The sequence below is a fragment of the Lolium perenne genome, chromosome 6 (genome assembly GCF_019359855.2).
Source record: "Lolium perenne isolate Kyuss_39 chromosome 6, Kyuss_2.0, whole genome shotgun sequence".
Taxonomy (NCBI): domain Eukaryota; kingdom Viridiplantae; phylum Streptophyta; class Magnoliopsida; order Poales; family Poaceae; genus Lolium; species Lolium perenne.
The window spans coordinates 15080300-15132139 of NC_067249.2; the positions used below are offsets into that span (position 1 = coordinate 15080300).

The window sequence follows — 51840 nt, forward strand, 5'->3', positions numbered from 1 at the left end:
CCATTTCCAACGCGCATCGTCACCTCGTCCCTCGCTAGTATTCGTTTATTCCGCAGCTCATGTTTCGAGTTACAAATGTGAGCAACCGAACCAGTATCAAATACCCAGGCACTGCTACGATTACTAGTGAGATAAACATCAATAACATGTATATCAAATATACCTTTCTTTTTGACTTGGCCGCTCTTCAGATCAGCCAGGTACTTGGGGCAATTGCGCTTCCAGTGCCCATCATCCTTGCAGTAAAAGCACACAGTATTAGGCTTAGGGCTAGCCTTGGGCTTCTTAGGAGGCGCAGCAGCTTTCTTGCCGCCCTTCTTGAAGTTGCCCCTTTTGGTAGGCTTGCCCTGCTTCTTGAAACTAGTGGACTTGTTGACCATCAACACTTGGTGCTCTTTCTTTATCTCCACCTCAACAGTTTTTAGCATGGAGAAGAGTTCAGGTAACTCCTTGTTCATGTTTTGCATGTTGTAGTTCATCACAAAGTTCTTATAACTAGGTGGCAGTGATTGGAGGACACGATGAATACCCAACTGGTTAGGAATCACAATTCCCAAGTCATTGAGCTTCTTCGCGTGCCCAGACATTTTGAGCACGTGCTCGCTAACGGAGCTACCCTCTTCCATCTTACAGCCAAAGAACTGTTCCGAGGCTTCATAGCTTTCCACGGCCGCATGAGTTTCAAATATCATTTTGAGCTCACGGACTATCTCATAAGGGTCGTGGTTTTCAAAACGCTTTTGAAGCTCTGCCTCCAGGCCGTATAGAAGGGCACACTGAACTATGGAGTAATGATTCTTCTGAGTGATGAAAACATTTTTCACATCATCCGGAGAAATTTCTGCAGGTGGGGCACCTAGCGGTGCATCAAGCACATAGAGCAGATGTCCAGCAGTGAGGATAATCCTCACATTACGGAACCAGTCCGTAAAGTTGCTTCCATTGTTCTTAAGCTTTTCTTTCTCTAGGAACTGATTAAAATTGATTGTGGGGGCCACCATGATCTACAACATATTTGCAAAGAGTTTATACTAAGTTTATGATAAATTGAGTTCATTTTAATTCTTAAATTAACTAGGTGAACTCCCACTCAAAACAATATCCCTCACATTGTCTTAGTGATTACACGAACCAAATCCACTACACCAAGTCCAATCTTCACGAGAGAAGATGTCGCTTCAAAGGCGAACATTCAACATGTTCATCATATCATTCATATGACTCATGCTCTACCTTTCGGTATCCCGTGTTCCGAGACCATGTATGTACATGCTAGGCTCGTCAAGGTTAACCTTAGTATTCGCATGTGCAAATCCGGCTTGCACCCGTTGTATGCACACGTAGAATCTATAACATCCGATCATCACGTGATGCTTCAAAACGACGAGTCTTAGCAACGGTGCCTACTGAGGGCTGGACGAACACTTTATTATCTTGATATTTAGTGAGAGGGATCATCTTATAATGCTACCGTCGCGATCTAAGCAAAATAAGATGCATAAAGGATTAACATCACATGCAATTAATAATATGTGATATGATATGGCCTTTCTTCTTGTGCTTTTGATCTCCATCTTCAAATCACGGACATGATCTCCATCATCACCAGCATGGCGTCAAGGTTAGTGGCGCCGCTTCATGGTTCTCCATCACTAATAGCAACTATAACAACTACTTGAAATAAAACTATTACATGATGAATAGACACGCATGTCTTAACAAAATTAAAAACAACCATTAGGCTCCTGCCGGTTACCATAATACAATAGTGAACATCTCATACATCAAATAGAGTCACCATCACATAGCCATATCACATCACATGCCCCTGCAAAAACAAGTTAGACGCCTCTAAAAAGTGTTTGCATGTTTTACGTGGTTTTGGGCTTTCGAGTAAGATCCGATCTACCTACGCACAAGAACCACAACGCTGATACAAGTGTTGTCAAGTGCAGATTGCAAATTGGATCTTAACTATGGTGGGAGAGACATACACCCGCAAAGCCACTTATGCAGTACAAGTTGCATGGCAAGCGTGGAGCAAGTCTCATGAACGAGGTCATGTAAAGTTAGCTCGGGCCGCTTCATACCCCCATCCCGCAAGATGCAAAGTGCACAAAAAACAAGCGACAACAAAAGCATCAACGCCCACAAAAACATTGTGTACTACTCGTGCAACAAATCTATGCATAGACACGGCTCTGATTTCAATGAAGGGTTCGTTGCATAGAAAACAAAAAAATTCTACCGTGAATAAGAACAAAACCAAGATCCAATCTAGGAAAAGCCAAGATCTAATCTATGAAGATCAGAGCAACGAGAAAGAAGAGAGACTAACCCTCGAAGATCCAAAGCCTAAACGAGATCAGATCTCGTGGTTGATGTAGACGATCGTTCCAGTGCTGCAATCCGGCAGCACTTCCATACTCGGTCACACGTACGGTGTCGATGAAGTACTTCCTCTCCCTGTTCCAGCGGGCAGCGGAGGTGTGGTAGATCTCCTCGGAATCCCAGCAGCACGATGGCGTGGTGGTGGTGGTGGTGGAGGAGAAGATTCTGCACGGCTTCGCCAAGCTGGTGCAGAATTATGTGGAGGAGGGAGAGAGGCGGCTAGGGTTGGAGGATGAAGGAGGGTTGCGCCCCCTGCCCCCTCCCCTCTTTATATAGGGGGGAGGTCGGCTAGGGTTGCCCCCCAAGCCCAAACCCATCTAGGGCCGGCGCAAGGGGGAGGGGGGAAACTTTCCTTCCCCCCAAGCCTTCCAAAATTAGGGTTTTCCATAAACCCTAGGTGGGGCTGGATGGCCTGGGCCTTGAGGGCTGGTGCGCCTGGCGCATTAGGGCTAGGCTGCATCCCCTCGGCTCAGGTAGCCCTTCCCAGGGTCGTGGGCCCATGGGTGGTGATGTGGGCATTACCCTTCGGGTAACTAGTATTACGCTACCTCCGACGACCCGACCAGGGGCCCATGAAGATTATCCATCGACCAAGGTGGGCCGTTATGTCGGTTCCAAAGAAGGATTCTTGAAGAACAAGGCAAGAAGACGAAGAAAGAAGGAAAGTTTAGACATAGGACTCTTTGTAACCTAGTCGTACCCGGACAGATCTCTCGAGACCTGGCTCACAATATAAGGGCCAGGAGAGGGTCTGCCGGGGGACACACAATCAATTTAGCCATAACTACCGTAAGTCTAGAGCGAGGACATACGAAACCTTAGCCTCTCGACGAGATCATAGTCGAAACCTTCGGCACCCCATTGTAATCCGATATTCTCAATAATCAAGATCAGACAAGCAGGAAGTAAGGGTTTTACCTCACTGAGGGCCCCGAACCTGGGTAAATCTCTCTCCCTGTTTGTTTGGTATGCGATGTCTCGTGTTAGCCTGCAGGATTCCATCAACCCTAAGCCCCAAAAGGTGGGCATTGCCGAGGAGTACCCTCGACAATTGGCGCCATCTGTGGGGAGCCTGTCGGTACAAGGCACGTCATCGGCAGCTCCGGTCATATCAGCAGCGTTTGTGCTGACTTCACCAACACCTTCAAGTCCAAGAAACTCGGTTCGATGTGGTTCCTTCGAATACGCACCGTGCGTTGAGGCCTCGCATCCGATCTCTTCAGAATTACGCGGCGATATAGATACAACCTTCGGAGGGGTTCACTTCATCATCGACTCCAAAGGATTTCTCCTACTTCCTAGTTCAAACATGTCAAGCCTAAGGACTTCGGCTCCAGAAACCATCGGTCCACTGATAGCTTCAGTAGGTTTACACAGAAACAGCAGCGAAAGCAGAAGTCGCTTCGGTAGCTGAGAGGAGCAATGGAAGAGGCGAAGGAATCTACGCCGTGAGGAAGAAGAACGAGCCGCAAATCGCCCTCGACGGTGCGAGAAGGGATGCTACAATTCGCAATCCAGCAAGAACCGTCTCCGAACGCCCTATCTATCGGCTACGGAACAGCTTGACGCACCATGTTATATGCACTCTTATATCGACCCGAAGGATGGTGTCGAGAAGGCCACTCATTTACTCAGAGATTGCCGGCAGTTCATTGACATCCAGCAATTCTGTGATGAGTTAAGAGCCGAATCAGAGACAAGAGCTCGTTCGGCAGAAAAAAGAGCAGTAGCTTACAGCTACCCGCAACAGTATACACCGGGCGAAGATATCTACATACCAACTGAAGTTTATCCTGCGTCTCGAGGTCAAGTGAACATGATTCATCAGACCAGCTTTTCGAAGAGAGAAGCCAAGAAGTTTTCACGAGAAATAAAAATTGCAGAGGTAGCTATGGCAGAGGTACCCGACTACATCGATTGGTCCGATCAGAGCATCCTGTTTAGCAAAGCAGACCACCCGACAGCCGTTCCTAGGCCCGGCCATGCTGCTCTAGTTCTTGAAGCACAGATTGGAGGATATAACATGAGCAAAGTATTCATGGATGGAGGAAGTGGCCTAAATCTCTTGTTTGCAAGCACGATGAAAGCAATGGGGTTATCTACCGATATGCTAAAATAATCCGATACTGGCTTCCATGGCATCATCCCAACCCGACCCGCTTATCCCCTCGGTAAAATTTCACTGGATGTCGTCTTTGGTACACCGAGCAACTTCAGAAAGGAGAAGCTTGAGTTCGAGGTAGTTGATTGGGAATCACAGTACCACGCTATCCTCGGCAGACCGGCGTTCGCAAAGTTCATGGCGGTTCCTCATTATGCATATTTGAAGCTAAAGATGCCAGGCAACAATGGGACAGCTTTAACTGTTCACGGGAGTTTTTCTCGTTCTGATAACTGCGATAGGGAATTTCAGAAGATCGCCTCCAAGTTTGGAGTCAGGGAGGAGCTCAATGCAATCGATGCAATCACTGATCATACACAACCACCTGCTGATAATCGAAACACCAGACCCGACAAGTTCGACATCACGAAGGAAGCAAAGAAGCATCAAGTACACCCCTCTGACCCGAAGAAGACGGTCAACATATTGGCATACCTTATTACCGCATAGGAAAGTGCGCTCATCGAGTTCCTCCGTGAGCGCTGGGAAATATTTGCATGGGAACCGTCCGACATGCCAGGTATTCCCAGGGAATTCGCTGAGCACGCCCTTAATGTTGACCCCAAAGCCAAACCGGTGCAGCAAACATTACGTTGTTTTTGAGAACCAAAAAGAAAAGCCATCGGCGAAGAAGTCAATCGGCTCCGAAAAGCTGGTTTTATTCGAGAGCTCAAGGAAGCTGAGTGGGTAGCCAATCCAGTCATGGTGCCAAAAAAGGATACAACGGCTCTTCGCATGTGTATCGACTACACAAGTCCCAACAAACATTGCCCGAAGGACCACTTCCCGTTGCCTCGCATTGATCAAATAGTCGACTCTACGGCAGGCTGCGATCGCCTCTCTTTCCTCGACGCGTATTCAGGATACAATCAGATCAAGCTCAAGAAGGAGGATCAGGAATTAACTGCATTCATAACTCCACATGGTGTTTACTGCTACAACGTCATGACCTTTGGATTAAAAAACGCAGGCGCAACCTATCAGCGGTGCATGCAAGCTTGCCTCGGAGAGCAGATTGGCCGTAATATCGAGGTTTACATTGATGACATCGTCATCAAAACCAGAAACGCGACCACGCTCATTGACGATTTAAGGGAAACTTTTAATAACCTCGACAGATACAAAATCAAGCTGTCAGCAAGTGTTTCTTCGGGGTGCCAGGAGGCCAAGTACTTTGGTACTTTATTTCAGCAAGAGGAATAGAAGCAAATCCCTTAAACATTAAAGCTGTTCTTGATATGGAGCCACCCAGAAGTCTACAGCAAGTGCAGCAGTTGGCAGGACCTTTGGCAGCTCTTAGTAGGTTCATTGCAAAACTAGGAGAAAAGGCCTTACCATTCTACCAACTGATGAAAAAATCTGAAAAATTCGAGTGGACAGCAGAAGCGCAAGACGCCTTCGACAAACTGAAAAAGGTCCTGTCGACCACTCCAGTTCTCGTAACACCAAGGGATAAGGAGCCAATGCTACTTTATATAGCTGCAACTGTTCAAGTCGTCAGCTCCGTCCTCGCCGTCGAACGTGAAGAAGAAGGAAGAGTACATGGCGTGCAACGCCCCGTTTATTACCTCAGTGAGGTCCTCACACCCGCGAAGCAGCGATACCCTCACCATCAGAAGCTGGCATATGCAGTATGGAGGGCAGCACGGAAATTACGGCATTACTTTGCAGAACAGCCAATTGTTGTCATCTCAGAAGCCCCATTGAAAAACATACTCACCAATCCAGAAGCGACATGCAGGGTATCTCAATGGGCTATCGAGTTAGCACCGCACGATATTACCTACGTCAATCGAACAACAATCAAATCCCAGATCCTCCCCGATTTCTTGGTTGATTGGATCCAGTCGCAAATCTCAGCAGCACCCGATATGTCGGGTTCATGGAAAATGTACTTTGACGGGTCTAAGCGCAGTTCAGGTGCAGGAGCGGGAGTAGTGCTAATCTCGCCACAAGGAGACAAAATGAGATATGTTCTAAGGATGAACTTTTTGTTACCAACAAATAATGAAGCAGAGTACGAAGCATTACTACACGGTATGCGTATGGCCAAGGCATGTGGAGCTACTCGTTTAGATATTTACGGAGATTTGAACCTCGTAGTACAGCAGTCGATGAATCTGTGTGATGCTATTAGTGACAACATGATAGCCTATCGCCAGATGTACCAGTCAATGGAAGCTAAATTCGAAGGCTGCGAGTTAAAACATATTGGCAGGGCCAGCAACGAGGAAGCCGATGCTCTGGCTAATATCGGTTCCACATGTTCTCCTATACCAGATGGAGTCTTCTATGAAGTCATCACTCAAAGGTCTATCAAAGTACAAACTTTGGCAGCTCCAGAAATATCGGCTACTGACGCAGGGGCTACGTCCCGTGAAGCTGCCGAAGATGTCATTACTGGATCTAACCAGCAAGTCCTTCTCCTTGAACCTTTATGGATTGAACCTTTCTTGGCATACCTGATGGAGCAAAGGTTGTCGGATGATCCAGTAGAAGCAAAACGCATCGTGCGCCGGTCTAAAGCATACACCGTGGTCGATGGCGACCTCTACAAATGAAGTATCTCTGGCATCTTTCAGCGGTGCATCGCCATGGATGATGGAAATGCTCTATTGCATGAAATACACGAAGGGACATGTGTCCATCATGCTAGTAGCAGAGCACTTGTAGCCAAAGCTTTTAGAGCAGGATTCTATTGGCCAACAGCGGCAGCCGATGCAAGGGACTTAGTTCGGAAGTGTTATCCTTGCCAACGTTTTGCGCCAAAGCCTCATGCACCCGCCACAGATTTGATGACAATACCTCTGGCCTGGCCTTTTGCACAATGGGGACTTGATCAAGTTGGTCCGCTGCCGAAATCATCGCCTGGTGGCCATACTCATCTAGTAGTGGTAGTCGATAAATTCACCAAATGGATTGAGGCTATACCAGTCACGAATCAGACAGCCAAAACCGCTGTCAAATTCTTCAGAGGAATAACTTGTCGTTTTTGTGTGCCTCATAGCATCATTACAGACAATGGAACTAATTTTGATTCTAAGGAATTCCACCAATTCTGTGACAGCAATGGTATCAAGCTCAAATTTGCTTCGGTTGCACATCCTCAGAACAACGGGCAAGTGGAAAGGATCAATGGCCTAATATACGACGGTATCAAAAAGCGCCTCACGGGTGTAGCTGGAGCCTGGGTCGAAGAATTACCATCAGTACTCTGGAGTTTGCGGACTACGCAAAATAGGTGTACGCAATATACTCCGTTCTTCCTTGTCTATGGAGCCGAAGCAGTTTTGGCAGCTGATGTTCACTTTGAAGCACCACGGGTGGCTGCATATACAGAGACAACTTCAGTTCACGCATTACAAGATGCTGTAGATCTTCTTGATGAGGCTCGAGACATCGCCCTAGCCCGAACAACAGTATATCAGCAAGCAATACGGAACTACCACAGTCGAAGAGTCTGCAATCGAGGATTTAGAGTTGGTGATTTAGTATTACGGCTAAAGCAAGAAAGATCCTTGAAACTGGAATCTCCATGGGAAGGGCCGTTCATCATCACCGAAGTAATACCGGGTGGAGCCTATCGCCTCAAGAACCCTGCTTCGGGAAAAGATGTTGGGAATCCTTGGAACGTTGCACACTTGCGACGATTTTATGCATAGAATTTGACCTCTTTTCTTCACTACATGGAGGCTTATTAGCCTGATACACATTATGAATAAAATTTCCGGTTCAGTTTGCATTATTCTTCATTTCGAACAAATGTTCGGGCTTTTTATCGACTACTACTCCCGTCGGGAGCTTCGGCTAAACTATGCGTCAAAAGCTTACCCGATAATACTCAGGGGCTGCGAGAAATTATTACAATATCAATAATTAATTAATACTCCCATCAGGAGCTATGGTTATCGATATAAATTTTTACAATGTTGATAATTAATTAATACTCCCATCGGGAGCTATGATTATCGATATACTACAAATCCATCCAAGCCTCAGATAAATCATCGAGTGCTGCAGTTGATGGCAACAGTACAACTTACAAAAAGGCTCATACCGGTGCATCGTGTTACGAAGCCAAACAAAAAGCGTCTAATCCCTCGTTTACTCGAAGGGTGTCGCACTTACAAAACATACAAAACGACTCTGCAAAACTTGCGATTACAACAGGGTCGTCGAGTGAGCAAACTGATTTGATCACTCAGTTGCCTTCGACAAAATATTTCAGCTGGACTTACAAGTTCAACAATTCATAATGACGTCTAAAAAGAACATCAAATACATACGGTATTACTCCTTGCGATGCAAGGTTATCATAAAAAGGAGAAGATCTTTACAAAAACTATACTATATATTACGGCAAGGTCCCTTGATCTTCCTGGTTCTTTGCATCCCTTTCAGTACCTGCTTCCATCCTAGAGATAATAACATAAGCAGGATGTCTAGCTATGGGATAATATTGATCTAATCTTACATCAGCGTTCACTATGGATTCCAAATCTATGGTCTGGTGGCATGCCAAAACTGAAGCAAGTGCAAGCTCGGCTCCAGCAAGAAGTTCTTTACGCACCAAAGATCGGATTCTAGACGGGGTCTTAAATCGATTGAATAAAGCAGACAAAGTTTCGGGTGCTGGATCCAACGGAAACATAGTCTTCCATACCTTGGAGAGATGAGCATGGTACTTGTCAAAGTAATAGTGGACCTTCTCAGCTCGATATTCAAATTTTGCCACAATCACGGCCTTTGACTGATTGGACCACAGCTCACACTTCGGGTGAGTAATATCGGTCATCGATGCAATCTTCTCATGGATTTGCTTATTCTCTTCTGATTCATCGAAAGCAATGACTTGTGAAGACAAAGAACAAATCAGTAGAAGATCATTCAGCAAAAGTAAAACAAAACGAAGTGGTTGACTGCTTACAGCTCAAGCTCTCGGTGGCCACTCGAAGGCGATCCAAAGCATGTTGCTCGACTGCAGCAGCAATTTCATTCTTTTTCTTCACCAAAGCCGCAATGGTATGAAGACTAGTTATGTCTTTGTTCAACTGGGAAATTTGATCACGTAAGCGCCGTACAAGCTCCAATTCATCAACAGCAGAAGAATTTAGAGAATTTTCGGCACGAAAAGAAGTCGAAGGAATCTGCAACAAGATATTTTACTCTCAAAGGAACATCGATAAAAGGTGGAAAACTCCCATCGGGAGTGCACACAAATAGCATTCAAAAGATTGTCAAATACTGGCAACAGAGCCAGTCAGCTTAATTCAGTACAGGTTAAGACTAGAATGTATTCGAGTTACAACTAAAAATAAGTAGGCCAGGCTTAATCAAGCGTGTGTCGATGAACCAGGAGCAGCTTCGGATGCAGTTTTGTTCTTGTCCTCTTCAACTAGTTTAAGATGCCGATTAGCACACAACATTGAGGATTGCTTAAAAGGCTCAAGGTCGACGAGACGGTTGTCAGCATCCACTGGTAGCGCCTTGGATAGCTTTTCCAGATCAGAGCCAAGCCCGTGCCCCATCAAAATCTGGAAAGTAAGGACTGCTCCGTAAAGACGAGAGCGTCGCTTCAGTACCTCAATGGCGTCAGAAGATTCGACAAAGAAATTTTCTGCCATCTCTCCAAGGGTTTTGTTTTGATCCAACTTTGGGAACATCATCGAAAATAGCTTCGATAAAGCCCCTTTAGCTTTCTTCAAAAGACCTTGGAGTTGGTCACTAGATTCAGTCGCAAATGACAAGGCATCCGACATTGAGTCCACTCGAAGCTTGCTTCTACGATTGACGGGCATATCGGAAGTGCCTGGAAAATTATAAATAAGCAATTCATCGCATCTAGGAGATATTCTGGAAAAGTATCATACAAGTATGGAGGAAAACTTACTCAGAAAATTCGTAATGGACTCTCGAAGGGCACCCTCCTTTTCATCGGCCTCCATGAAAGCCTTGTGCTGTGCTTCTTGATCGTCCTTCATCTTCTTCTTCAGCTTCTCCAGTTCCTCCTTTAAGCATGTATTTTCGCCTTGCACTTCAGCTGCTAGCTTGTTGGCTTCCATTACTTGGTCAGCCGAAGCTTTAACAGCTTTGCGAAGCTGGATGTTCTCTGCTTCTAACCGACTGAGTTGATCAGCAAAATCTGCTACAGCGTCAACTGTGGCATAGATTGGCTCCAGCAAAGGAATTGAAAAAGTATGTCAGAACAACAAGTATATCTTAGCCTACACTTGACTCCTTTAAAAAAAGCGAATCATCGGCTCGGGGGCTAGCAGGTACCACGATTATTATCTATTACTTATGTGATCACGCGAAGATGAAGGAGCGGAAGCAGTTGTTGGAGGGATAATCATTGACATAGGAACCTTGGCCACAACTGATCGTGGCGGAGGAGTGGTCATTCGATCAACCTTGGGCATCGATTCCTTCGAAGATTCTGCCTTTTCAGATAATATTTTTTCCCTCTTCGAGAGAGGAATCTCGTCATCGTCTTTAGAGCTGAATGGAATAAAAGTCAGTGAAGCCGAAAGAAATTAAATACAAGCAAAAAGAAGTAAGAAGACAATTACAATATGGATTCGATGTCATCTTCATCTGCAAAGACCCTTGATGGCCTTTTCGAAGGTTGAGGAGCCGAAGTATCTCGAGAAGGAGCAGGAGAGACAGCTGTATCGGCATCATCATCTCGTCCGCTAAGACTCGAATCCGCCATCGTTATCAGCTCCTCATTAATCCTCCTGCGACGCATGGATTTAACATGTGCATCGTCTTCAGGAACTTCATCTTCTAGAGCATCGCTATCCTCCAGGATGTGCTGATCATCTTCAGTCTCCTCAGAAACATCATCATCTTCTGGAGCTATTCCACTTTCGGGTGTAGGTGGATAGCATTGAGCAACAGTAGAAGCCTGTCGAAAAGATAGGGCAAACAACTTTTGCCTCAGAAGGAAGGTGTTTAAGATCAAGAGGAGGGCGAGCCGAAGTCATAACAATGTTGTCCTTCTGGCTGAGGCAAGTCAGGCGCCGCACCTCATCTCGAAGATCCTCATCAGATAAATCGGTTGGACTGATCCTCGACTTATCCGACGCGCCAGTGTACAGCCACAACTGATGAACCCTTGACATCGCTGGCTACACCCGATGCTTCAGGAACACTAAGACTACCTCAGTGCCGCACAACATCTGACCACCTGCGTTCTTCAGGTCAAGGACCTTGTCATACAGTTGATCAGCTAGAGCGTTTTCTTCGGTAGTCATAGTGTTTTGCCAGGATTTCTTCGGCACGGCAGCAAGGACATCTTCGAATGGTGGCAGATTGGAGCACCGTCCTGGTACAGAGATATCCCGGAGATAAAACCACTTCTGTCGCCAGCCCTGAACTGACTCCTTCATCGGATAGTTAAAGTAGTTGACCTCCTTCCTGACGACGAAGCCAACGCCGCTGATGACAGGAGGGCCATCATTGCCATTGTGGCGTTTGACGTAGAAAATCTTCCTCCACAAGCCCCAGTGAGGGTCAATGCCGAGGAAAGCCTCACATAAAGTGATAAAGATCGAGAGATGAAGAATGGAATTGGGAGTCAGCTGCCAAAGCTGGATCCCGTAGAAGAAAAGGAGAGAACAGAGAAATTCATGGGCAGGAAGAGAAAGCCCGCGGAACAAGAAGGCATCAAACATGACAGTAAAGCCTTTTGGAGGCCTTGGGCGAGAGGCAGAACCTGGGTGAATGAAATCCGATTCGACAGAAGAGATGAGGCCAAGCGTCCTCATCTTGTTCTCCTCGCGCTTGGAGATGGTGGAAGCACACCAGTCAAGACCGACCTTGGCCGTGCTTGCAGTAGCGCTGGAGCTAGTGGTTCCCTTCTTCTTGCCCATGGTCGCTGAACTCGTGAAAGCAGAGGCAATGGAAAGGAGGAGGCAAGGAAGAAGATGAGCAGTATGGGGGCGTAAAAAGTGAATACGGGGAAAAGTCCTCTATTTATAATAGTGAATGACTGGAGATCGTGGCCGTTACTTTGACAATCGTGGGAAGATGGGCGAGGATCTAGTCATACACGTGTCCTGAAGGGAAGGTAAAACTGGCGGCCCATTACTCCCACTACGCGCGGAAATCGAGGAGGCACCTCGGTCAATGCACAAAGACTAGTCATTTCCTAACTGACCGTGCAGAAGTAGGGTGGGCCCGTCAGGTCACGTCCTGTCAATCAAGCCGCCGCAGTAGTGATGTCATTGATGATGTCAGAGAAAATATCGACTCATCATGAAGCATCCGAAGAGAATTAAAACGACGAGTTGCTTGACTTGAGTCTACGCACGGTTGCAAGCATCCGTCCCTAGACTCGGGGGCTACTCCCATCGGGAGCGCTGGAAGCACACCCGATAAAAAACTACGGACTCAAAGATTTCAAATCATTTCCAGAATCATGCCCGGGGACTTGATTCTGAATAGAGTAACGTTGTTTTGTCATCGGCAGTTAACCAGTATTGGTTTATCAAGTAAAACTGGGCACGTTACTCAGAATCATTTACGTACTATCAATGGGCATGGCCTAATTCGAAGATATTGAAGACCCGATATACAAAATTTATCGGATGAACACGACGGTTTACAAAAGGTATCGGCAGTGAAAGAAGCATTCGATTAGTACAACTTGAGTCTACGCGCGGTTGCAAGCACCCGCCCATAGACTCGGGGGCTACTCCCATCGGGAGCGCTAGACGCGCACCCGATACAAAAGACATTTATGATTCGAAGAAGTTCAAGATCTTCCGGCAATTATGAATGTTCGACAGAAGACAATTTTAGTCCCTGCCTGAAGCTTCTTCGGCCAGACACTCGGGGGCTACTGATGTGGGCATTACCCTTCGGGTAACTAGTATTACGCTACCTCCTACGGCCCGACCAGGGGCCCATGAAGATTATCCATTGACCAAGGTGGGCCGTTATGTCGGTTCCAAAGAAGGATTTTTGAAGAATAAGGCAAGAAGATGAAGAAAGATGGAAAGTTTAGACATAGGACTCTTTGTAACCTAGTCGTACCCAGACAGACCTCTCGAGACCTGGCTCACAATATAAGGGCCAGGATAGGGTCTGCCGGGGGACACACAATCAATTTAGCCATAACCACCGTAAGTCTATAGCGAGGATATATGAAACCTTAGCCTCTCGATGAGATCATAGTCGAAACCTTCGGCACCCCATTGTAATCCGATATTCTCAATAATCAAGATCAGACAAGCAGGAAGTAAGGGTTTTACCCCACTGAGGGCCCCGACGTCTCTCTCCCCGTTTGTTTGGTATCCGATGTCTCGTGTTAGCCTGCAGGATTCCGTCAACCCTAAGCCCCAAAAGGTGGGCATTGCCGAGGAGTACCCTCGATAGGTGGACTCTCCGGAACCTTCTAGAAGCTTCCCGGTCTTCCACCGAAAAAATCCCGAACTTTTCTGAACCCCGAAAAATAACTTGCCTTATATGAATCTTATTTTCCGGACCATTCCATACCTCGTCTTGATGTCCTGGATCCCATCCGAGACTCCGAAAAACATTCGGTCTCCATCTCATATTCCAAATCTACTATACGACATCGAACCTTAAGTGTGTCACCCTACGGTTCGTGAGCTATGTGGACATGATCGAGACTCTTCTCCGATCAATAACCAATAGCGGGACCTGGAGATCCATAATGGCTCCCACATATTCAACGATAACTTAGATCAAATGAACCATTAACATACGATACCAAATCCCTTTGTCGCGCAATACTTTACTTATCCGAGGTTTGATCATCGATATCTTTATACCTAGTTCAACCTCGTTACCGATAAGTACTCTTTACTCGTACCGTGGTATGTCATCTCTTGTGACCTTGTCACATGCTTGCAAGCTAATTAGATGACACTCCACCGAGAGGGCCTAGAGCATATCTATCCTTCATTAGGATGGACAAATTCCACTCTTGATCCATATGCCTCAACTCATACTTTCAGAATACTTAATGCCATCTTTATAACCACCCATTTACGCAGTGGAGTTTGATGTAATCAAAGTACCCATCCGGTGTAAGTGATTTACATGATCTCATGGTCGCAGGACTAAGTAACTATGTATTGATAGCTTATAGCAAGATGAACTTTATGACTTGATCTTATGCTACGCTTATTATGGGTGTGTGTCCATTATATCATTCTCCTAATGACATAACCTTGTTATTAACAACATCCAATGTTCATGATCAGGAAACCATGATCATCTATTAATCAACAAGCTAGTTTAACAAGAGGCTTACTAGGGACTCTTTATGTTTACATAACACACAAGTATTAATGTTTCCGGTTAATACAATTATAGCATGGAATGCAAACATTTATCATAAACACAAAGATATAATAATAACCACTTTATTATTGCCTCTTGGGCATATCTCCAACACATCCTTGCCGCCACATGTCCCCATGACCTAACCAAGCTCAAACAAAGGAACAATGCCACCGCAACACTACCGCTGGGGTGTAGTCAATGTTGTAGACCGCGCGGCCAATGGATTAGGGTTTCCCTGGAAATCGAGCCTCAGAGGGTGGGAATGACCCAAAAAACTGTGTGTATCCACATGGTGTGTACACAAGTGTGGTGAGATGTTGATGGATCCAATACTGGACACCTGGGGTTGTCCGGCTTCACGCACATGCGCTGACGGCACTTAGGCAATTCCAGGACTTATAGGGGGGACTCCCCGGTGGGGTGAACCGGAGGGAATCTTGAGATAGTATGGATCCATCATTGCCACCACATGTCCCCATGACCTAACCAAACACAAACGAAGGCACAATGCCACTGCGGCACCGCCGCTGGGGTGTAGTCAATGTTGTAGACCACGTGGTCAACATATTAGTGTTTCCCTGAAAATCGAGCCTTGGGGGGTGGGAATGACCCAAAAAATTGTGTGTGTCCACATGGTGTGTACACTAGCGTGGTGGGGTGTTTCTTGATCCAATGTTGTACCCCCGGGTGCGTCCGGCTACACGCACATGCGCTGACGGCAAGTAGGTATGTTTTGGACGTATAGGGGGAACTCCTGGGAGTGGCTAACCAGAAGGAACCATGAGACCATATGGGCTGATCCTTGCCAACACATGTCCCCATGATCTAATTGTCATGGGCATACCTTTCGAGTACCCATTATTAGTATACCTGGCTCGGCCCAATATGGAGAAAGTCCAAGAAGGCAATCCGAAGAAGTAGTCGACTAGGACTCTTGTAAAACCTTAGGCTGGTTGCATATATAAGGCTAGCTAGGACACCCAATAGAAGGGGATAACAGATAGAAAACATAGTTCCGCCTAAAGCGGCCCCTGTAAACATACTTATGATCATATACTAGATTGCTAGCAGCACCTAGATCCTCCACCAAGGGGACCCGAAGCTGGGTATATCGTGTGCCCAATCTCGCTCCCGGAATCTCCATCGTTGCTATTTCCCGAAACCCAAGTCTACAATCTGTAGGTATTGGCGAGGTGATCCCTCTTCAATTGGCGCCGACCGTGGGGATCCTGTGTGGCATGGCATCGCACCCGAATGCGTTCTCCCACTTTATCAACATCAACTATTTTGAAGAAAAATCCCAGCGGATGCGTTGGGTACCCGATAACTTAGCTGGAATTTAGTTTTCGATAAGTCCTAAAGCGGCACGTCCTGAATTATGCTAGTATCCTAGGTTCGAGTCCAGGGACTCGAACTTGAAGTAGGTTTATTTGGATTTGCCACAAGAGCAATTAACTGGTACCTGATCCGTCAGATGAATCAGCCTCATTTACCAATATCCCTGTACAATATAGGTGTCAAATAAAAATAGCAATGGTCTGAAGTCGAAAAATCAAGAAGAAAAGTCAGGGTTTAGAGATTCAACCCAATTCTACGATCCAATATTTCCATGGTAAATAAATCAAGGTTTGTAGACTCAACTTGACTCTGCGACTCAAGTGGAGCCTACTCCCATCGGGAGCGCATGGATTTCATCAACTCCTCCAACATGACTCGACAATTATATCAAGTCCGCCAGCAGGAGTCGATAAAAAGAGGGGTTGCGCCCAGGAATATAGTCAAGTTCTCCATCGATTAGTACAACTTGAGTCTATGCCCAGGTGCAAACACCCGCCCATAGACTCGGGGGCTACTCCCATCGGGAGCGCTGGTTGCGCACCCGATAGAAAAATAACTTTTAAAATCGTCGACAACGTCTACGCTACACATGATCTACGATATTGACCTGATGTATTTCCGGGTCAATGGCCTCGCCTTGTATTTCTTCGACTTCGGAGATGATTATGATTGGAGTCTCTACGCAAGTCTTCGACTTCCCTAGACACTCGGGGGCTACTGTCATGGGCATACCTTTCGGGTGCCCATTATTAGTATACCTGGATCGGTCCAATAGGGAGAAGGTCCAAGAAAGCAATCCGAAGAAGTAGTCGACTAGGAATCTTGTACAACCTTAGGCTGGTTACATATATATAGCCAGCCAGGACACCCAATAGAAGGGGACAACAGATAGGCAACATAGTTCTGCCTACAGCGGCCCCCCTTAAATACTTATGATCATATACTAAATTGCTAGCAGCACGTAGGAATCCTCCACCGAGGGGACCCGAAGCTGGGTATATCGTGTGCCCAATCTCGCTCCCGGAATCTCCATCGTCACTATTTCCCGAAACCAAAGTCTACAATCTGTAGGTATTGGTGAGGTGATCCCTCGTCACTCCGGGCGCACCGGACACAATGAAAAGTGAGGCGGAGAGACGCGGGATCGACGCGTCAGCGACACATAAAAATTCCTCCCACCACATCGCGCCTCTTCCGCCACAACCCACTCTCCAGCCGCACATTTCTGCCCTCCCAAAAGATTTCACCGCCTCTCCCGTCGATTCATTTCTCCCTCCATCCGTCGCTACTCTTCCCATCCATGGCGCTGCCGACAGACCCCCAAAAAAATGCCAAGAAAGCGGCCACCAAGCCACCGGGTAATGTAGCAGCGACAACAGGGCCAAAGGTGACCTTCGCGAAGCCGTGGAAGGCGCCAGCGGCGAAGAAGAAGCCAGAAGGCTGGATGGATGAAATGTGGGACCAAGACTGCCTGCAGCGCAAGATGTCGACGGTGGAGCGGAAGAGACGGCGGGTGGTGGAGCACGAGAAGAAGACGGAGGCGGCGCGTGCGTAGCAGAAGGCCATGGTGACCGCGTGTCTCGCTGCTTCCACCGTGAGCCCATGGAGTACATCGGCCATCCCGTACATTCTGGGAGCAATGTCCCCGTCGACACCCGATTTCTTCAACGAGGGCCTTTCTGCCACTCCCGGGTGCGTGACACCGAACTTGTCGCCACGGTACGAGGATGCGCTGCCTCATGGCGGCTTCAACCCCAACATCATGTTATACTCCCTGGCGTACGGCCTAGCGCCCCAGCGCCAGCGTGGCCCCGGTATGAACGGCGCCCCGTTCACTGGCCGCATGGGTCCGCTCGAATTCGAGGGCGCCGGTGGTTCGTTCGGATAGGAGGAGGAGGAGGAGAGTGGGAGGACGAGGGGCTAGAGGACCATGGCGATGATGACGAAGAGGGCGGCGACGAAGAGGACAACAAGGACGAGGATGCCGCGGAGAATGCAAAAGATCTCATGGAGGTTGACGCGGCCGGCGTGAGGAAGAAGACGAAGAAGAAGAAGACCTCGGGCACACGAGGCCCCAAGTGGAAGGTTCTGGAGGATGAATGCCTCTACGAGTTGTGGGCGACGGTGATCCATGACTCGGTCATCGGCACCAACCAAAATTACGGGAAGTACTGGGCAAGGATCAAGACGGAGTTCAATGAGCGCAAGCTAGTCAACAAGGGATACCTCGCGATGACAATGAAGTGGGGTCAAAAGGCAATGTCGACTCGCTGGGCCATCGTCCAGGCGTCGGTGAACATGTTCCATGGGTTCCATAGCGAGCTCGAGAACATAGGCGACAACGGCACGAACGTCATCGATACGGTACGCCTCTTTCTACCAAAAGTTTAGCTCGTCGTTTAATCACGATCTGATTGCGCTTCCTTTGATTAGTTCGACCGTGACATGGGGATGTACCGGAAGAACTCGGAAGGGTTTAGGCCTTTCGTGTTGTTGCATTGCTATAGCAAGCTCAAAACGAACGAGAAATGGCGGTTGACGCGTATTTCGTTGTCGAAGGGGAAATATGCCATTGATCTCGATGCGCCGCTCGCAACATCGGCAGGACGCCCTATCGGCAACAAGGCTGCCAAGGCCGCCTTGGCCGACACAACGGCGACCGAGAAGACGCAAGCGTCGATCACACAGTGCCTCGCCGAGGTATCCTCGACCCTGCTCTTCCGCGATAAAAAGACCGACGAAAGGTGGGCGACGCTGCTCAAGAGGCAAGAAGAGAAGATGGATGTCGAGGGTACATGTTCCTGCTGACCGCGTCAAGAGAACAATGGAGCTCAATAAACGCCAGGAGGCAAGAAAAGAAGAGAAGATGGATGTCGAGAGAACAATGGAGCTCAATAAACGCTACGAGGACATGTTCCTGCTGACCGCGTCGACAGCTGGAATGTCTCCCTGGACACGGGTGGCGCACAACTTCTACAAAGGCATGATCATCGACGACATCGAAGCCAAAATGGCAGCGGCCGAGGCTGCGGCAGCAACCCCACCCCCGGAGGCAGAGCCGGCCCCAGCAGGCGCTGCGACAGCGTCTGCTAGTACACCTGCGTTGGCGGCATCGGCATCTGCAATGGCCTCGGCGTCGGCGACGGAGCAGGCACACCGGGCAGAGCATGACGAGGTAGTCGTGATCGACGGGCCTACGTCGACTCAAGATGCGTCGTCGGCGTCGCCGAACCCCTTCTTCTAATTTTAGCTTGCACCACCAGTTTGTAATATGATTGCGGGTCCAGTACTTTGATCGCGGCTACTTCGATCGTGACGACTTCGGCAGGAACGATCTCTTTTGAATGTGAACTATTTAAATTTCTGTTTGGAGATCGCGTTTGGGGACGCGGCTGGGAAGCGACGTCCACCAACCGCGGCACGAAGAAAACACGCCCCCAAACGTTTAATCCGATGCCGTTTGGGTACTTTGGGAAACACGGCTCAAGATGCTCTTAGCGAGGTAGCCTTTGACTAATGCAACACTGGTAGAGTGGTAGCAAGTACTACTCCGGGCGGCCACCAATTGAGTTGCTATCTCAAAACTGGCCAATCCCACGACTGAATCTGAAATGGGGTGGAATCGATCAAGCTTGACCGTGACCTAGCTAGCCATTTGTTTCTTCTCCAGAAACGACGTGCGTATGTACGTTCGTACGTACGTACGACAAGTTCAGCGCGATCATCAACCAGGCTGGCTGTGCGCAGATCCCCATCGATGGTCAACCCGCGTGCCGAAACCGTGTTGCATACTTTATTATCACTTCACCACCACTCGTCGGCTGTCACGCACGTGCTTTTGACACTAGGATATGAGATGCATTTGCTCTCAATTCGGCAGCGTTGCTGTCTCGTCTGTAGTAGACTCCCAACGTTACAGCGGTACGTATGACTAATTACATCGATGTGCAGGCGCGTTGTGTGCCAATTGTTTGGGTGGATGTCATGGAAAGCCATCGCCATCCAAATACGAATGGTGGAACAACACATGTAGAGGAGATGGGAGGCCGAATGTTGGTTGCAAAGCTTGCAATTACCACAATTTTTCATCCTCTTTTTTCTAAAGCCTGTCCACCTTCCACACTAATCTATATTTTATAGCACGAACCCATGAGAAAAATCTTGGATTTGGGAGGGGTCTATGTCTATGGCTTCCACAACAAAGAGGGCATGAGAGATTTTGTGCGACCCAAAGAATTGCATGTTATACGCCGTCTTGGAAGAATAGCACCCATTGTGAGGTTATTCTGACTGGAGGCTAATATGGAGGGCTCCCGCGAGCGCGCTGGCGACCACGCGTCGCCGCCGCACGACACCTCGTTGGCCGCCATCGCCTTCGGCTCCGTTCCCTCCTCCCTCCTCCTGCCTTCTTCCTCGCCGTGCTCGGGCGGCCGCGTGCCGCAGCCGCCGCGCGACATCTCGTCGAACGACCACGCCCGGGACGCCTCTCCTCCAACACTCCTCCCGCCGTCCACCTCATCGGAGCTGCCCTTGCTGTCGCTGGCGGGTACTGCTGGCTCTGCGGTGGTCCTCTCGACCGCCGTAGCGCCCCAGCCCAACCCCGGTGCCGCTCCTCGCCCTCCTACCCCTGGCGACAAGACTTTGTCCGCTCGCCATGACGACGACGGCATCCCCTGCATCGAGCCCCTGCCTGTGTCCTCTGCGGCCGGCATGTCGTACCCTTCACCAGGTGCGGCGTTCCTTGACTCCGTACTTTCTTTGCTCCACTCTATGGTAGCCACTGCTGTGGGTGGCCGGTCGTGCGAGCGTTGCCGGTTTTGGGTGACACCAGGTTCCCTCTCCCCTAGATTCAACGCTTTCAGCATCGCTAATGCCCTCAACTTCAACCTCACCGTTCACCCCGATCGCTTCTCCATCTCCAGCCACGGCGGTGGCGTTTTCTCGGCCCTTGCCGCATCACCGGCGGTGTGCTCGCTTATTCTTGCCCACCGCTCGGTGCGCCTTGGCAAGTCCGTTTTTCTCCTCCACTGCTCTGCGGGAGATGCTTCCGATGCTGCTGCTCGCCTGCCGCCGTGGCCTCCCGCGCCGGCAGCGCCGCCTCTCTCCGCCAGGTCTACGTCGAGTTGTTTGGACGAAGGTAGGGGAAGCCATGCAGTGGGGCCCGTGGCGCCCCAGGCCGCATGCACGCTGCGTGAGCCGCTTCGTGGGCTGGTGGTGGGAGTGGGCCCTACTCTGTCCCCCACTATGCCCACCTTGCCCCGTCACGAGGGAGAAAAATCGGCTTTTCCTTCCCCCACCTCCCTTGGTCAACCCTCAATCCTCGGCTCGCCCATCCCCTCCTCCTCCATCTCTCCGGATCCCTGCTGCCATGACCCCTACCCCGCGAATCCCGCCGCTGCGGCTCCGCTGACCGACCAAGATAGCTCGGTCGCTCATCCCTTTCCCCCGCTCGCCATCCCAAGCCCTCGCCATGTCACTCCGACACCTACCTCCTTTTCCCCCACCTTAGCTAGGGCTCCGCCTCGGACCGGTGAGTCCGCCGTTGCTGCAGCAGGGTATGGACGATCCGGGCTCCCGGTGTGCGAATCCGCGCCGCCCCGTGAGGTCCTGTCGCTGGGACGCGCGGCGGCTTCCTCTGTGTGCTCTCCCCTTTCCTATAAGGATGCCCTCCTCCTCTCTGCTTCTCCTTCACCACCTCGCCGCTCGGAGCGCCTCGTTTTCTCCCCCATCAAGAACCACCGCCTCTGCTTCCGTTGCCTCTCGCCGGAGCACGGCGTCGGCGAGTGCAGAGACCCCACCAAGTGTGCTGCTTGTGGACGCTCCGGCCACAAGAAGAAAGCATGTGAGTTGCCTCCCCTTGTCTTCTCTCGTCCCGCCCCGGACCTCTGTTGTCTGGTCTCATCTCCCCCGTCTGCCCTTCCCTCATCTCCTCCTCTCTCCCCCAGGTTGTTGGCCGCCCTCGCCCGCCCCCGCTCGTGCTCGACATCGCCCCCGGCCGCCAGGGCCGTCCGGGCCCTGCCTGCCTCGCCGATGGAGACGCGAATCGACACGTTCTTCCATGAGCTGGAGGGACGGAGCTCCCGCTTCCGTCAGCGCCCGCCCGTGCCCTTCCCCAGGGGAGCGGCCGTTGGTGTGTCTCCCTCCTCCTCCGAGCTGGGCACGCTGCGGGGCGCCACGCCGTCTGTCCCTGCTGTGGCTCCGACCCACCGCGGGCCACCGACGTTTGCTCCGCTTCAGGCTCCGGCCTGCACCAGTGCCTCCCCTGCGGCTGCTACTCTCTCCTGGAGCAATCATTGCGCTGACCCGCTGCCTCGCCGCGACGACGTCGCCAAAATCTTCATGCCGCCCCCGGCCAACGACAACTCCAGTCACCGCGTCGCATACGCCCTCGTTTCGCCACCCTCCGACTCTCCTGGGTTCCTCCTCCGCCGCGCGTTCGAGGAACGTGGCGGCAACCCCTTCGTCGGGCTGGCGGCCAGCGACTTCGGGGCCATGCTGGTGCTTTTCCCCTCCGTCGAGGTGCGGGAGGCCACCCTTCAGCTGTTCCCGCTGTATTTGATGGCGATGACATCTCCTTGGAGAAGCCAGAGGAGGGGGACAACAGGTTCTGCTCCACCTTCTCCTCTTTCGCTCAGCTCTCGGCCACCGGGTTCCCTCTGGAGCATTGGCATGAAGGTGGGATTCGGACAGCATTTCGCTCCATTGGTAGCGTATACTGCATCGACCCCCTTTGTCTCAATGGTTTAGACTACTCCGCGCTGCGCCTTGTCATCAAGCTTCCTGCCGGCCGTGGCGTCCCTCCCGTCCTCCTCATGCACGACTGACACGTCTCAAACGTATCTATAATTTCTTATGTTCGATGCTAGTTTTATGACAATACTCACATGTTTTATATACACTTTATATCATTTTTATGCATTTTCCGGCACTAACCTATTAACAAGATGCCGAAGCGCCAGTTCCTGTTTTCTGCTGTTTTTGGTTTCAGAAATCCTACACAGGAAATATTCTCGGAATTGGACGAAACAAAAGCCCACGGTCTTATTTTCCACGGAGGGTTCCAGAACATCGAAGAAGAGTCGGAGACGGCCAGCAGGGGGGCCACCCCATAGGGCGGCGCGGCCCCACCTCCTGGCGCGCCCAGGTGTGGGGAGCCCACCCCCTGGCTCCCCCGACTCTGCCTCTTCGCCTATATAATCCTTCCGTCGCGAAAACCCTAGTACCGAGAGCCACGATACGAGAAAAGTTACGGAGACGCCGCCACCGTCAATCCCATCTCGGGGGATTCTGAAGATCGCCTCCGGCACCCTGCCGGAGAGGGGAATCATCACCGGAGGGCTCTACATCACCATGCCCGCCTCCGGACTGATGCGTGAGTAGTTCATCCTTGGACTATGGGTCCATAGCAGTAGCTAGATGGTTGTCTTCTCCTCTTGTGCTATCATGTTTAGATCTTGTGAGCTGCCTATCATGATCAAGATCATCTATTTGTAATGCTACATGTTGTGTTTGTTGGGATCCGATGAATATGGAATACTATGTCAAGTTGATTATCGATCTATCATATATGTGTTGTTTATGATCTTGCATGCTCTCCGTTGCTAGTAGAGGCTCTGGCCAAGTTGATACTTGTAACTCCAAGAGGGGGTATTTATGCTAGATAGTGGGTTCATGCCTCCATTGAATCTGGGACAGTGACAGAAAGTTCTAAGGTTATGGATGTGCTGTTGCCACTAGGGATAAAACATCAATGCTTTGTCTAAGGATATTTGTATTGTTTACATTACGCACAGTACTTAATGCAATTGTCTGTTGTTTGCAACTTAATACTGGAAGGGGTGCGGATGCTAACCCGAAGGTGGACTTTTTAGGCATAGATGCATGCTGGATAGCGGTCTATGTTCTTTGTCGTAATGCCCTAAGTAAATATCATAGTAGTCATCATGATATGTATGTGCATTGTTATGCCCTCTCTATTTGTCAATTGCTCAACTATAATTTGTTCACCCAACATGTTATTTATCTTATTGGAGAGACACCACTAGTGAACTGTGGACCCCGGTCCATTCTTTTACATCTGAAATACAACCTACTGCAATCATTGTTCTCTGTTGTTCTTTGCAAGCAAACATCATTCTTCACACCATACGTTTAATCCTTTGTTTACAGCAAGCCGGTGAGATTGACAACCTCACTGTTAAGTTGGGGCAAAGTATCTTGATTGTGTTGTGCAGGTTCCACGTTGGCGCCGGAATCCCTGGTGTTGCGCCGCACTACACTCCTTCACCAACAACCTTCACGTGGCCTTCATCTCCTACTGGTTCGATAAACCTTGGTTTCTTACTGAGGGAAAACTTGCTGCTGCACGCATCACACCTTCCTCTTGGGGTTCCCAACGGACGAGTGCTTTACCGTCACAAGGAAGCTACTTTCTGGCGCCGTTGCAATCCCCGTCGCACGTCAGCAGCTATATTTTCTGGCGCCGTTGCCGGGGAGATCAAGACACGCTGCAAGGGGAGTCTCTCACACCCAATCTCTTTACTTTGTTTATTGTCTTGCTTTATTTTATTTTCTGTCTTGTTTGATTTCTTTATATCAAAAACACAAAAAAATTAGTTACTTGTTTTACTTTACTTAATTCAGTTTTGCTTGATTTATTTTTATTATTGCTAAAATGAGTAATCCTGAAGTTGAAGTTCGTTCGTTTAAGCAACAAGGGGGAGAAAGTTTTAAAGATGCTTAGTATAGAATTAGTGATGCTCATCATAGGTGCACTAAGAAACACTCCACTATTATCCTCCTTAGGAACTTTTATGTTGGTATCTCTAGCTGGAATAGGTATGTTCTTGATACTCTTACGGGGGGTAATTTCCTAGGCACTCCTGCTTTAGAAGCTAGTTGCATTATTGAGAGTCTAGTTGGAATACCACCTGTTAATGAAGCTAAAATTGAAATCTCTCTTGAGGATGTCATGAAAAAGTTGGAGGCCATAGAGAAAAATCTTCCAAGTATTGAGACTAAATTGGGAATATTACTTGATAATACTGATAAACATGATAAATCTCTAGGAGGAATTAATGAAAGAATTGCTGTTTTAGAAACGTGTGCTATCCATGATAATCAAACCCATAGGATTGGTGAACTTGAAGAAGCTATGGGAACCTTGGGTTCAACTTTTTCTTCTCTTAAGTTTAAGGAGAAAGCTTATGTGGGTAAGGAGCAAAAGTTCATGTATGTCCCTAAAATGCCTAAGCCAAAGAATCATTATGAGCTTAAAATTGATAAAACCCTTAGTACCACTATGGGAAATTTAGATAATGGAGCATCTAAGATACCTGCTGCGACAAGTTGTGTTTTTAAGGAAAATTATGATGTTGATGCTTCTTCTCTTGATGTTACTTGATTTACACTTTCTGCGCCTAGCTGAAAGACGTTAAAGAAAAGTGCTTATGGGAAGATATCTACATACCAACTGAAGTTTATCCTGCGTCTCGAGGTCAAGTGAACATGATTCATAAGACCAGCTTTTCGAAGAGAGAAGCCAAGAAGTTTTCACGAGAAATAAAAATTGCAGAGGTAGCTATGGCAGAGGTACCCGACTACATCGATTGGTCCGATCAGAGCATCCTGTTTAGCAAAGCAGACCACCCGACAGCCGTTCCTAGGCCCGGCCATGCTGCTCTAGTTCTTGAAGCACAGATTGGAGGATATAACATGAGCAAAGTATTCATGGATGGAGGAAGTGGCCTAAATCTCTTGTTTGCAAGCACGATGAAAGCAATGCGGTTATCTACCGATATGCTAAAATAATCCGATACTGGCTTCCATGGCATCATCCCAACCCGACCCGCTTATCCCCTCGGTAAAATTTCACTGGATGTCGTCTTTGGTACACCGAGCAACTTCAGAAAGGAGAAGCTTGAGTTCGAGGTAGTTGATTGGGAATCACAGTACCACGCTATCCTCGGCAGACCGGCATTCGCAAAGTTCATGGCGGTTCCTCATTATGCATATTTGAAGCTAAAGATGCCAGGCAACAATGGGACAGCTTTAACTGTTCACGGGAGTTTTTCTCGTTCTGATAACTGCGATAGGGAATTTCAGAAGATCGCCTCCAAGTTTGGAGTCAGGGAGGAGCTCAATGCAATCGATGCAATCACTGATCATACACAACCACCTGCTGATAATCGAAACACCAGACCCGACAAGTTCGACATCACGAAGGAAGCAAAGAAGCATCAAGTACACCCCTCTGACCCGAAGAAGACGGTCAACATATTGGCATACCTTATTACCGCATAGGAAAGTGCGCTCATCGAGTTCCTCCGTGAGCGCTGGGAAATATTTGCATGGGAACCGTCCGACATGCCAGGTATTCCCAGGGAATTCGCTGAGCACGCCCTTAATGTTGACCCCAAAGCCAAACCGGTGCAGCAAACATTACGTCGTTTTTGAGAACCAAAAAGAAAAGCCATCGGCGAAGAAGTCAATCGGCTCCGAAAAGCTGGTTTTATTCGAGAGCTCAAGGAAGCTGAGTGGGTAGCCAATCCAGTCATGGTGCCAAAAAAGGATACAACGGCTCTTCGCATGTGTATCGACTACACAAGTCCCAACAAACATTGCCCGAAGGACCACTTCCCGTTGCCTCGCATTGATCAAATAGTCGACTCTACGGCAGGCTGCGATCGCCTCTCTTTCCTCGACGCGTATTCAGGATACAATCAGATCAAGCTCAAGAAGGAGGATCAGGAATTAACTGCATTCATAACTCCACATGGTGTTTACTGCTACAACGTCATGACCTTTGGATTAAAAAACACAGGCGCAACCTATCAGCGGTGCATGCAAGCTTGCCTCGGAGAGCAGATTGGCCGTAATATCGAGGTTTACATTGATGACATCGTCATCAAAACCAGAAACGCGACCACGCTCATTGACGATTTAAGGGAAACTTTTAATAACCTCGACAGATACAAATTCAAGCTGTCAGCAAGTGTTTCTTCGGGGTGCCAGGAGGCCAAGTACTTTGGTATTTTATTTCAGCAAGAGGAATAGAAGCAAATCCCTTAAACATTAAAGCTGTTCTTGATATGGAGCCACCCAGAAGTCTACAGCAAGTGCAGCAGTTGGCAGGACCTTTGGCAGCTCTTAGTAGGTTCATTGCAAAACTAGGAGAAAAGGCCTTACCATTCTACCAACTGATGAAAAAATCTGAAAAATTCGAGTGGACAGCAGAAGCGCAAGACGCCTTCGACAAACTGAAAAAGGTCCTGTCGACCACTCCAGTTCTCGTAACACCAAGGGATAAGGAGCCAATGCTACTTTATATAGCTGCAACTGTTCAAGTCGTCAGCTCCGTCCTCGTCGTCGAACGTGAAGAAGAAGGAAGAGTACATGGCGTGCAACGCCCCGTTTATTACCTCAGTGAGGTCCTCACACCCGCGAAGCAGCGATACCCTCACCATCAGAAGCTGGCATATGCAGTATGGAGGGCAGCACGGAAATTACGGCATTACTTTGCAGAACAGCCAATTGTTGTCATCTCAGAAGCCCCATTGAAAAACATACTCACCAATCCAGAAGCGACATGCAGGGTATCTCAATGGGCTATCGAGTTAGCACCGCACGATATTACCTACGTCAATCGAACAGCAATCAAATCCCAGATCCTCCCCGATTTCTTGGTTGATTGGATCCAGTCGCAAATCTCAGCAGCACCCGATATGTCGGGTTCATGGAAAATGTACTTTGACGGGTCTAAGCGCAGTTCAGGTGCAGGAGCGGGAGTAGTGTTAATCTCGCCACAAGGAGACAAAATGAGATATGTTCTAAGGATGAACTTTTTGTTACCAACAAATAATGAAGCAGAGTACGAAGCATTACTACACGGTATGCGTATGGCCAAGGCATGTGGAGCTACTCGTTTAGATATTTACGGAGATTTGAACCTCGTAGTACAGCAGTCGATGAATCTGTGTGATGCTATTAGTGACAACATGATAGCCTATCGCCAGATGTACCAGTCAATGGAAGCTAAATTCGAAGGCTGCGAGTTAAAACATATTGGCAGGGCCAGCAACGAGGAAGCCGATGCTCTGGCTAATATCGGTTCCACATGTTCTCCTATACCAGATGGAGTCTTCTATGAAGTCATCACTCAAAGGTCTATCAAAGTACAAACTTTGGCAGCTCCAGAAATATCGGCTACTGACGCAGGGGCTACGTCCCGTGAAGCTGCCGAAGATGTCATTACTGGATCTAACCAGCAAGTCCTTCTCCTTGAACCTTTATGGACTGAACCTTTCTTGGCATACCTGATGGAGCAAAGGTTATCGGATGATCCAGTAGAAGCAAAACGCATCGTGCGCCGGTCTAAAGCATACACCGTGGTCGATGGCGACCTCTACAAATGAAGTATCTCTGGCATCTTTCAGCGGTGCATCGCCATGGATGATGGAAATGCTCTATTGCATGAAATACACGAAGGGACATGTGTCCATCATGCTAGTAGCAGAGCACTTGTAGCCAAAGCTTTTAGAGCAGGATTCTATTGGCCAACAGCGGCAGCCGATGCAAGGGACTTAGTTCGGAAGTGTTATCCTTGCCAACGTTTTGCGCCAAAGCCTCATGCACCCGCCACAGATTTGATGACAATACCTCTGGCCTGGCCTTTTGCACAATGGGGACTTGATCAAGTTGGTCCGCTGCCGAAATCATCGCCTGGTGGCCATACTCATCTAGTAGTGGTAGTCGATAAATTCACCAAATGGATTGAGGCTATACCAGTCACGAATCAGACAGCCAAAACCGCTGTCAAATTCTTCAGAGGAATAACTTGTCGTTTTTGTGTGCCTCATAGCATCATTACAGACAATGGAACTAATTTTGATTCTAAGGAATTCCACCAATTCTGTGACAGCAATGGTATCAAGCTCAAATTTGCTTCGGTTGCACATCCTCAGAACAACGGGCAAGTGGAAAGGATCAATGGCCTAATATACGACGGTATCAAAAAGCGCCTCACGGGTGTAGCTGGAGCCTGGGTCGAAGAATTACCATCAGTACTCTGGAGTTTGTGGACTACGCCAAATAGGTGTACGCAATATACTCCGTTCTTCCTTGTCTATGGAGCCAAAGCAGTTTTGGCAGCTGATGTTCACTTTGAAGCACCACGGGTGGCTGCATATACAGAGACAACTTCAGTTCACGCATTACAAGATGTTGTAGATCTTCTTGATGAGGCTCGAGACATCGCCCTAGCCCGAACAACAGTATATCAGCAAGCAATACGGAACTACCACAGTCGAAGAGTCTGCAATCGAGGATTTAGAGTTGGTGATTTAGTATTACGGCTAAAGCAAGAAAGATCCTTGAAACTGGAATCTCCATGGGAAGGGCCGTTCATCATCACCGAAGTAATACCGGGTGGAGCCTATCGCCTCAAGAACCCTGCTTCGGGAAAAGATGTTGGGAATCCTTGGAACGTTGCACACTTGCGACGATTTTATGCATAGAATTTGACCTCTTTTCTTCACTACATGGAGGCTTATGAGCCTGATACACATTATGAATAAAATTTCCGGTTCAGTTTGCATTATTCTTCATTTCGAACAAATGTTCGGGCTTTTTATCGACTACTACTCCCGTCGGGAGCTTCGGCTAAACTATGCGTCAAAAGCTTACCCGATAATACTCAGGGGCTGCGAGAAATTATTACAATATCAATAATTAATTAATACTCCCATCAGGAGCTATGGTTATCGATATAAATTTTTACAATGTTGATAATTAATTAATACTCCCATCGGGAGCTATGATTATCGATATACTACAAATCCATCCAAGCCTCAGATAAATCATCGAGTGCTGCAGTTGATGGCAACAGTACAACTTACAAAAAGGCTCATACCGGTGCATCGTGTTACGAAGCCAAACAAAAAGCGTCTAATCCCTCGTTTACTCGAAGGGTGTCGCACTTACAAAACTTACAAAACGACTCTGCAAAACTTGCGATTACAACAGGGTCGTCGAGTGAGCAAACTGATTTGATCACTCAGTTGCCTTCGACAAAATATTTCAGCTGGACTTACAAGTTCAACAATTCATAATGACGTCTAAAAAGAACATCAAATACATACGGTATTACTCCTTGCGATGCAAGGTTATCATAAAAAGGAGAAGATCTTTACAAAAACTATACTATATATTACGGCAAGGTCCCTTGATCTTCCTGGTTCTTTGCATCCCTTTCAGTACCTGCTTCCATCCTAGAGATAATAACATAAGAAGGATGTCTAGCTATGGGATAATATTGATCTAATCTTACATCAGCGTTCACTATGGATTCCAAATCTATGGTCTGGTGGCATGCCAAAACTGAAGCAAGTGCAAGCTCGGCTCCAGCAAGAAGTTCTTTACGCACCAAAGATCGGATTCTAGACGGGGTCTTAAATCGATTGAATAAAGCAGACAAAGTTTCGGGTGCTGGATCCAACGGAAACATAGTCTTCCATACCTTGGAGAGATGAGCATGGTACTTGTCAAAGTAATAGTGGACCTTCTCAGCTCGATATTCAAATTTTGCCACAATCACGGCCTTTGACTGATTGGACCACAGCTCACACTTCGGGTGAGTAATATCGGTCATCGATGCAATCTTCTCATGGATTTGCTTATTCTCTTCTGATTCATCGAAAGCAATGACTTGTGAAGACAAAGAACAAATCAGTAGAAGATCATTCAGCAAAAGTAAAACAAAACGAAGTGGTTGACTGCTTACAGCTCAAGCTCTCGGTGGCCACTCGAAGGCGATCCAAAGCATGTTGCTCGACTGCAGCAGCAATTTCATTCTTTTTCTTCACCAAAGCCGCAATGGTATGAAGACTAGTTATGTCTTTGTTCAACTGGGAAATTTGATCACGTAAGCGCCGTACAAGCTCCGATTCATCAACAGCAGAAGAATTTAGAGAATTTTCGGCACGAAAAGAAGTCGAAGGAATCTGCAACAAGATATTTTACTCTCAAAGGAACATCGATAAAAGGTGGAAAACTCCCATCGGGAGTGCACACAAATAGCATTCAAAAGATTGTCAAATACTGGCAACAGAGCCAGTCAGCTTAATTCAGTACAGGTTAAGACTAGAATGTATTCGAATTACAACTAAAAATAAGTAGGCCAGGCTTAATCAAGCGTGTGTCGATGAACCAGGAGCAGCTTCGGATGCAGTTTTGTTCTTGTCCTCTTCAACTAGTTTAAGATGCCGATTAGCACACAACATTGAGGATTGCTTAAAAGGCTCAAGGTCGACGAGACGGTTGTCAGCATCCACTGGTAGCGCCTTGGATAGCTTTTCCAGATCAGAGCCAAGCCCGTGCCCCATCAAAATCTGGAAAGTAAGGACTGCTCCGTAAAGACGAGAGCGTCGCTTCAGTACCTCAATGGCGTCAGAAGATTCGACAAAGAAATTTTCTGCCATCTCTCCAAGGGTTTTGTTTTGATCCAACTTTGGGAACATCATCGAAAATAGCTTCGATAAAGCCCCTTTAGCTTTCTTCAAAAGACCTTGGAGTTGGTCACTAGATTCAGTCGCAAATGACAAGGCATCCGACATTGAGTCCACTCGAAGCTTGCTTCTACGATTGACGGGCATATCGGAAGTGCCTGGAAAATTATAAATAAGCAATTCATCGCATCTAGGAGATATTCTGGAAAAGTATCATACAAGTATGGAGGAAAACTTACTCAGAAAATTCGTAATGGACTCTCGAAGGGCACCCTCCTTTTCATCGGCCTCCATGAAAGCCTTGTGCTGTGCTTCTTGATCGTCCTTCATCTTCTTCTTCAGCTTCTCCAGTTCCTCCTTTAAGCATGTATTTTCGCCTTGCACTTCAGCTGCTAGCTTGTTGGCTTCCATTACTTGGTCAGCCGAAGCTTTAACAGCTTTGCGAAGCTGGATGTTCTCTGCTTCTAACCGACTGAGTTGATCAGCAAAATCTGCTACAGCGTCAACTGTGGCATAGATTGGCTCCAGCAAAGGAATTGAAAAAGTATGTCAGAACAACAAGTATATCTTAGCCTACACTTGACTCCTTTAAAAAAGCGAATCATTGGCTCGGGGGCTAGCAGGTACCACGATTATTATCTATTACTTACGTGATCACGCGAAGATGAAGGAGCGGAAGCAGTTGTTGGAGGGATAATCATTGACATAGGAACCTTGGCCACAACTGATCGTGGCGGAGGAGTGGTCATTCGATCAACCTTGGGCATCGATTCCTTCGAAGATTCTGCCTTTTCAGATAATATTTTTTCCCTCTTCGAGAGAGGAATCTCGTCATCGTCTTTAGAGCTGAATGGAATAAAAGTCAGTGAAGCCGAAAGAAATTAAATACAAGCAAAAAGAAGTAAGAAGACAATTACAATATGGATTCGATGTCATCTTCATCTGCAAAGACCCTTGATGGCCTTTTCGAAGGTTGAGGAGCCGAAGTATCTCGAGAAGGAGCAGGAGAGACAGCTGTATCGGCATCATCATCTCGTCCGCTAAGACTCGAATCCGCCATCGTTATCAGCTCCTCATTAATCCTCCTGCGACGCATGGATTTAACATGTTCATCGTCTTCAGGAACTTCATCTTCTAGAGCATCGCTATCCTCCAGGATGTGCTGATCATCTTCAGTCTCCTCAGAAACATCATCATCTTCTGGAGCTATTCCACTTTCGGGTGTAGGTGGATAGCATTGAGCAACAGTAGAAGCCTGTCGAAAAGATAGGGCAAACAACTTTTGCCTCAGAAGGAAGGTGTTTAAGATCAAGAGGAGGGCGAGCCGAAGTCATAACAATGTTGTCCTTCTGGCTGAGGCAAGTCAGGCGCCGCACCTCATCTCGAAGATCCTCATCAGATAAATCGGTTGGACTGATCCTCGACTTATCCGACGCGCCAGTGTACAGCCACAACTGATGAACCCTTGACATCGCTGGCTACACCCGATGCTTCAGGAACACTAAGACTACCTCAGTGCCGCACAACGTCTGACCACCTGCGTTCTTCAGGTCAAGGATCTTGTCATACAGTTGATCAGCTAGAGCGTTTTCTTCGGTAGTCATAGTGTTTTGCCAGGATTTCTTCGGCACGGCAGCAAGGACATCTTCGAATGGTGGCAGATTGGAGCACCGTCCTGGTACAGAGATATCCCGGAGATAAAACCACTTCTGTCGCCAGCCCTGAACTGACTCCTTCATCGGATAGTTAAAGTAGTTGACCTCCTTCCTGACGACGAAGCCAACGCCGCTGATGACAGGAGGGCCATCATTGCCATTGTGGCGTTTGACGTAGAAAATCTTCCTCCACAAGCCCCAGTGAGGGTCAATGCCGAGGAAAGCCTCACATAAAGTGATAAAGATCGAGAGATGAAGAATGGAATTGGGAGTCAGCTGCCAAAGCTGGATCCCGTAGAAGAAAAGGAGAGAACAGAGAAATTCATGGGCAGGAAGAGAAAGCCCGCGGAACAAGAAGGCATCAAACATGACAGTAAAGCCTTTTGGAGGCCTTGGGCGAGAGGCAGAACCTGGGTGAATGAAATCCGATTCGACAGAAGAGATGAGGCCAAGCGTCCTCATCTTGTTCTCCTCGCGCTTGGAGATGGTGGAAGCACACCAGTCAAGACCGACCTTGGCCGTGCTTGCAGTAGCGCTGGAGCTAGTGGTTCCCTTCTTCTTGCCCATGGTCGCTGAACTCGTGAAAGCAGAGGCAATGGAAAGGAGGAGGCAAGGAAGAAGATGAGCAGTATGGGGGCGTAAAAAGTGAATACGGGGAAAAGTCCTCTATTTATAATAGTGAATGACTGGAGATCGTGGCCGTTACTTTGACAATCGTGGGAAGATGGGCGAGGATCTAGTCATACACGTGTCCTGAAGGGAAGGTAAAACTGGCGGCCCATTACTCCCACTACGCGCGGAAATCGAGGAGGCACCTCGGTCAATGCACAAAGACTAGTCATTTCCTAACTGACCGTGCAGAAGTAGGGTGGGCCCGTCAGGTCACGTCCTGTCAATCAAGCCGCCGTAGTAGTGATGTCATTGATGATGTCAGAGAAAATATCGACTCATCATGAAGCATCCGAAGAGAATTAAAACGACGAGTTGCTTGACTTGAGTCTACGCACGGTTGCAAGCATCCGTCCCTAGACTCGGGGGCTACTCCCATCGGGAGCGCTGGAAGCACACCCGATAAAAAACTACGGACTCGAAGATTTCAAATCATTTCCAGAATCATGCCCGGGGACTTGATTCTGAATAGAGTAACGTTGTTTTGTCATCGGCAGTTAACCAGTATTGGTTTATCAAGTAAAACTGGGCACGTTACTCAGAATCATTTACGTACTATCAATGGGCATGGCCTAATTCGAAGATATTGAAGACCCGATATACAAAATTTATCGGATGAACTCGACGGTTTACAAAAGGTATCGGCAGTGAAAGAAGCATTCGATTAGTACAACTTGAGTCTACGCGCGGTTGCAAGCACCCGCCCATAGACTCGGGGGCTACTCCCATCGGGAGCGCTAGACGCGCACCCGATACAAAAGACATTTATGATTCGAAGAAGTTCAAGATCTTCCGGCAATTATGAATGTTCGACAGAAGACAATTTTAGTCCCTGCTGAAGCTTCTTCGGCCAGACACTCGGGGGCTACTGATGTGGGCATTACCCTTCGGGTAACTAGTATTACGCTACCTCCTACGGCCCGACCAGGGGCCCATGAAGATTATCCATTGACCAAGGTGGGCCGTTATGTCGGTTCCAAAGAAGGATTTTTGAAGAATAAGGCAAGAAGACGAAGAAAGATGGAAAGTTTAGACATAGGACTCTTTGTAACCTAGTCGTACCCAGACAGACCTCTCGAGACCTGGCTCACAATATAAGGGCCAGGATAGGGTCTGCCGGGGGACACACAATCAATTTAGCCATAACCACCGTAAGTCTATAGCGAGGATATATGAAACCTTAGCATCTCGATGAGATCATAGTCGAAACCTTCGGCACCCCATTGTAATCCGATATTCTCAATAATCAAGATCAGACAAGCAGGAAGTAAGGGTTTTACCCCACTGAGGGCCCCGACGTCTCTCTCCCCGTTTGTTTGGTATCCGATGTCTCGTGTTAGCCTGCAGGATTCCGTCAACCCTAAGCCCCAAAAGGTGGGCATTGCCGAGGAGTACCCTCGACAGGTGGACTCTCCGGAACCTTCTAGAAGCTTCCCGGTCTTCCACCGAAAAAATCCCGAACTTTTCTGAACCCCGAAAAATAACTTGCCTTATATGAATCTTATTTTCCGGACCATTCCATACCTCGTCTTGATGTCCTGGATCCCATCCGAGACTCCGAAAAACATTCGGTCTCCATCTCATATTCCAAATCTACTATACGACATCGAACCTTAAGTGTGTCACCCTACGGTTCGTGAGCTATGTGGACATGATCGAGACTCTTCTCCGATCAATAACCAATAGCGGGACCTGGAGATCCATAATGGCTCCCACATATTCAACGATAACTTAGATCGAATGAACCATTAACATACGATACCAAATCCCTTTGTCGCGCAATACTTTACTTATCCGAGGTTTGATCATCGATATCTTTATACCTAGTTCAACCTCGTTACCGATAAGTACTCTTTACTCGTACCGTGGTATGTCATCTCTTGTGACCTTGTCACATGCTTGCAAGCTAATTAGATGACACTCCACCGAGAGGGCCTAGAGCATATCTATCCTTCATTAGGATGGACAAATTCCACTCTTGATCCATATGCCTCAACTCATACTTTCAGAATACTTAATGCCATCTTTATAACCACCCATTTACGCAGTGGAGTTTGATGTAATCAAAGTACCCATCCGGTGTAAGTGATTTACATGATCTCATGGTCGCAGGACTAAGTAACTATGTATTGATAGCTTATAGCAAGATGAACTTTATGACTTGATCTTATGCTACGCTTATTATGGGTGTGTGTCCATTATATCATTCTCCTAATGACATAACCTTGTTATTAACAACATCCAATGTTCATGATCAGGAAACCATGATCATCTATTAATCAACAAGCTAGTTTAACAAGAGGCTTACTAGGGACTCTTTATGTTTACATAACACACAAGTATTAATGTTTCCGGTTAATACAATTATAGCATGGAATGCAAACATTTATCATAAACACAAAGATATAATAATAACCACTTTATTATTGCCTCTTGGGCATATCTCCAACACATCCTTGCCGCCACATGTCCCCATGACCTAACCAAGCTCAAACAAAGGAACAATGCCACCGCAACACTACCGCTGGGGTGTAGTCAATGTTGTAGACCGCGCGGCCAATGGATTAGGGTTTCCCTGGAAATCGAGCCTCAGAGGGTGGGAATGACCCAAAAAACTGTGTGTATCCACATGGTGTGTACACAAGTGTGGTGAGATGTTGATGGATCCAATACTGGACACCTGGGGTTGTCCGGCTTCACGCACATGCGCTGACGGCACTTAGGCAATTCCAGGACTTATAGGGGGGACTCCCCGGTGGGGTGAACCGGAGGGAATCTTGAGATAGTATGGATCCATCATTGCCACCACATGTCCCCATGACCTAACCAAACACAAACGAAGGCACAATGCCACTGCGGCACCGCCGCTGGGGTGTAGTCAATGTTGTAGACCACGTGGTCAACATATTAGTGTTTCCCTGAAAATCGAGCCTTGGGGGGTGGGAATGACCCAAAAAATTGTGTGTGTCCACATGGTGTGTACACTAGCGTGGTGGGGTGTTTCTTGATCCAATGTTGTACCCCCGGGTGCGTCCGGCTACACGCACATGCGCTGACGGCAAGTAGGTATGTTTTGGACGTATAGGAGGAACTCCTGGGAGTGGCTAACCAGAAGGAACCATGAGACCATATGGGCTGATCCTTGCCAACACATGTCCCCATGATCTAATTGTCATGGGCATACCTTTCGAGTACCCATTATTAGTATACCTGGCTCGGCCCAATATGGAGAAAGTCCAAGAAGGCAATCCGAAGAAGTAGTCGACTAGGACTCTTGTAAAACCTTAGGCTGGTTGCATATATAAGGCTAGCTAGGACACCCAATAGAAGGGGATAACAGATAGAAAACATAGTTCCGCCTAAAGCGGCCCCTGTAAACATACTTATGATCATATACTAGATTGCTAGCAGCACCTAGATCCTCCACCAAGGGGACCCGAAGCTGGGTATATCGTGTGCCCAATCTCGCTCCCGGAATCTCCATCGTTGCTATTTCCCGAAACCCAAGTCTACAATCTGTAGGTATTGGCGAGGTGATCCCTCTTCAATTGGCGCCGACCGTGGGGATCCTGTGTGGCATGGCATCGCACCCGAATGCGTTCTCCCACTTTATCAACATCAACTATTTTGAAGAAAAATCCCAGCGGATGCGTTGGGTACCCGATAACTTAGCTGGAATTTAGTTTTCGATAAGTCCTAAAGCGGCACGTCCTGAATTATGCTACTATCCTAGGTTCGAGTCCAGGGACTCGAACTTGAAGTAGGTTTATTTGGATTTGCCACAAGAGCAATTAACTGGTACCTGATCCGTCAGATGAATCAGCCTCATTTACCAATATCCCTGTACAATATAGGTGTCAAATAAAAATAGCAATGGTCTGAAGTCGAAAAATCAAGAAGAAAAGTCAGGGTTTAGAGATTCAACCCAATTCTACGATCCAATATTTCCATGGTAAATAAATCAAGGTTTGTAGACTCAACTTGACTCTGCGACTCAAGTGGAGCCTACTCCCATCGGGAGCGCATGGATTTCATCAACTCCTCCAACATGACTCGACAATTATATCAAGTCCGCCAGCAGGAGTCGATAAAAAAAGGGGTTGCGCCCAGGAATATAGTCAAGTTCTCCATCGATTAGTACAACTTGAGTCTATGCCCAGGTGCAAACACCCGCCCATAGACTCGGGGGCTACTCCCATCGGGAGCGCTGGTTGCGCACCCGATAGAAAAATAACTTTTAAAATCGTCGACAACGTCTACGCTACACATGATCTACGATATTGACCTGATGTATTTCCGGGTCAATGGCCTCGCCTTGTATTTCTTCGACTTCGGAGATGATTATGATTGGAGTCTCTACGCAAGTCTTCGACTTCCCTAGACACTCGGGGGCTACTGTCATGGGCATACCTTTCGGGTGCCCATTATTAGTATACCTGGATCGGTCCAATAGGGAGAAGGTCCAAGAAAGCAATCCGAAGAAGTAGTCGACTAGGAATCTTGTACAACCTTAGGCTGGTTACATATATATAGCCAGCCAGGACACCCAATAGAAGGGGACAACAGATAGGCAACATAGTTCTGCCTACAGCGGCCCCCCTTAAATACTTATGATCATATACTAAATTGCTAGCAGCACGTAGGAATCCTCCACCGAGGGGACCCGAAGCTGGGTATATCGTGTGCCCAATCTCGCTCCCGGAATCTCCATCGTCACTATTTCCCGAAACCAAAGTCTACAATCTGTAGGTATTGGTGAGGTGATCCCTCGTCACTCCGGGCGCACCGGACACAATGAAAAGTGAGGCGGAGAGACGCGGGATCGACGCGTCAGCGACACATAAAAATTCCTCCCACCACATCGCGCCTCTCCCGCCACAACCCACTCTCCAGCCGCACATTTCTGCCCTCCCAAAAGATTTCACCGCCTCTCCCGTCGATTCATTTCTCCCTCCATCCGTCGCTACTCTTCCCATCCATGGCGCTGCCGACAGACCCCCAAAAAATGCCAAGAAAGCGGCCACCAAGCCGCCGGGCAATGTAGCAGCGACAACAGGGCCAAAGGTGACCTTCGCGAAGCCGTGGAAGGCGCCAGCGGTGAAGAAGAAGCCAGAAGGCTGGATGGATGAAATGTGGGACCAAGACTGCCTGCAGCGCAAGATGTCGACGGCGGAGCGGAAGAGACGGCGGATGGTGGAGCATGAGAAGAAGACGGAGGCGGCGCGTGCGTAGCAGAAGGCCATGGTGACCGCGTGTCTCACTGCTTCCACCGTGAGCCCATGGAGTACATCGGCCATCCCGTACATTCTGGGAGCAATGTCCCCGTCGACACCCGATTTCTTCAACGAGGGCCTTTCTGCCACTCCCGGGTGCGTGACACCGAACTTGTCGCCACGGTACGAGGATGCGCTGCCTCATGGCGGCTTCAACCCCAACATCATGTTATACTCCCTGGCGTACGGCCTAGCGCCCCAGCGCCAGCGTGGCCCCGGTATGAACGGCGCCCCGTTCACTGGCCGCATGGGTCCGCTCGAATTCGAGGGCGCCGGTGGTTCGTTCGGATAGGAGGAGGAGGAGGAGAGTGGGAGGACGAGGGGCTAGAGGACCATGGCGATGATGACGAAGAGGGCGGCGACGAAGAGGACAACAAGGACGAGGATGCCGCGGAGAATGCAAAAGATCTCATGGAGGTTGACGCGGCCGGCGTGAGGAAGAAGACGAAGAAGAAGAAGACCTCGGGCACACGAGGCCCCAAGTGGAAGGTTCTGGAGGATGAATGCCTCTACGAGTTGTGGGCGACGGTGATCCATGACTCGGTCATCGGCACCAACCAAAATTACGGGAAGTACTGGGCAAGGATCAAGACGGAGTTCGATGAGCGCAAGCTAGTCAACAAGGGATACCTCGCGATGACAATGAAGTGGGGTCAAAAGGCAATGTCGACTCGCTGGGCCATCGTCCAGGCGTCGGTGAACATGTTCCATGGGTTCCATAGCGAGCTCGAGAACATAGGCGACAACGGCACGAACGTCATCGATACGGTACGCCTCTTTCTACCAAAAGTTTAGCTCGTCGTTTAATCACGATCTGATTGCGCTTCCTTTGATTAGTTCGACCGTGACATGGGGATGTACCGGAAGAACTCGGAAGGGTTTAGGCCTTTCGTGTTGTTGCATTGCTATAGCAAGCTCAAAACGAACGAGAAATGGCGGTTGACGCGTATTTCGTTGTCGAAGGGGAAATATGCCATTGATCTCGATGCGCCGCTCGCAACATCGGCAGGACGCCCTATCGGCAACAAGGCTGCCAAGGCCGCCTTGGCCGACACAACGGCGACCGAGAAGACGCAAGCGTCGATCACACAGTGCCTCGCCGAGGTATCCTCGACCCTGCTCTTCCGCGATAAAAAGACCAACGAAAGGTGGGCGACACTGCTCAAGAGGCAAGAAGAGAAGATGGATGTCGAGGGTACATGTTCCTGCTGACCGCGTCAAGAGAACAATGGAGCTCAATAAACGCCAGGAGGCAAGAAAAGAAGAGAAGATGGATGTCGAGAGAACAATGGAGCTCAATAAACGCTACGAGGACATGTTCCTGCTGACCGCGTCGACAGCTGGAATGTCTCCCTGGACACGGGTGGCGCACAACTTCTACAAAGGCATGATCATCGACGACATCGAAGCCAAAATGGCAGCGGCCGAGGCAGCGGCAGCAACCCCACCCCCGGAGGCAGAGCCGGCCCCAGCAGGCGCTGCGACAGCGTCTGCTAGTACACCTGCGTCGGCGGCATCGGCATCTGCAATGGCCTCGGCGTCGGCGACGGAGCAGGCACACCGGGCAGAGCATGACGAGGTAGTCGTGATCGACGGGCCTACGTCGACTCAAGATGCGTCGTCGGCGTCGCCGAACCCCTTCTTCTAATTTTAGCTTGCACCACCAGTTTGTAATATGATTGCGGGTCCAGTACTTTGATCGCGGCTACTTCGATCGTGACGACTTCGGCAGGAACGATCTCTTTTGAATGTGAACTATTTAAATTTCTGTTTGGAGATCGCGTTTGGGGACGCGGCTGGGAAGCGACGTCCACCAACCGCGGCACGAAGAAAACACGCCCCCAAACGTTTAATCCGATGCCGTTTGGGTACTTTGGGAAACACGGCTCAAGATGCTCTTAGCGAGGTAGCCTTTGACTAATGCAACACTGGTAGAGTGGTAGCAAGTACTACTCCGGGCGGCCACCAATTGAGTTGCTATCTCAAAACTGGCCAATCCCACGACTGAATCTGAAATGGGGTGGAATCGATCAAGCTTGACCGTGACCTAGCTAGCCATTTGTTTCTTCTCCAGAAACGACGTGCGTATGTACGTTCGTACGTACGTACGACAAGTTCAGCGCGATCATCAACCAGGCTGGCTGTGCGCAGATCCCCATCGATGGTCAACCCGCGTGCCGAAACCGTGTTGCATACTTTATTATCACTTCACCACCACTCGTCGGCTGTCACGCACGTGCTTTTGACACTAGGATATGAGATGCATTTGCTCTCAATTCGGCAGCGTTGCTGTCTCGTCTGTAGTAGACTCCCAACGTTACAGCGGTACGTATGACTAATTACATCGATGTGCAGGCGCGTTGTGTGCCAATTGTTTGGGTGGATGTCATGGAAAGCCATCGCCATCCAAATACGAATGGTGGAACAACACATGTAGAGGAGATGGGAGGCCGAATGTTGGTTGCAAAGCTTGCAATTACCACAATTTTTCATCCTCTTTTTTCTAAAGCCTGTCCACCTTCCACACTAATCTATATTTTATAGCACGAACCCATGAGAAAAATCTTGGATTTGGGAGGGGTCTATGTCTATGGCTTCCACAACAAAGAGGGCATGAGAGATTTTGTGCGACCCAAAGAATTGCATGTTATACGCCGTCTTGGAAGAATAGCACCCATTGTGAGGTTATTCTGACTGGAGGCTAATATGGAGGGCTCCCGCGAGCGCGCTGGCGACCACGCGTCGCCGCCGCACGACACCTCGTTGGCCGCCATCGCCTTCGGCTCCGTTCCCTCCTCCCTCCTCCTGCCTTCTTCCTCGCCGTGCTCGGGCGGCCGCGTGCCGCAGCCGCCGCGCGACATCTCGTCGAACGACCACGCCCGGGACGCCTCTCCTCCAACACTCCTCCCGCCGTCCACCTCATCGGAGCTGCCCTTGCTGTCGCTGGCGGGTGCTGCTGGCTCTGCGGTGGTCCTCTCGACCGCCGTAGCGCCCCAGCCCAACCCCGGTGCCGCTCCTCGCCCTCCTACCCCTGGCGACAAGACTTTGTCCGCTCGCCATGACGACGACGGCATCGCCTGCATCGAGCCCCTGCCTGTGTCCTCTGCGGCCGGCATGTCGTACCCTTCACCAGGTGCGGCGTTCCTTGACTCCGTACTTTCTTTGCTCCACTCTATGGTAGCCACTGCTGTGGGTGGCCGGTCGTGCGAGCGTTGCCGGTTTTGGGTGACACCAGGTTCCCTCTCCCCTAGATTCAACGCTTTCAGCATCGCTAATGCCCTCAACTTCAACCTCACCGTTCACCCCGATCGCTTCTCCATCTCCAGCCACGGCGGTGGCGTTTTCTCGGCCCTTGCCGCATCACCGGCGGTGTGCTCGCTTATTCTTGCCCACCGCTCGGTGCGCCTTGGCAAGTCCGTTTTTCTCCTCCACTGCTCTGCGGGAGATGCTTCCGATGCTGCTGCTCGCCTGCCGCCGTGGCCTCCCGCGCCGGCAGCGCCGCCTCTCTCCGCCAGGTCTACGTCGAGTTGTTTGGACGAAGGTAGGGGAAGCCATGCAGTGGGGCCCGTGGCGCCCCAGGCCGCATGCACGCTGCGTGAGCCGCTTCGTGGGCTGGTGGTGGGAGTGGGCCCTACTCTGTCCCCCACTATGCCCACCTTGCCCCGTCACGAGGGAGAAAAATCGGCTTTTCCTTCCCCCACCTCCCTTGGTCAACCCTCAATCCTCGGCTCGCCCATCCCCTCCTCCTCCATCTCTCCGGATCCCTGCTGCCATGACCCCTACCCCGCGAATCCCGCCGCTGCGGCTCCGCTGACCGACCAAGATAGCTCGGTCGCTCATCCCTTTCCCCCGCTCGCCATCCCAAGCCCTCGCCATGTCACTCCGACACCTACCTCCTTTTCCCCCACCTTAGCTAGGGCTCCGCCTCGGACCGGTGAGTCCGCCGTTGCTGCAGCAGGGTATGGACGATCCGGGCTCCCGGTGTGCGAATCCACGCCGCCCCGTGAGGTCCTGTCGCTGGGACGCGCGGCGGCTTCCTCTGTGTGCTCTCCCCTTTCCTATAAGGATGCCCTCCTCCTCTCTGCTTCTCCTTCACCACCTCGCCGCTCGGAGCGCCTCGTTTTCTCCCCCATCAAGAACCACCGCCTCTGCTTCCGTTGCCTCTCGCCGGAGCACGGCGCCGGCGAGTGCAGAGACCCCACCAAGTGTGCTGCTTGTGGACGCTCCGGCCACAAGAAGAAAGCATGTGAGTTGCCTCCCCTTGTCTTCTCTCGTCCCGCCCCGGACCTCTGTTGTCTGGTCTCATCTCCCCCGTCTGCCCTTCCCTCATCTCCCCCGTCTGCCCTTCCCTCATCTCCTCCTCTCTCCCCCAGGTTGTTGGCCGCCCTTGCCCACCCCCGCTCGTGCTCGACATCGCCCCCGGCCGCCAGGGCCGTCCGGGCCCTGCCTGCCTCGCCGATGGAGACGCGAATCGACACGTTCTTCCGTGAGCTGGAGGGACGGAGCTCCCGCTTCCGTCAGCGCCCGCCCGTGCCCTTCCCCAGGGGAGCGGCCGTTGGTGTGTCTCCCTCCTCCTCCGAGCTGGGCACGCTGCGGGGCGCCACGCCGTCTGTCCCTGCTGTGGCTCCGACCCACCGCGGGCCACCGACGTTTGCTCCGCTTCAGGCTCCGGCCTGCACCAGTGCCTCCCCTGCGGCTGCTACTCTCTCCTGGAGCAATCATTGCGCTGACCCGCTGCCTCGCCGCGACGACGTCGCCAAAATCTTCATGCCGCCCCCGGCCAACGACAACTCCAGTCACCGCGTCGCATACGCCCTCGTTTCGCCACCCTCCGACTCTCCTGGGTTCCTCCTCCGCCGCGCGTTCGAGGAACGTGGCGGCAACCCCTTCGTCGGGCTGGCGGCCAGCGACTTCGGGGCCATGCTGGTGCTTTTCCCCTCTGTCGAGGTGCGGGAGGCCACCCTTCAGCTGTTCCCGCTGTATTTGATGGCGATGACATCTCCTTGGAGAAGCCAGAGGAGGGGGACAACAGGTTCTGCTCCACCTTCTCCTCTTTCGCTCAGCTCTCGGCCACCGGGTTCCCTCTGGAGCATTGGCATGAAGGTGGGATTCGGACAGCATTTCGCTCCATTGGTAGCGTATGCTGCATCGACCCCCTTTGTCTCAATGGTTTAGACTACTCCGCGCTGCGCCTTGTCATCAAGCTTCCTGCCGGCCGTGGCGTCCCTCCCGTCCTCCTCATGCACGACTGACACGTCTCAAACGTATCTATAATTTCTTATGTTCGATGCTAGTTTTATGACAATACTCACATGTTTTATATACACTTTATATCATTTTTATGCATTTTCCGGCACTAACCTATTAACAAGATGCCGAAGCGCCGATTCTGTTTTCTGCTGTTTTTGGTTTCAGAAATCCTACACAGGAAATATTCTCGGAATTGGACGAAACAAAAGCCCACGGTCTTATTTTCCACGGAGGGTTCCAGAACATCGAAGAAGAGTCGGAGACGGCCAGCAGGGGGGCCACCCCATAGGGCGGCGCGGCCCCACCACCTGGCGCGCCCAGGTGTGGGGAGCCCACCCCCTGGCTCCCCCGACTCTGCCTCTTCGCCTATATAATCCTTCCGTCGTGAAAACCCTAGTACCGAGAGCCACGATACGAGAAAAGTTACGGAGACGCCGCCACCGTCAATCCCATCTCGGGGGATTCTGAAGATCGCCTCCGGCACCCTGCCGGAGAGGGGAATCATCACCGGAGGGCTCTACATCACCATGCCCGCCTCCGGACTGATGCGTGAGTAGTTCATCCTTGGACTATGGGTCCATAGCAGTAGCTAGATGGTTGTCTTCTCCTCTTGTGCTATCATGTTTAGATCTTGTGAGCTGCCTATCATGATCAAGATCATCTATTTGTAATGCTACATGTTGTGTTTGTTGGGATCCGATGAATATGGAATACTATGTCAAGTTGATTATCGATCTATCATATATGTGTTGTTTATGATCTTGCATGCTCTCCGTTGCTAGTAGAGGCTCTGGCCAAGTTGATACTTGTAACTCCAAGAGGGGGTATTTATGCTAGATAGTGGGTTCATGCCTCCATTGAATCTGGGACAGTGACAGAAAGTTCTAAGGTTATGGATGTGCTGTTTCCACTAGGGATAAAACATCAATGCTTTGTCTAAGGATATTTGTATTGTTTACATTACGCACAGTACTTAATGCAATTGTCTGTTGTTTGCAACTTAATACTGGAAGGGGTGCGGATGCTAACCCGAAGGTGGACTTTTTAGGCATAGATGCATCTTTGGATAGCGGTCTATGTTCTTTGTCGTAATGCCCTAAGTAAATATCATAGTAGTCATCATGATATGTATGTGCATTGTTATGCCCTCTCTATTTGTCAATTGCCCAACTATAATTTGTTCACCCAACATGTTATTTATCTTATTGGAGAGACACCACTAGTGAACTGTGGACCCCGGTCCATTCTTTTACATCTGAAATACAACCTACTGCAATCATTGTTCTCTGTTGTTCTTTGCAAGCAAACATCATTCTTCACACCATACGTTTAATCCTTTGTTTACAGCAAGCCGGTGAGATTGACAACCTCACTGTTAAGTTGGGGCAAAGTATCTTGATTGTGTTGTGCAGGTTCCACGTTGGCGCCGGAATCCCTGGTGTTGCGCCGCACTACACTCCTTCACCAACAACCTTCACGTGGCCTTCATCTCCTACTGGTTCGATAAACCTTGGTTTCTTACTGAGGGAAAACTTGCTGCTGCACGCATCACACCTTCCTCTTGGGGTTCCCAACGGACGAGTGCTTTACCGTCACAAGGAAGCTACTTTCTGGCGCCGTTGCAATCCCCGTCGCACGTCAGCAGCTATATTTTCTGGCGCCGTTGCCGGGGAGATCAAGACACGCTGCAAGGGGAGTCTCTCACACCCAATCTCTTTACTTTGTTTATTGTCTTGCTTTATTTTATTTTCTGTCTTGTTTGATTTCTTTATATCAAAAACACAAAAAAATTAGTTACTTGTTTTACTTTACTTAATTCAGTTTTGCTTGATTTATTTTTATTATTGCTAAAATGAGTAATCCTGAAGTTGAAGTTCGTTCGTTTAAGCAACAAGGGGGAGAAAGTTTTAAAGATGCTTAGTATAGAATTAGTGATGCTCATCATAGGTGCACTAAGAAACATTCCACTATTATCCTCCTTAGGAACTTTTATGTTGGTATCTCTAGCTGGAATAGGTATGTTCTTGATACTCTTACGGGGGGTAATTTCCTAGGCACTCCTGCTTTAGAAGCTAGTTGCATTATTGAGAGTCTAGTTGGAATACCACCTGTTAATGAAGCTAAAATTGAAATCTCTCTTGAGGATGTCATGAAAAAGTTGGAGGCCATAGAGAAAAATCTTCCAAGTATTGAGACTAAATTGGGAATATTACTTGATAATACTGATAAACATGATAAATCTCTAGGAGGAATTAATGAAAGAATTGCTGTTTTAGAAACGTGTGCTATCCATGATAATCAAACCCATAGGATTGGTGAACTTGAAGAAGCTATGGGAACCTTGGGTTCAACTTTTTCTTCTCTTAAGTTTAAGGAGAAAGCTTATGTGGGTAAGGAGCAAAAGTTCATGTATGTCCCTAAAATGCCTAAGCCAAAGAATCATTATGAGCTTAAAATTGATAAAACCCTTAGTACCACTATGGGAAATTTAGATAATGGAGCATCTAAGATACCTGCTGCGACAAGTTGTGTTTTTAAGGAAAATTATGATGTTGATGCTTCTTCTCTTGATGTTACTTGATTTACACTTTCTGCGCCTAGCTGAAAAACGTTAAAGAAAAGCGCTTATGGGAGACAACCCATTATTTTATTTCTGCAATTTTGTTTTATATTTGAGTCAAGGTGCTTGTTACTACTGTAGCAATACCTTTGTATCTTTATTTTATTGCATTGTTGTGCCAAGTAAAGTCTTTGATAGAGAGTTGATACTAGATTTGGATTTCTGCGCAGAAACAGATTTTTAGCTGTCACGAATTTGAGCTGTTCTCTCTGTAGGAGAATCTAAAAATTCTGTAAAAATTCATGAGTAATCCTCAGATATGTATGCAACTTTCATTCAATTTGAGCTTCTTCATCTGAGCATGTTAAGTGCCTCAAAAAAATTCGTCTTTACGGACTGTTCTGTTTTGACAGATTCTGCCTTTTATTTCACATTGCCTCTTTTACTGTGTTTGAGTGGATTTCTTTGCTCCATTAAATTTCAGTAGCCTTGGGTAATGTACAGAAGTGTTGGGAATGATTGTGTCCTCTCTGAACATGTGAATTTTTGATTATGCACTAACCCTCTAATGAGATTGTTTTGAGTTTGGTGTGAAGGAAGTTTTCAAGGATCAAGAGAGGAGGATGATATAATATGATCAAGAAGAGTGAAAAGTCTAAGCTTGGGGATGCCCCCGTGGTTCATCCCTGCATATTTCAAGAAGACTCAAGCATCTAAGCTTGGGGATGCCCAAGGCATCCCCTTCTTCATCAACAACTTATTAGGTCACCTCTAGTGAAACTATATTTTTATTCCGTCACATCTTATGTGCTTTACTTGGAGCGTCTGTGTGCTTTTATTTTTGTTTGTGTTTGAATAAATTCGGATCCTAGCATTCCTTGTGTGGGAGAAAGACACGCTCCACTTTTTCATATTGAACACTGGTGTTCTTAGTTTTACTTTTAATGTTCATGGCGAAAGTTGAAAGCTTCATTTATTGCTATTTGGTTGGAAACAGAAAATGCTTCATGTGGTAATTGGTATGTTGTCTTGAATAATTTGATACTTGGCAATTGCTTTGAGCTCTCAAGTAGATCATGTTTAAGCTCTTGCATCATGTAGTTTAAACCTATTAGTGGAGAACTACCGTAGAGCTTGTTGAAATTTGGTTTGCATGATTGGTCTCTCTAAGGTCTAGATATTTTCTGGTAAAAGTGTTTGAGCAACAAGGAAGACAGTATAGAGTCTTATAATGCTTGCAATATGTTCTTATGTAAGTTTTGCTGTACCGGTTCATACTTGTATTTGCTTCAAACAACCTTGCTAGCCAAAGCCTTGTACTGAGAGGGAATGCTTCTCGTGCATCCAAAACCTTGAGCCAAAACCTATGCCATTTGTGTCCACCATAACTACCTACTATGTGGTATTTTTCTGCCATTCCAAAGTAAATTGCTTGCGTGCTACCTTTAAAAAAAATCATTCCTTGTCTTTGCAATACATAGCTCATGGGAAAGTAGCCTAAAAAACTATTGTAGTAAAGAATATGTCGCTTATGTATCTTAGTTCTTATAAGTTGCTTGTTGAGCGGTAACCATGTTTCTGGGGACGCCATCAACCTGTCACACCTTTGTTGAATATCATGTGAGTTGCTATGCATGTTCGTCTTGTCTGAAGTAAGGGAGATTTGCCATGAGTTAAATGGTTTGAGTATGCATATTGTTAGAGAAGAACTTTGGGCCGCCAACCAAAGCCATGTATCATGGTGGAAGTTTCAGCTTGGACATTAATCCTCAAATCTCTTATGAGAATATTATCTGTTGTTGAATGCTTAAAGCATAAAAAAGGAGTCCATTATCTGTTTTCTATGTTGTCCCGGTATGGATGTCCTCAAGTTGAGATCTATCAAAATTGAGAGATCAAATGCGATCTATCTCCTTGGACCTTTGTACAGGTGGCATAGAGGTACCCCTTTGTGATACTTGGTTGAAACATATGTAATGCAATGATAATCCATGGAAATCCGAGCTAATTAGGACAAGGAGCGGGCACTATTAGTATTCGATGCATGAGGCTTGCAACTTATAGGAGGTTTTATGCATAACACATATGAATTATTACTACCGTTGACAAAATTGTTTCCATGTTTTCAAAATAAAAAGCTCTAGCACATGAGTAATCCTTGCTTCCCTCTGCGAAGGGCCTTTCTTTTACTTTATGTTGAGTCAGTTTACCTACTTCTTTCTATCTTAGAAGCAAACACTTGTGTCAACTGTGTGCATTGATTCCTACATACTTGCTTATTTGCACTCATCATATTACTTTGTGTTGACAATTATCCATGAGATATACATGTTGAAAGTTGAAAGCAACTGCTGAAACTTAAATCTTCCTTTGTGTTGCTTCAAAACCTTCTATTAAGAATCTATTGCTTTATGAGTTAACTCTTATGCAAGACTTGTTGATGCTCGTCTTGAAAGTACTATTCATGAAAAGTCTTTGCTATATGATTCAGTTGTTTAGTCATTATCTATTTGTTAACAAACTATAGACCATTGCTTTGAATCACTTCATTCATCTCATATGCTTTACAATAGTATTGATCAAGATTATGATGGTAGCATGTCACTTCAGAAATTATCCTTTTATCGTTTACCTACTCAAGGGCGAGTAGGAACTAAGCTTGGGGATGCTTGATATGTCTCAAACGTATCTATAATTTCTTATGTTCCATGCTAGTTTTATAACAATACTCACATGTTTTATATACACTTTATATCATTTTTATGCATTTTCCGGCACTAACCTATTAACAAGATGCCGATGCGTCAGTTCCTGTTTTCTGCTGTTTTTGGTTTCAGAAATCCTACACAGGAAATATTCTCGGAATTGGACGAAACAAAAGCCCACGGTCTTATTTTCCACGGAGGGTTCCAGAACATCGAAGAAGAGTCGGAGACGGCCAGCAGGGGGGCCAACCCATAGGGCGGCGCGGCCTGCTGCTGGCGTGCTACAGGGATTGCAACGGCGCCAGAAAGTAGCTTCCTTGTGACGGTAAAGTACTCGTCCGTTGGGAACCCCAAGAGGAAGGTGTGATGCGTACAGCAGCACGTTTTCCCTCAGTAAGAAACCAAGGTTTATCGAACCAGTAGGAGTCAAAGAACACGTGAAGGTTGTTGGTGAAGGAGTGTAGTGCGGCGCAACACCAGGGATTCTGGCGCCAACGTGGAACCTGCACAACACAATCAAGATACTTTGCCCCAACTTAACAGTGAGGTTGTCAATCTCACCGGCTTGCTGAAAACAAAGGATTAATCGTATGGTGTGGAGAATGATGTTTGTTTGCAAAGAACAGCAGAGAACAATGATTGCAGTAGATTGTATTTCAGATGTAAAAGAATGGACCGGGGTCCACAGTTCACTAGTGGTGTCTCTCCAATAAGATAAATAGCATGTTGGGTGAACAAATTACAGGTGGGCAATTGACAAATAGAGAGGGCATAACAATGCACATACATATCATGATGATTACTATGAGATTTACTTAGGGCATTACGACAAAGTACATAGACCGCTATCCAGCATGCATCTATGCCTAAAAAGTCCACCTTCGGGTTAGCATCCGCACCCCTTCCAGTATTAAGTTGCAAACAACAGACAATTGCATTAAGTATGGTGCGTAATGTAATCAACACAAATATCCTTAGACAAAGCATCAATTTTTTATCCCTAGTGGCAACAGCACATCCACAACCTTAGAACTTTCATCACACGTCCTGCATTCAATGGAGGCATGAACCCACTATCGAGCATAAATACTCCCTCTTGGAGTTACAAGTATCAACTTGGCCAGAGCCTCTACTAGCAACGGAGAGCATGCAAGATCATAAACAACACATATATGATAGATTGATAATCAACTTGACATAGTATTCCATATTCATCGGATCCCACCAAACACAACATGTAGCATTACACATAGATGATCTTGATCATGATAGGCAGCTCACAAGATCTAAACATGATAGCACAAGAGGAGAAGACAACCATCTAGCTACTGCTATGGACCCATAGTCCAAGGATGAACTACTCACGCATCAATCCGGAGGCGGGCATGATGATGTAGAGTCCTCCGGTGATGATTCCCCTCTCCGGCAGGGTGCCGAAGGTGATCTCCTGAATCCCCCGAGATGGGATTGGCGGCGATGGTGTCTCTGGAACTTTTCTCGTATCGTGGCTCTCGGTACTAGGGTTTTCGCGACGAAGGCTTTAAGTAGGCGGAAGGGCAGAGTCGGAGGAGGCACGGGGGCCCCACCCCACAGGCCGGCGCGGGCCCCTCCTTGGCCGCGCCGCCCTGTGGTGTCGGCCCCTCGTGGCCCCACTTCGTATCCTCTTCGGTCTTCTGGAAGCTTCGTGGAAAAATAAGACCCTGGGCTTTTGTTTCGTCCAATTCCGAGAATATTTCCTGTGTAGGATTTCTGAAACCAAAAACAGCAGAAAACAGGAACTGGCGCTTCGGCATCTTGTTAATAGGTTAGTACCGGAAAATGCATAAAAATGATATAAAGTGTATATAAAACATGTGAGTATTGTCATAAAACTAGCATGGAACATAAGAAATTATAGATACGTTTGAGACGTATCAAGCATCCCCAAGCTTAGTTCCTACTCGCCCTCGAGTAGGTAAACGATAACTAGGATAATTTCTGAAGTGACATGCTACTATCATAATCTTGATCAATACTAT

The 51840-nt window shown here is 48.2% G+C and overlaps 2 protein-coding genes across 2 annotated transcripts; both read left to right on the top strand.

Moving 5' to 3' along the window:
- The first annotated feature begins 4726 nt into the window (after positions 1-4726).
- On the top strand, positions 4727-7113 carry LOC139832298 (uncharacterized). Its single transcript, XM_071822027.1, has 3 exons — positions 4727-4942; positions 5523-5573; positions 5671-7113. Exons 1-3 carry the CDS (start codon positions 4727-4729, stop codon positions 7111-7113), a joined length of 1710 nt encoding a protein of 569 aa, XP_071678128.1.
- A 19120-nt stretch (positions 7114-26233) lies between these two features.
- Positions 26234-28620, top strand: LOC139832299 (uncharacterized). The gene is made up of 3 exons (XM_071822028.1): positions 26234-26449; positions 27030-27080; positions 27178-28620. The coding sequence occupies exons 1-3, from the start codon at positions 26234-26236 to the stop codon at positions 28618-28620; spliced, it is 1710 nt and encodes a 569-aa protein (XP_071678129.1).
- Positions 28621-51840: the final 23220 nt, after the last annotated feature.

What these genes read in the sequence shown, in the direction of transcription:
- LOC139832299 (XM_071822028.1), top strand. Translation starts at nt 26,234, where the DNA reads ATGCCAGGCAACAATGGGACAGCTTTAACTGTTCACGGGAGTTTTTCT. An exon ending in AGGAAGCAAAGAAGCATCAA is followed by an intron (nt 26,450 to 27,029) that starts GTACACCCCTCT and finishes TAAAAAACACAG; the next exon opens with GCGCAACCTATCAGCGGTGC. An exon ending in CCTCGGAGAGCAGATTGGCC is followed by an intron (nt 27,081 to 27,177) that starts GTAATATCGAGG and finishes TAACCTCGACAG; the next exon opens with ATACAAATTCAAGCTGTCAG.
- LOC139832298 (XM_071822027.1), top strand. Translation starts at nt 4,727, where the DNA reads ATGCCAGGCAACAATGGGACAGCTTTAACTGTTCACGGGAGTTTTTCT. An exon ending in AGGAAGCAAAGAAGCATCAA is followed by an intron (nt 4,943 to 5,522) that starts GTACACCCCTCT and finishes TAAAAAACGCAG; the next exon opens with GCGCAACCTATCAGCGGTGC. An exon ending in CCTCGGAGAGCAGATTGGCC is followed by an intron (nt 5,574 to 5,670) that starts GTAATATCGAGG and finishes TAACCTCGACAG; the next exon opens with ATACAAAATCAAGCTGTCAG.